Source organism: Euphorbia lathyris, chromosome 3, assembly GCF_963576675.1.
Source record: "Euphorbia lathyris chromosome 3, ddEupLath1.1, whole genome shotgun sequence".
Taxonomy (NCBI): Eukaryota; Viridiplantae; Streptophyta; class Magnoliopsida; order Malpighiales; family Euphorbiaceae; genus Euphorbia; species Euphorbia lathyris.
Window position 1 is genome coordinate 86,334,171 of NC_088912.1, and position 72,089 is coordinate 86,406,259.

At 39.4% G+C, this 72,089-nt stretch overlaps 1 protein-coding gene, 1 non-coding gene and 1 pseudogene across 2 annotated transcripts; 1 reads left to right on the top strand and 2 right to left on the bottom strand.

Moving 5' to 3' along the window:
• Positions 1–18,889: 18,889 nt before the first annotated feature.
• Positions 18,890–24,006, bottom strand: LOC136222752 (uncharacterized; annotated as a pseudogene).
• LOC136225252 (small nucleolar RNA R71) lies at positions 23,534–23,640 on the top strand. Its single transcript, XR_010686977.1, has one exon. It is a non-coding gene; the product is annotated as a small nucleolar RNA R71 (small nucleolar RNA).
• A 35,983-nt stretch (positions 24,007–59,989) lies between the features above and the next one.
• On the bottom strand, positions 59,990–66,881 carry LOC136221845 (subtilisin-like protease SBT1.4). Its single transcript, XM_066009298.1, has 2 exons — positions 65,580–66,881; positions 59,990–61,044 (listed from the first exon to the last, which is right to left on the bottom strand). The coding sequence occupies exons 1-2, from the start codon at positions 66,847–66,849 to the stop codon at positions 59,990–59,992; spliced, it is 2,325 nt and encodes a 774-aa protein (XP_065865370.1). The 5' UTR covers positions 66,850–66,881.
• Between the last annotated feature and the right edge of the window lie 5,208 nt (positions 66,882–72,089).

Genomic DNA, 72,089 nt, shown 5'->3' on the forward strand with positions numbered 1-72,089 from the left:
GTTTGACTTTAACTTGCATACTTATTAAACACTGTCTTCAGACCCATTGAACAAAAAGATTACTCAGCGCCCTCTGAATGATAATACCTTCCGCTTAATACTGAGTAAAGTAGAATATATTTCATGAAGCTGACCTATGTTTGAAAACTGACCTTAGACTCACTCAATTAAATCTAAGTCAGTAAGTCAACCTTTACGGGGGAGTTTGCTAAGTTATATCAGGTCAACTATCATGGGGGAGCTCAATACTGAGTTCTTCGCTGAATGGTTTTGCCAACATCAAAATGGAGGAGTTTGTTGAAACACCTTTCCACATGATTTTGATTTGACAAAATTGTTTAAGTAAAATTAAATATATTCTAAACACACTAAGTTTAAATGCTTTGATTTATTCTACTAATGTGTTTGTTCAATGTTGAGTTAAAATTGTTTATAAGACACAAAGATTAAAAGGCCCAAGGCCCAATACGGAAGTGAAAAGCCCAAGTCAAACAGTTCAAAGATCACTCGGCCCGCGTATGTCAAAACGCTGTCGTTATGTACAAAACGCAGCTCAACGGAAGAAGGATCTAGAAGACCTTCGTGGAACAACTTCGGGACGAAGCTGCTGAGTTGATTCGACAAACAGTACAAGACAGCACCTGAGCAAGAACAACTTCCAGACAAAGTGTTTCCACTTTGGGTTAAGTTCAGAAGACACAGAATGCTGTCTAGTTGACCTTACCATAAATGGAGAGACATTCTGCCGAGCTGACCAAAAGCTGATCAAGGACAGAAGATACTCAAATCTGATTGGCCGAGAGCTCTGAGCAAGACAGGATGACAACGACAGGAAGCCGTTTCCCTCCAACAGTTATTTTGAAATTCGAAATGACTGTTGCCTCAGATGTCTCTATAAATAGAGCCCTTCAGTCGCTTCACAAAGACAGAACTTGATCAAGCCATTACGCTGACCAAAATCCTATGCAAAGTTCTGCAAGAAAAAGCAAAGCAATCTTACACCAAATTTCACATCATTTGTGTAAAAGTCTAGAGTGATTATTCAATCATCTAAGGTGTCTTAGCAATTGTTGTTTAGGACAAACATTTATCATTTCTAGAGATTAGAAAGGAGAAGCTGAGTACTCGGTTATAGTACTCAGCGTGAGATTAGGATTGAGTAGAGGTATAGAGGAAGGTACTCTTGTCATACTCAGTTTCTAAGTTGTAAAAGGTTTGAGGCTCTACCTTTAAAGAGCTCAGTAGAGGATTCGAAAGCTCGGAACGTGTTCTGGGGACAAGACGTAGGCTTAGAGGCCGAACCTGGATAAATCTGCTGAGTAACATCTTTCTAACCTTAAACTCCTTAATATATAAATTGCTTGCTTAAAACAAAACTGATCTAGTAAAGAGGTCACGCTGAGTTGTGCATACTGAGTCTTTGAGTTCAGGAATAGACTCTAAGTGATATCTCCTGACTCAACGAAAGAAGCTGACTTAGTCACCAGTTGACTAAGCTAGTGTCTTAATTCACTCAGCGCGCTGTCCAAATCCTTTCATAGAAAAAGAAGTCAGACTTAACGATAAAAAGTTTAAATAGTTCCTAACCCCCCCCCCTTGGAACTATACTTGTAACGTTATAAGGGACCAACACTAATTAGCTTGAACTCATCCTATGTACTTGGCTTGGTTGTAATTCATATTTACATTCTCCATATTTATAATTTATGATTCATAATCTTCTTTTCTATATATGTGTTGATGTTTGTTACTTGTTTTGATATTTATAATTGATTATTGTGTAGGAGAACGCGATTTCCGACGCCATTCGGGCTATCTTTAGGGATTCATATAGGTGTTGCCTTACCAGAAGTGACAAACCGGAAACCGTAGGAATTGACAAGCCACGGAACTTACGGGCCCTAATTTCTGGTCCCAAGCATTAGACACGCCTTGACTAGGAACCACGTAGTCTAAGTACTTCACGGGTCGATTACATTACACATAGTCGTCTTTGCAAGAGCAACCCATCAACCGTATAAACATTAGAAGTCGTTATTTGTCATAGTTATAACTTATCGCATCCACATCACTTCGTAGAGTTTTGTTATATAAATTTGCCTCACCCGTAGTTAGGAGTAGTTTGTAGTTGGTCCCCATATCAACCTCAAAGTATTCACCACTTAAATAACGTATAAAACCGAGTCGTTTAATACTTGCAGTTATAAATCCCGTGGATTCGATACCCGATCTTAACCGGATTATTACTTGATACGATGGGGTACACTTGCCCCTAAGTAGTGACGTCTAGCAAAGATAGAGAATTTAGAAAGATCACATCCATAGTCATAACGCACTTAACATACATTTCATCGTAGAAAACACTACTCTAGACATCGCCCCATCAATGCTTTGACTTGTGGAAGATTACAGATTTTGCACCTAATACTGAGTTGAACCTGCATGCAATGATTTAAGATGATAAACGATGAATCAACCTCATTAGAACTAACCTTTTCTTTACCTTATTTTCTCTTTTTCATCTACTCTAGGAAGCCCCTTTGAGCCTGTATTTTGTAGCTTGTAGTTTTTCTTTCGTTCTAACCCAATTTTGGCAAACTATCACTTAGTTTGTTACCTAACCCGAGTTTTTGCAAAGCTCATATTGAGCATTGTTTTCTTCTAGCGCTTTTTCTTTGTTTATGACATTATAGTAGCAAGCCAAAAGGCTAAGAGGTGAATGAGCATCACTATTAAAAAAAAGAAATAGAAAAGAAAAGAAAAGAGACGAACAAAAAGAGGAGAACTTCATTCCCTAGTTCTTAAAATCATAATGTCTCAAGAAAAAAATAATGAATAAAAAGCTCAGTCACTTCATATTTGCTAAAGCCATTTTAACTTTGTTTTTCTAGCGTAGAACTCTTAACCCTTGTTGTACCTTTAACCATCTTCTAACCACATTACAACCCCAATTCGAGGCTGTTTTTTTTATATCATCAGAGTCATGTAGCATAGTAGAGGAACTCGGATGAACGTGCAAAGTCAACGTAATCCTATGCAAGAACATAAGCCGAGAATAAACACTTTAGCCACCAAAATTGTGTGAATTGAGTGAACTACCTATGGTGAGGTGTTTTACTTAGCTATCCCCTTAAGCTCATTTAATTAAACATGTATCATTTTCTTAAAAATATGACTTGTGATAATTGAAATGCGGCTTTTGGATATCGTATCTTTACTTTGTACTTCCGAATGCATGTAATTACAGATGCTCGAAATTGTGTCAGACACCTAGTAAAACCAGGAGGTTTTCTAGCTTTGCTTGTGATTGCGGGTTTAGTTTTTAGTTTACCTGGGGACAAATAAAGCTTTAAAGTGTGAGGAGGTTTGATAGGGGTCAAAAACCCCTATTTAGTACGGTTTTAGGGACTATTTTGTATCTTTTTTTTTATTTACTTTAATAGCAATTTATTATTGTATTGTCAATTTTAGATTTTTAAATTTCTTTTTAGCTTTTTATTAAATATTCCTAACTTTTGTCAAGTATTTTGTCACTTTTAATAAATTAATCTCTATATGTTATTTTGAGCTTTATCTGTACCCAAAATTAAGAAATTAACCTACCAAAAATAAATCAAATTTGACTTGGTAATTAAAAAAGGATTTTTGGTAGGATAATTAATTAATTTTGGGTGAATTATCTAAATAATATTTTATGAGATTATGTGCAAATTTTTAGAGATAAATGTGGAGATTTTTAAGGATCAGAATGAGGACCCACTCGGCACATCAAATTCAACTAAAAATCATGCAGAATATTTTGGCAGATTTTTAGGGATTATCTTTGGGCTTTTTATATTTAAATAATTAGATTTTTTCCCCAAAGATAAATTAGTTTTTATTAGATAATAATTGGAGAGTTATTACAAAAAAAAGTTAATAGTATATATCCGTCTAATAAAAATCAGGAAATTTTGCTTTGTTAGGGTTTATGGTGAGAGACAACCGGGTGAGGGAGAGATCGTCGGAAAGGGGGGCGACCGGTGAGGGAGGGGGTCGGTTTAGGGAGGATCGGGAGGTAGGGATGGGGGGAGAGGGATCGGATGAAGAAAAGGATGGGAGAGGAAGGGGATCGGAGGCGGGGAGGGGTTTTAGGGGCTCGTTCGTAGGGGGCGATGGTTCTTACCATCGCTCGGTTTTGCAGGGAGATGAGGGGCGAGCGCCTGGGGTTGGCGCTGGTTTGGAGGCGGTTGGTAGAGGAGCAGTGCCGGCAGATCTGGTGGGCACGGCTGGAGTAGAGGTAGGTGTGGGTGCCGATCTGTGCCAGGATGGGGGTGGAGAGCTATGTGGTGCTGGGGAGCGGAGGGGCGGGGCTAAGGCCGCAGGAAGCGCGGTCCAGGCAGGCGGCGGGGCTGCTGTGGGCGCTGGCCTGGCGTAAGCGGGCAGTGAGGTTTCGGGTAGGGTAGGAAATTCTACGGTTGGCCAGAAATTTGGGGGCGCGGCTACCTCCGTGTACCCTGCCATTGCAATTGTGTCTCCTAGGCCATTTGGAGATTTGGGAAATAAAAAAAAATCTGACCTTGGAATTAGGAGAGGTTCGTGGAAGGATACTGTTATGGGAGTGGTTGAAGAGGAGCCTTGTTTAGATGACGTTATTATGGAGGGAGATTCAGATGAAGTTTATTCTGAGTCTGATGAAGAGGATGTGGATCAGGATGATCCGTTATGTCCTGTAATCCGGCTCTCCTCAGCTGATAAGCGGGCACTTAGGGATAAGTGGAGGATTTCATTAATAGTAACGGTGCTTGGGAAAAGAATTAGTTTTAACTATTTCGCTCAGAGGATCCAAGCTTAGTGGGCAAAGAAAGGGAAAGTCAGTATTACTGATTTGGAAAATGACTACTATGTCATTAAATTTACTCGGGTTAAGGATTATAACGTTGTGATCAATGGGGTCCGTACATTATTTCTAATCATGTTCTGGCCTTAAGGCCATGGGTTCCTAATTTTAATCCTCATGATTGCTCGGTAAACAGGATTTTGACATGGGTTAGGTTCCCGGGCCTACCTATCGAATATTATAGTGAAAGTTTTCTTAATAAGATAGGCGGTTTTGTTGGGAAGGTCCACCATGTGGATAAAACTACCATTGGGGCTATTAGAGGTAAGTTTGCAAGAGTTTGTATTGATATTGATCTTGCCAAACCTCTATTGTCAAAATTCAGTGTCCATAATAAGGTTTACTTTATTGAGTATGAAGGTTTACATAATATTTGTTTTGAATGTGGTATGTATGGTTGTTAGATGAGGTGCCGCGGCCTAATCTTCCGAGCGGACCGGGGGGTGGACACCTCATGGCGACGTAAGCGGTGTTTGGCGCCGAAAGCAACCAATCGTGGAATCAAGCTGCTCGGCAGGACCGGAGCTCAGAGTATGGAAGAGTTGCCACCCACGAATGGGAAAATGAACACCGATCCCTTGCGGGAGACCGGTGAGGGTTCGGGAAACTTAGGTACGAGCCGAGAAGGCTAGCTCATTTCCGGAGAAAGGCTACTAGGCACCCCGACATCGCCCGGTTATGAACCACCGGCCTCCTACTCATCGTGTTAGGCGATAACGGACTAATCGCATATTTCTTTAAGTTTAAAAGTCATTTGAAACCTTTTCTTTCTCGTTTTGAAAACCGTTTTGAGCATATATTATTGAAAGCCATTTTGGTAAAGAATCACCCATTTACATCAATTCAAAATACATAGGAGAGAGAGGGGGGAGAAGAAAGAGTCGATTTTTACAGTGTGTCTTGTGTTTCGATTCATATGTTAACTCTACGCTAAACTCACTCCCCTAAAACGAGTTTATTTACATGGTTCGTATCTTAATCGCCGTTGGAATGATTTAGGTACGTTTCAAAACCCTATTGATTTACATGGCATCTACTCGAATCGCCGTTGGAACGACTCGAGCGTTTGAAAATGTTGAGATAAAAGCTTTAACGGGAAAACGTGATTAAGCATACAAGTCAATTTATTTTGTACAATACCCTTTTAACAAGGAAAACAATTCAAAAACTCTATTATTTACAATTAAAAGCAATTTTAATTACAAGGTTCGCTTAATCCGTCGTTGGAACGAATTAAGGTTTTAAAACGTGATGTTTTAAGAAATGGTTTAAAAAAATGTCAAGAAAGCATTATTTATACTTTAAGAACATCTAGAAAAGCTTTAATTTAAACAACCAAATTAAACTCTCTTTTTGTGATTTTACTTTCCCCTTTTCACTCAATTAAGCTTTAACATTATCATAATTACAACAATAAACCAACTAAACCAAAATTTACCCAACCAAATGCATTTGAAAGAATGTACATATAAGTAGGAAAATAGAGTGAATATATATAGATATACATGTGTACAAAAATAAGTAATAATACCCATTAAAATACAATAGAGAAAATAATATACATTAATAAGTAAAAATGATGATGAAAATACTAATAAGTATAATGAATTTTTATTCTAATCCAAAGCACAAAAAATGAATAAGATTTATGAATAAGAAATTAGTATTTAATCCCTCCCAAAATGATGTATGATAAGCATGTATAGAAAATAATCCCAAATACTCCCAAAATGCCCAAATATGTCTAGTTTAAATGAATAAAAAGGATATATATATATATATATATACATATACTTTTATTAAATCAAACTAATGAAAAATAATATATAAACCCATTAAATAACTATATGTACAAAGTATTTAAAAATAACTTGAAAGTATGTGTTACATGAATATACATATATATATAAAGGACCAAAGGTCTAAAAGTTGAGAAAGAGGGACCAAAACAGCATTTTTTACATTTCAGCAGCTTTACCGAGGGAAAATCCGTCGGTAAACAGCCTTTAGTGACAGAAAACGAAAAATTACAGAACTGCTCCAACTGTTTCCAGATTCATTCAAAAGCTTTAAATTAGATCTAATCTATCGTTTTGGAACTCCAAACTACCAAAAATGGATCATAGTCTATAACGGAGATTCCTAAAAACGACGTTTTTGTTTTAAAACGTTATTTGGAAATATTTTTAAAACTTATAATTACAACGTTTTTAATACCCGAACTACCTTTTAATCGGATCACGGTTCGTATTGGGATATCAAAACGAGGTTTTTATTTTAAAACAAAACCGAACGTTTATCTAATACGAAACAAAAATTAAATAAATACGGAAAATTAAATAAAACGTGATAAATAAATAAATAACTAAATGAATAAAATTATAACATAAAAATAAATAAATAAAAGAAATAAATTAAATAAAATAAAACGAGTCTAGTCCTCGGATAATACCTCAAGTTCGGTATTGACGGTTGAAGTCGATTGATTCCACAAATCGTGCTTTTCCGGTGTTTTTTGGTAAAATTTTAACTTTTAGGAAATTCGGAATTTTTAGGAAAAAAATGTTTTTTCCCAAAAAAAGTCACTTCTCTCTCTAAAAATGTTTAGAGTAAGAAGCTCCCTCCAAAAACATCCTCCCCCCTTTGCATTGGGATCCGTGCCTTAAATAGGCAACGGATCCCGGAGCTTTGGGCGACGCCCAAATAAAATTGGGCGTCGCCCAAAGCCGGTTGGGCGAACGCCCAACTTTCGTTGGGCGGACACCCAACATTAGTTGGGCGAACGCCCAACATGGTTGGGCGAACGCCCAACTATCGCGCGCGCGCCCAACTGACGTTGGGCGTTCGTCCGACGATCGTTGGGCGTCCGCCCAACGTCGCTGGGCGCTCGCCCAGCGGCTGCCGGGCGTGCTCGCCCAGCGGCCATCGGGCGTGCGCGCCCCACGGTCGTCGAGCGCGCACTCCGTGCTGCCGGGCATGCGCGCCCAACGGACGTCGAGCGTGCGCCCCGCGCTGCCGGGCGTGCGTCCAACTGCCGTCGGACACGCGTCGGCTGCCGCTAGGCGCTCGCACCACGTCGCTGAGCACCCGCAAGCCGTCCATTTGACGACCGCGACTCACATTAACTTTTCTTTTCTTATTATATATTTTTGTTTTAAAACTTCCGGAATCAACCGCTTCGACCGTCTTGTTTTACAGGTTTTCATCACAAGTCCTCCGACTCGGTGTCTACAATGGTCATACTCATAAGGGCTGCTCTAAGAGGGAGAAGGTGTTAAAGGAGGCAATTGAGGGTGTTAATGGAAGAGCTGAAGGGATCCAAGGAGATGGGGGGAATTTTGGCCCCTGGATGGTTGCTAAGAGGTCGGCTAGACGAAGGACACGTCGATCTGTTGCACAAAATCGTCCCCCTGATATTAATATCGAGTCTACTCTGACCCATCCTATTGCTAATCATGTGGTCAAGGAGAAGCCTAGCCCAAAAATTAGTGTGGATTCTGGGGTTACTTCGATCATCACTTCAGGGTCCAGATTTGGGATTCTGACTATTGAGGAGGTCCAGGAATCTGACCAAGCTGACGAACACATTGAGCAAAGCATGCCAGGCTTAGAATCTGCTGAACCATCAAATAATGTGCTTGAGACTGTTAATCCCCTTTTTGTTTCCAAAGGTGAAGCCCAGATTGGATCCCAAGCTCAGGCTTCTCAAGGGAAGGTGAAGTTAAATGAGGTTAGTATTCCTAATTACTGTGGTGAACCTAGTACTGGGAAGGCTATGGGTGTTAACAAAATTAGTATGAAAAAGCCTAAAGGTAAGCAGAAAATTGTCCATAGTTCTATGGTTTTGTCAGATAAGAGGGGGCCTGCTGGTACCTCGGTGAGGCTCTCAAGAGCCCCTAATAAATACCTGATTTAGGGTTGTAGGTGGGGTCAATTGTCCTCCTTTATATGGATTTGTTGGTTTGGAATGTTAGAGGAGCGGCTAGTAAGACTACCCGTATCCATGTTAAAGATTTAATTAAGCAGTTTAATCCTTCTTGTTTTGTTTTAATGGAAACTAAGATTAGTGGAGTTAAAGCAGATGAGGTGGTTAAAAAGTTTAGGAACTAGAATTGTGTTAGATCGGAGGCTACTGGCCGGGCTGGTGGGATTTGGCTTTTCTAGAAGCCAGATCGAGTTCATTTTGATATTGTTAGTATGGATAAACAGTTTATTCATAGTAAAGTTAGCTTTTCTGGTAATAAACCTTTCTTCATTACCTTGGTGTATGCTGATCCTGTCCTGGCTAATCGGAAACGGCTTTGGGAGGTTCTTTACTCTATGAGTGTCAGTATGACTGAATCTTGGTTTGTGGCTGGTGATTTTAATGATATTGCCCTTATGAGTGATAAGAGAGGGGGTGTGAATCACTATGTTAATCGTTGCCTCAATCATAAGCATAGTATGGATTTATGTGGGCTTTCTGATCTGGGTGCCGCTGGTCATAAGTTTACTTGGAAGTGTAACAGTACCTTTGTTCGTTTGGACAAAGTTTATGCTAATGTTTCAGCTCAAACTAGATTTCCTGAAGTGTCTGTGTTAAATCTTCCCTTCCGGCATTCGGATCACTGTCCTATCTTAGTCAGGCTGGTGAGAGGCAATCGGCTTAGGGGGGAGAGACCGTTTAGGTATCAGGTGGCTTGGGAATCTCATCTTGAGTCTAAAGACTTCGTTCAAGACAATTGGAAGCCTCACTCTAATGTCTTACAAGCTGCTGAGGGCTTCAGAAAGAATGTTCTGGGGTGGAATAAAAACATCTTTGATCATATTATTAAGAGAAAGAATAAATTATTGAGTAGAATTGAGGGCATTCATCGTAGGTTGGAGGTTAGTTTCGATCACAGTTTGGATGGTCTCCTCAGAACCCTTTAGAAGGAGTTGGAAGTTGTGCTTAGACAGGAAGAGTTACTTTGGTTTCAGAAATCTAGGAAAGCCTGGATCAAAGATGGGGATCGGAATACCAGGTATTTTCATCTCTCTACTGTTATTAGAAGACAGAGCAATAGGATTGATGCTATTAAAGACTCAAATGGAGATTGGGTTTATGAGGATGAAGATATTCGTCACTTGGCCCTTAACTTCTATAAAGACCTTTTTAAAGAGGACCTTGTTGATCTGGATAAGGCTCAGACTGTTGCTACCTTTCCCATGTTGGGAGAGGATAGAATTCTGGAAGCCTTCCACCCTATTTCCCTGAAAGAAATTGATCAAGCTATATTTAGTATTGGGGCTACTAAAGCTCCTGGGGTTGATGGTCTGCCTGCTGGTTTTTATCATAAACATTGGGAGGTTGTGAAGGAAGGCATTTATAGCTTTATTAAAGGTGCTTTTAATGGCTCTCAGGATATTGGGCTTGTGAACAGAACTCTTCTAGTTCTGATTCCTAAAGTTGAGAATGTTAGGGATTATTGCCAGTTAATCAACTGTAGCGCAGCAGAATTGCGGTTTAAAATTTATTTCTAATCCCTTATAGCTTGATCTTTGTCCGTTAACCATTGATTGAATAAATCCTTTTGATCCATTTAAGGATATAAACATACCCGGACTGTCTCTTTTAGAGACGGCTGAAGAATCCACAAGGTAGTAAGATCTCCGTAGTCAGGTGCACGAACAGCTATTGAGCTAGAACCGGTGCTAGCCGAAGAACGCAAGAACAATGGGAGAGATTGTGTAATTTTGGCCAAAAACTTCCTCCACTTTTCTAAGTGGTGGATGTGGAAATATTAATTGTTTGCCCAAGCAAACATAGGTGGCCGAATGTGATGTATATCAATTAGGGTTTTAGTGTTTTAATTTATATATATAGTGTATTCCTAAACCTAATTGGTTTAGGGTTAATTGGTTAATTACAAAACTAATCCAATCCTAATCTAATTACATAAATAAATACCAATAATATTTATTCTATGCAATTAATTATGATTAGATTAAATTTAATTACCCCAATTAAACAAACAACACTAATTAATAAATTAACGTATTAGTTTAATTGATTATTCACCGAATGCAATATTATTAATTTACAAATTAATTAATTACATTCCGCAAATTAATTAATCAATTAAATACTCAACTCCTAAAACCATTAATTAATTACATTAATACAAAGTATCAATTAATCAATTAATCAACCACTAATTAATTACCTTGACATTTTATTGTCAATCAATTAATAAATTCTATCTCTCCAATGTATCGTTCTATAAGTTCTAACTCAGATGTTCGATGTGCACGATCCTATGGGACTGTCTTTAGCTAGCAGTGGGCTTATGGCTCATAGACAGTGAGTGGGTTCTAGCAAACCATTACTGCCCCTAACTAAGACAGAGTTTCAGCAGTCTAAAGATGCAGAGACCCTGTAGTTATCTCTTAACTTCTTTTACCATTTGATATCGATATTATAAACTAGAGGCATGGCGGCTGTCATCCTCTCTGATGTTTATGATATTTCTTGATCTTAAGTAGATTAATCAATAAGATAAGAAAACTACTTATCAGGGTGTGGCCACACACTTATCAATCTCACTTATCAAGTGGCCTGTGATATCATCTCACTATTATATGAGCGGTAATTCCATCACTTCACTATCAATGCCAATGTGTTCACCTGTTCACCCAATCATACCCGTATTTGGCATCTTGTTACAGACCTGTTAGGCGTATGTCAAAGTGAACCGGATCCCACATTGATATTATAATGAAATCTGGTCTGAAGACAGTTAGAGACCTACTTAAGAAAACTAATGACACAACCACCATGTAGTTTTCTCGAGCGGATCGATCCAGTCACATGTATACAACATGTACCCATATTCACAATTGACTTATCAAGTGCTATGACTAGTATCAATTACTACCATATAGTCGTCGAATATACAAGTCTGTGGTCCTAATCATTCCCATGATAGAATAGACTTGGGATATGGTTTTACGATTATTGATCAATGGATTCTCTATTCATATTATAGCACAAGATATAAATGAACTAGATTAATGCCTTTATTAATGTGACAAAAATACATTTTATAAGAACCAATGCCTATGAACTAGGGCACACCAACAGAGAAGCCTTCTTCTTTCTTACAAATGAGGCCTATTAGTCTTTGTAATGTTCTCTATAAAGCTATTACTAAAATTGTAGCCAATAGACTCCGTTGTATCCTTCCTGATATCATTAGCCAGAATCAGGGAAGCTTTGTTCCTAGTAGACAAATGATGGATAATGTGGTCATTCCCCAAGAGATGGTCTACTCTATGAAAATCAAAAAGGGGAAGAAAGGTATTGTGGCTCTAAAGTTGGATCTAGAGAAAGCCTATGATCGCATAAACTGGAGTTTCCTTCTTGAGAGTCTGAAGAGGGCAAGTATCCCGGACAATTGGAGGAGTTTAATTAAGGTTTGTATCTCTTCGCCTGTTTTTCAAGTATTGATCAATGGGGATATGTCGGAGGGATTTTCTCCTTCCTGGGGTATCCGTCAAGGGGACCCAATGAGCCCTTTCTTATTTGTTATTACAATGGAAAGATTGACTTACCTAGTCCATGATGCTGTTGGTAATGGGAAATTCCACCCGGTGTCCATCAATAAATTCTATCCCCAAGTTACCCACTTATTCTTTGCAGATGATGTTTTGATCTTTGTGGAAGGTAATGAGGAGCAGTTAAGTGTGATTATGGATATTCTTGATTGTTTCTGCACTGCCTCTGGTCAGAAGCTTAATATCCAGAAGTCCAGGATGATGTGTTCTAAGAATATGAACCAGAGAGCCTGCAAAAGGTTGAGTGATTTGTCTGGAATTCCTCTGACTAATTCTCTGGGGAAGTATCTGGGAATTCCCCTCCATAGTGAAAGAGTTTCGAAAGCTTCTTTTAAGGATACTTTGGATAAAACCAATAAGAAGTGTGCCAGTTGGAAAGCTAAGACTCTCTCACTTGCGGGCCGCCTTACTTTGGTTCAGTCTGTCAATTGTGCGACTCCTAATCACATTATACAGGCTTGTTATCTTCCTGAGCCTGTTCTCAAAGATCTTGATAAGATTAATCATCGGTTCCTGTGGGGGGAAGCTGAAGAGGGGAGGAAGATTCACCTAGTTCCTTGGAATGAGGTTTGTCAACCTAAGGATATGTGTGGTCTGGGTATTAGAAAAGCCAGAGATAATAATAAAGTTTTATTAATGAAACTTCTGTGGCGAATGTGGCAACTTCCATCTGCTCTTTGGGTTTAATTATTATTCGGTAAATATAGAAAGGATAAGGTTTTTGGGGGTCCTAAGGATAGAGTGGTTAATTGTTCATTTCTTTGGAAAGGCCTTAGTGCTGTATTTGCTGACTTTTGCTCAGGGATTGGGTGGAATGTGGGTAATGGTAAATCTATTAGCTTCTGGAATGATATTTGGATTAGTAAAAAGCCTTTATTGGAGGTTTGTGAGTCTTTACCGCCTTTTGAAATTCAGAACTGGAGGATTGCAGATGTGGTGGATTATAAGGGTGATTGGATTTGGTCTAAGTTTGATTCTTACCTCAGTCTGGAATCCTGAGAATTAGAGGAGTTCAGATTAGTAGCAAGGAGGAAGACATGGATAGTTACTGTTGGTCTTTGACGAACAACGAGGCTTTTTCTTGTAAATCGGCTTTTCAGGCGTTCTATCATGAGTTGGATGCTTCGCACCCTGAGGTGTGGAAGACGATTTGGGCCTTAAAAGTGTCTTACCGTATTAGAAGCTTCCTATGGCTAGGGGTTAAAAATAGATTGCTTACTAATTCTGATAGGAAAAGGAGACATTTGGTGGAGTCTAGAGCTTGTGGCAGATGCAGAGGTCATGAAGAAACTTTGTGCCATGCTCTCAGAGATTGTGCGAAAAGTAAAGAGGTTTGGAGGAAAGTTCTCCTTATAAAGGAGTTGTCTACGTTTTTATCCCACTCTGAGCTTGATTGGTTTGTGGATGGGATTAATGGGAAACTTTTGGCTGATTTGAAGCATGGTGTTCTCTTATTTGTGGTGGTTTGCCATCAGATTTGGAAATCGAGAAATTAGGAGATTTTTGGAGGAGAAACGGTTGTTTTGCCTAATGTTTTTGATTTCTTTTCCAAAAAGATTTGCACCTTAGTTGATAGCTTCATTGAGGATTGGCGGGTTTGTCGAAGCCCGACAAAATAGATTTATAGTTTTGTTACTGATTTCTCTATTGGACTACAATTTGATTTGTAGTAATAGTAAGACCAGGTCGAATCCCAAGAGAACAATTAACCTCTTAATTCAAATGAGCAAATAAAATAAAAGGGGGTTTTGATTTTGATGGATGATTAAATCAAAGTAAACAAGTAAAGTAAATGGGAATTCAATAATGAGAAAGCCTGATTCAAGAGATTGGGTTCATTGGGTGTTTGTTGATCCTTGGTTTAAATGATAAACAAATTAAAATTCAAATCTTTGATTAAAGAGTATAAGGATTACCTAATTCACTCTTTCACTTTCTCTTAATTTATTAATTTAAATGAAGCATCTAAATCAACCTAGTTATTAAGAAAAGGGAGTGAAGCATATCCAATTTCTCAATAACCGCATTAGGATTAAGAAAATTTATCAAATCAATTCCTATTGAGAGGAACGTCGACAAACAATAGCAATTGGCTAAATTTTCTTCCCAATCAATCTCAAGCAAAAACTCAATTACTCAAGATCGATTTTTGCTACTTGTTGTAATTCATTCAAGACAATTACGGATCAAGAATAAATACTTAGCAATAGAAGATCGAATACGATTCAATAATCATACAAAGAATTGAAGAAGAAAATCAGAACTTGAATTAATACTTGAAGAAATTAATACATGAAACCTCACAACTTTCAACCAAATGAAATCCCTCTTGAATCAGAAGATGAAACTTAGCTACTCATAATGAAAATAATTCAACAATACAATTGAAAATCCGTAAAACCTAGATCTACTCTCTAAGGAATGTTAAGCCTCTATTTATAGGGGGAAAACCCTAAAAAGAAAGACTAAAATATCCTTAAGAGATATGGAAAGAAACTAACTCTAATTAATTAATGATTAAATAGAGATAATAGGAAATATTCAAATCCTAACTAAAATAAAATACAATTAAATAAGATAATATCCCAAAATCAAATCTGAAAATATCTTCTTATCTCTTCCAAATTCGTCCAGCCACGTGCCCACGCCTTAACTGAAGTTGGCTACTGTTTCTCAATTACAGCTGAGACAGGACGTGCCCACGCCTTAACTGAAATTGGCCACTGATTTGCAAATACTCCAAAATGCTCCTAAAGGCCACTAATTTCCAGATTTTTCACCAAACATCTAAACTTTCTCCCAAAACAAAATATGAAACAAAAACATCAATTAAACACCAAATGTTTCCAAATTACATAGAATAAGATAGAAAGCAACAAGACTAAAATGGTCTTGTCAAACTTCCCCACACTTAAACTATGCTTGTCCTCAAGCATATAGAACATCCAAAACTCAATTAAGAACTATCTACATGATCTCACTAGTGAGTATGCATCAAGAATTTCCATTAAGAAGAATGACTCATATGCAAGTAATCTAAGCATTTGGTTTTAATAGAGAAAACAAGCATTTAACTTCTTTCAACAATTTCCTTAGAATCAAAGCACACAATTTAACTCTCTCACAAGGGGAATTCACTCTATTCACTCAAAGTGTTTAGGGTAATCAATAAGCACTCGAATCAAAACATAAACATGTCATTACCATAAGTTTGCTCAAAGATCAAATCGCCACCACTTGGAATGAAAGTATGCAATCAATCAACGGGTCTTTGTTCAAGGTTGTAACGGGGCTTAGGTAAGGGTGTGAAGAGAAATGAAATTTTAGGCGAACATAAGAATAGTAAGCCAAAGTAAATAACGTGAGTCTGCAATTAACGAAAATGACAATTCAGTCCTTTTTTTTCTCTTTTTTTTAAGATAACAAGACGCAACCAAAATAAGGAGATAGCTTTAAGAAATAAGCTACTGATAACAAGTGTTCAAGCATAATGAGGATATTGGAATGACGTTTGAATGCTTGACACTTAATATAGGAAGAGTAAAATGAAACAAGTTCTTGTAAGATGAACTTTGTTTATTTATTTTTTTTTCTTTTTTTTTCTTTTTTTGACATAACATTAAAAAAAGGGGTGGTGAAAAGTTCACCCCACCTATGCTAATAGTTGACTGAAAATATTGATAATTGCAGAGAAATGATTCGACTTACTAATTCTTAAAAAAAATAGGGTAATTTAGAAGGATAAAAGTGAAAGGGAAAAGGATGAAATAAGGTGTGTTAATGAAAGAAAAATGCTAGAGGCTCAAAAGGGCTAACTAATGGACAAGAGTAGGGTAGGCTATTTAAGAATTCAAAATTGGCTATACCTAAATGCCCAAATCATTTTGAAAGCACACAATCATTTATGTGGTCTTGAAATGCATCAAAGAACAAATTCTAGAATGAACAAGTTATGTTTGATTAAACACACAACAAGAAATATGGAGCAATAAGTGGTGAATTGCTCAAAAGGCTCAAAAGCTCACATATGTTATAGAGTTAAATCTTGCACTTTTTCATCCAATTCCAATGTTAAAAATAGCAAAAATGCCCAACTTTTTAAAGAAAAACTACTTTGATACTTGCCTTCATCATTCATCAAAACTTAAATTTGAAGAATGCATATCACGTTAAAAATCAATGCAAAACAGTTGTATAAAAGAGAAATGGAGTTCCAAAACTTGTTTTGACTCTTTTTTTTTCTTTTTTTTTGGAAACATTTAGGCAATTGATGTAGACGTTGGTTACAATCACCGATTTCCCTCCCCACACTTAAAAGCTACATTGTCCCCAATGTATGCACAAGCAAACGGCTCAGAAAGATAAAGATAGAGATATAGAAAACGTCCCTTAACTGAGCCGATGCCGATAACAGATCAAAGAGTTGGTGGAGGAGGTGGAGCGAAACCCAAAAAACTACAAAGCCCTTCCACAATGTGAGTTAGTTTCCTGACTTCATCCTTCAGTTCTTGATTTTGAGTCAATAATTTCTGAATATCCGAACTCGAAGACGAAGAAGGCTCACCAACCTCAAAAACATTGTCACTTTCATCCATTCGCTTCCGCTTGGCGATTTTCTTCGGTTCCCCATAATCCCCAGATGGGAAGAAAGCAGAAGGTTCCTGCGCAGAAGAAACTAAACCCATCCTGTACAGACAATCAATATTAAGAGGTTCCATATCACAAGCTATATGCAAATCATTTTTCTCAAGACTGAACAACTTTAAATTGACGGCCAAGTGAGTGATAATTGAACCAAGGATTAAATTGCGAGAATTAGTTATAGCCGACTGAAATTGGTTAGCTAGCCAACATCCCAAATTAACCTTAGTACCTTTTACCATACACCAAATAAAATATAATTCAGTTTTAGAACATAAGCTTGAACTATCCTTACGACCTGAAAAATTAAACGCTTAACAAGCGATGAACATATCTCCACACAGGTTCAATAAAGTAAGAATCCTTGTTTGCACTTGCCCTATACAAACTCCTATCCGAAGACAATTCTTTCCAAGCATTAATAGGTTCGAAATTTCCAAAATCAACAACTGACTGCTTATAAATTTCAGTTTTAGCAAATGCTTTGTCAATGAAACCCAAGGCTAAATTGAATTCAGTAACTGAATATTTAAATTCACGTCCCAATAATCTAAATCGAATAACCCTAGGACTATCCAAATCAAAATTAGCAGGTTTGTCAAACTGAAATGTAGTGTAAAATTCTCTTATTAACTTGATATAAGCAGGACAATTAATTGACAAGTAAACTTTCCAACAACTATCAGCAACCAAATCTTCAAAAGACTCAACCAAGCTAAAATATTCAAGAGTAGCATAATCGACATACTTGCAAGGAAGTATAGTTTTAGATTGAATCAAAGCATATCGATTTCTCCTAGCCTGGGTTGAGAAAGAAAGGTTACCTTTAAGAGCTTTTTTCGAAGGGGGAAGAATAGCCTTACCTTTTTGCATTTTTGATTTGCTAGTAGGAGGAATTTTAGAACCTTTTCCTTTGGCTTTCTGCTTGTGACTGGAAGAAGGGACTGCTCCGATCACGTCCTCAGATGGGTCCTCCGGTGTTGCTGATTTTTGTGGCGAAGGGGCGAACGGAACATCGATTTTCATTGTTCTAGCGGCGCGCTTCCTTCCCATGACTGTAAGGAGGGTAGAGAGGGGAAGAGAGGAGAAAGAAAAACCGCTAAACCCTTATTATGGTGATCGGGGATGAAACGAGAACGGCGAAAGAAAAAAATCTCTGTTAGTCGCCGCTGCTGTTGATCGTGGCTGCTGCAGAAAGAAAAAAAAGTCGAAGGAAAAGAAAAAATAGGTAGGTTAGAATTTGGGTATGGCATATGACACTTATTTATTTGTTTTTTTATTATTAAATTACAAGTCCAAAAAAAAAACATGGTCTTTTATTATTTGAATAAAACAAGTTCAAAACATTAGTTTACGATTTTATTTTTATTTTATTTTTTATTTTTTTATATAAATTAATTAAAGAAAAATATTAATAATAATAAACAAAAACTAATAATAAAAAAATAAAAATAAAAAAAATAATGGTAGTGAAAGAAAACAAATTATAGTGAAAGAAAACAAAAAGGAACAGAGACCAATTTTGCTTAAGTCGTGGGCACGTCAATTGTCAACGCACTTATACACTAAGAGCTGTAACCAGTTTTTCATAAGCCGTGGGCACGGTTAAAATAAAATTGGTTTCTGCTTTTATTTGACCAAAAGGTTATAATTTGACACGTGGTCACGTCTTAAACGAAATTAGCCCCTGGAATTCAAACTAAAAATTAACAATACTAAAAAAAAGTTATTTAATGGGTTGCCTCCCAAGAGCGCAATTATTTAACGTCGCTATGCTCGACGAACTCCCTTTTTTTAATTTTTCTCATAATGTGGGATTCCCACACTCATCTCCGACTCTCGTTCCTCTTTGAAACCTTTATGGAACACCTTCAAGCGATGTCCATTTACCTTGAAAACTTTATTCGTCTCGAGACTCTTAATCTCAACTGTACCATAAGGAAAAATGTTAATCACAACAAAAGGACCAATCCAACGAGAACGTAACTTACCAGGCATGAGTTTTAATCGAGAACTATATAATAAAACTTTTTGTCCGATTTGAAATTGTTTTCTCAAGATCATACTATCATGAAACAACTTCGTCTTCTCCTTATAAATTCTCGAATTCTCATAAGCTTCCAAACGTAGCTCTTCAAGTTCTTGCATTTGCAATTTTCGATTTACACCGACTAACTCCATATCCAAGTTACATCTCTGTATTGCCCAGAATGCTTTGTGCTCAATTTCCACTGGTAAATGGCAAGGTTTCCCGAACACTAACCTGTAGGGAGACATCCCTATTGGTGCCTTATACGCAGTCCGGTAAGCCCAAAGTGCATCTTCGAGGCGCAAACTCCAATCTTTTCGTCCCGGATTGACCATTTTCTCTAAGATAGATTTGATCTCTCGATTTGATACTTCATCTTGCCCATTTGTTTGGGGATGATAGGCAGTGGATGTTCTGTGATTTACCCCATACTTTTTCAACAAGACCTCAACTGAGCGATTGCAAAAGTGACTCCCTTAATCGCTTATGATGGCTTTCGGAACTCCAAATGTACTGAAAATGTTAGATTTAATAAAACCTATAACAACTTTAGAATCGTCAGTTTTGGTGGCTTTAACTTCCACCCACTTTGATACATAATCGACAGCTAAAAGTATATAAACATACACACAAGACGACGAAAAAGGACCCATGAAATTGACGCCCCATATATTAAAAATATCACAAACAAGTATAGGTGTTTGAGGCATTTCATTACGATCAGAAATATTTCCGGTCATTTGGCATCATTCACAACTTTTGCAAAACATGTATGCATCTCTAAACAATGTTTCCCAATACAAACCACAATCCAAAACCTTCCTACATGTTCTTTTGGGTCCAAAATGACCACCACATGCAAGATAATGACAGAAATTTAAAATTGATGAATGTTCATTTTCAGGTACACAACGTCTAATTACTTGATCCGAACAAAATTTCCACAAATATGGTTCATCCCACACATAATATCTTGCCTCTCTTTTAATTTTTTCTTTCCTAGAACGACTCATATCAGTTGGAAACTGTCTAATAACCAAGTAATTAACTATATCAGCATACCATGGAAGCAAACCTTGCACTTTGAATAATTGTTCATCAGGAAAGTGCTCGGAGAGAGGGAGAGGTTCTTCTTCTCGGATAATTCTACTCAAATGATCAGCTACTGAATTTTTAGATCCCTTCCGATCTTTAATCTCCAAATCGAACTCTTGAAGTAGGAGAATCCATCTTATCAACCTTGGTTTAGACTCCTTCTTTGCTAAAAGATATTTCAATGCTGCATGATCAGAAAACACAATTACTTTAGAACCCAACACATATGATCTAAATTTATCTAAAGCAAAAACAATAGCCAAAAGCTCTTTTTCTGTTGTAGAGTAATTTCGTTGTGCATCGTTCAAAGTCCTTGAGGCATAATAGATGACATGGTTCTTCTTATCAATTCGTTGTCCCAAAACAGCTCCGACTGCATAGTTGCTTGCATCACACATGATTTCGAATGGTTCATCCCACTTTGGTGGTTGAATGATGGGAGCAGTTGTTAGCAATGACTTCAACTTATCAAAGGCTTCCTTGCACTCTTCTCCAAACTCAAACTTCATGTCTTGCTTCATCAAGTTAGACAAAGGTTGGGCTATCTTCGAAAATTCTTTTATAAACCTTCGATAAAAACCTGCATGTCCAAGGAAAGAACGTACTTCCCTAACATTTGTAGCGAAAGGTAAGCTAACAATTAAATCAATTTTAGCTTTGTCAACTTCAATTCCCTTAGACGAAATCACATGCCCCAAAACGATTCCTTGATTGACCATAAAATGACATTTCTCATAATTAAGCACTAAATTAGATTCAATGCATCATTTCAGTATTTTAGTCAAATGGTTTAAACAACTATCAAAAGAATCACCATAAATAGTAAAATCATCCATGAACACTTCGATGCATTTTTCAATATATTCAGAAAATATACTCATCATACAACGTTGAAATGTTCCCGGAGCATTGCAAAGTCCAAATGGCATCCTTCGATAGGCAAATGTTCCAAATGGGCATGTAAACGTCGTCTTCTCTTAGTCTTCTTTGGCAATAACGATTTGGTAATAACCTGAAAAACCATCAAGAAAACAAAAGAATAAGTTTCCAGCCAACCTTTCCAACATTTGATCAATAAAAGGAAGAGGAAAATGGTCCTTTCTAGTAGCCGCATTTAGCCTTCGAAAATCAATACACATTCTCCATCCGTTTTGCACTCTTGTAGGCACCAACTCATTATTTTGATTTCTTACCACTGTGATTCCCGTTTTCTTTGGCACAACATGAACGAGGCTCACCCATTTGCTATCTGAGATGGCATAGATTATCCCTTCATCCAAAAGCTTGATGACCTCTTTCAACACTACCTCTTTCAATACCGGATTGAGTTTTCTTTGTGGCTCCCTCACTGGTTTTGTATCTTCTTCTAAGAAAATTCGATGCATGCAAACAGATGGGCTAATGCCTTTAATGTCGGCTAAAGTCCACCCAATTGCCTTTTTATGCTCTTGAAGAACTTTGATCAAACTTTCTTCTTGCTCCGTGCTTAGACCTTTTGCAATTATCACCGGAAGTGTCTCCTCTTCTCCCAAATAGACATACTTCAAATGATCTGGTAAATCTTTCAATTCAAGCCTTGGAGCCTGCAAAATTGAATGTAGCATTTTCTTGTAAGCATTAGGTATTTCAATATCAGATTTTTCTATACCTTTTTGCACCTCCTTCAATGAATTATCACTTGTTTGTTCATCTTCTTCCAACTCACTTAGACTAATTTTTGCTTGAAAATTTTCCTGCACAAGTGAGTCAATTACATCAACATGATAAACAGTATCTGAATTTTCTGGGTACTTCATGGCATCAAAAATATTAAATTTAACAATCTCTTCGTCAAATTCTACGGAGAGAGTACCCTCATGAACATCAATCTTTGTTCTTGCTGTTTTCATAAATGGCCTTCCAAGTAACAAAGGTGCTGAATTTCCAGATGTATCATTCTCCATCTTCAAAATATAGAAATCCACCGGAAAAATCAATTCATTCACCTGCACCAAAACATCTTCCACAACTCCTTCTGGATAAGAGTTAGAACGATCAGCTAATTGAATCACTACCCTAGTTTCTTTCAAAGGTCCCAAATTAAGAGCATTATAAATAGAATAAGGCATTACATTTATTGATGCTCTTAAGTCTAGCATGGCATGTTCAATTCGTTTATTCCCAATAACACAAGGCATTGTAAACATGCCTGGGTCCTTACATTTAGTAGGTAGACTCTTTTTAATCACTTCTGAAACATTTTCCCCCACTCTTACTCTTTCATCAATTTTCAATTTTCTCTTATTTGTGCACAATTCCTTCAAAAATTTAGCATACTTTGGAATTTGCTTGATAGCATCAAGGAGTGGAATGTTTACCTCTACCTTTCGAAAGGTTTCCAATACCTCTCTCTCATATTCTTCTTTTTTTTTATTTCGGCAATCTTGAAGGAAAAGGGGCCAATTTAGATGGAATTAATGGAATAGGAGCAGATTTTACCTTATGATCTTCCTTGGGTACAATTGGTGGTTCCTCTTGTTTCTCTTCTCTTTTTGGAGGTGAAGTTGATTGAACTTCCTTCCCACTTCGCAATGTGATTACAGAAGCATTTTCCTTTGGGTTCTCCATAGTTTGGGAAGGCAATTTTCTAGAATTTTGTGCCTCTAATTTATGAACTGAGGTAGCTAATTGAGTCATTTGACTTCCCAAATTCTGAATTTTCCATTTTCTATTGAAATTTAAAAGTACTTTCAGCTAAGCTTTTAACAATGTCTTCTAAAGGCATACCTGAGTTAGAAGTTGAAGGTCTGGATGGTCTTTGCATTTGAGGTGGTCGATTATATGACTGGTTTTGCAACCTTGGCTGTCCTCCTTGATTTCCATAATTAAAATTTGGATGATCCCTCCATCCCGAATTGTAAGTGTTGGAATAAGGGTCATATTTGCGTTGTGGTTGTCTTGGAAATCCTCCAATATCATTTGCTTGTTGGAAATCTTCTTGTAATGATGGGCACTCATCAGTATGATGTCCCACATTTGAACATACTCCACATACCTTTTCGGGTTGCACTTTATCTGCAGCAATTTGACGAACCAAAGAAACTAATTCAGTAAACTTATTTTCAATGTTAGAATTACTTACCTCATTAACTTGTTGGGTCGTTTTGTTTGATCTTGTTCCGAATTGTTGGGAGTTTTCAGCCATAGTGGAGATTAATTGTCTTGCCTTATCGGGTGTCTTATTCACCAACGCTCCTCCACTAGCTGCATCAATCATGCTTCTATCAATTGGAGCCAATCCTTCATAAAAATATTGGATTAGGAGTTGTTCAGGTATTTGATGATGTTGGCAACTAGTGCAAAGTTTCTTGAACCTCTCCCAATATTCATATAAGGTCTCTCCAGAAGCTTGTCTAATTCCACATATCTCCTTTCTAATATTGGCCGCACGTGAAGATGGAAAGAATTTCTCAAGAAATAACCTTTGCATTTCTATCCATGTCGTGATAGATCCCGATGGAAGATAGTACAACCAATCCTTAGCCTTATCTTTTAAAGAAAAAGGAAATGCTGGTAGTTTAACTTGCTCTTCGATTACTCGTTCGGGTTTCAAACCGGAACAAACGACATGAAATTCCTTCAAATGTTTATGAGGATCTTCACCTGTAAGACCATGAAAAGAAGGGAGTAAGTGAGTTAATCCAGATTTAAGTTCAAAAGGTACCTCTGGATTTGGGAACTCAATGCAAAATGATTGGCGATTTAAATTGGGTGCTGCAAAATCCCTTAATGTTCTATTTCCAGCCATCGTCTCTTCCTCACTTTGAAAAACAAAATTTTCTCCGATTTCTTCAAAATTTTCTAAAGACGATGAACAAACACTCCTTTGTTTTGTTTCTTTTCTTAACCTCCGTATTTCTTTTTCTATTTCAGAAATAAATATTCGTTCACTTCCACGGGAGGTGCGGGTCATAAAAAGTATAAAAAACAAAGGAAAATGAATCAAGAAACTAAATTGCTCCCCGGCAACGGCGCCAAATTTTGGCGGGTTTGTCGAAGCCCGACAAAATAGATTTATAATTTTGTTACTGATTTCTCTATTGGACTACAATTTGATTTGTAGTAATAGTAAGACCAGGTCGAATCCCAAGAGAACAATTAACCTCTTAATTCAAATGAGCAAATAAAATAAAAAAGGGGTTTTGATTTTGATGGATGATTAAATCAAATTAAACAAGTAAAGTAAATGGGAATTCAATAATGGGAAAGCCTGATTCAAGAGATTGGGTTCATTGGGTGTTTGTTGATCCCTGGTTTAAATGATAAACAAATCAAAATTCAAATCTTTGATTAAAGAGTATAAGGATTACCTAATTCACTCTTTCACTTTCTCTTAATTTATTAATTTAAATGAAGCATCTAAATCAACCTAGTTATTAAGAAAAGGGAATGAAGCATATCCAATTTCTCAATAACCGCATTAGGATTAAGAAAATTTATCAAATCAATTCCTATTGAGAGGAACGTCGACAAACAATAGCAATTGGCTAAATTTTCTTCCCAATCAATCTCAAGCAAAAACTCAATTACTCAAGATCGATTTTTGCTACTTGTTGTAATTCATTCAAGACAATTACGGATCAAGAATAAATACTTAGCAATAGAAGATCGAATACGATTCAATAATCATAAAAAGAATTGAAGAAGAAAATCAGAACTTGAATTAATACTTGAAGAAATTAATACATGAAACCTCACAACTTTCAACCTAATGAAATCCCTCTTGAATCAGAAGATGAAACTTAGCTACTCATAATGAAAATAATTCAACAATACAATTGAAAATCCGTAAAACCTAGATCTACTCTCTAAGGAATGTTAAGCCTCTATTTATAGGGGGAAAACCCTAAGAAGAAAGACTAAAATATCCTTAAGAGATAAGGAAAGAAACTAACTCTAATTAATTAATGATTAAATAGAGATAATAGGAAATATTCAAATCCTAACTAAAATAAAATACAATTAAATAAGATAATATCCCAAAATCAAATCTGAAAATATCTTCTTATCTCTTCCAAATTCATCCAGCCACGTGCCCACGCCTTAACTGAAGTTGGCTACTGTTTCTCAATTACAGCTGAGACAAGACGTGCCCACGCCTTAATTGAAATTGGCCTTTGATTTGTAAATACTCCAAAATGCTCCAAAAAGCTACTAATTTTCAGATTTTTCACCAAATATCTAAACTTTCTCCCAAAACAAAATATGAAACAAAAACATCAATTAAACACCAAATGTTTCCAAATTACATAGAATAAGATAGAAAGCAACAAGACTAAAATGGTCTTGTCAAGGATCCCTTGGCTAGGGCTATTCAGAGGAAAGAGGTCCATCTCTTAGGCTGGTGTAGGCCTAGTGAAGGAGTGGTTAAGCTTAACACTAATGGCTCTTGTCTAAAGGACAGGAGAATTGCCGTGGGAGGGGTTCTGAGAGATGATGGTGGTGGTTGGGTTTCTGGTTTCTCTCAGAATTTGGGCATGGGTCGTCCTTTTCTACAGAGCTTTGGGGGATTTTTTTCTAGCCTTAGGCTAGCTAAAAATCTGGGGGTGAAGAAGCTTCTGGTGGAATCTGATAACCTTGAAGCGGTCAAAATGATCTCGGAGAATAATGCTATTTGCTTGAATAGCCAAAATTTAATCAAAGGTATTAGAAGGATTTGCTCTTCCTTTGATTTTCTTAGCTTCGGCCATATTTATAGGGAGCAAAATCGGATAGCGGACCGTCTCGCGGTTGAAGGTCATACAAGGATGTTGGGCCTCTCAACCTTTTTTCTCCGTTGTTCATTTCGTCCCTGATCTTGGATGATTTGGTGGGGGTCAGCTTTCCTAGGCTGATCCCGGGATAAGTGGCTTTGTTTGTTTTTTTCTTTCCTTTCCTACCAAAAAAAAAAAAATTGGAGATTTATTTTTCCATTAGAATAACTCTTTATTAATTAGTCTTTCGTTAGGAAAGCTTTTTATTAATTGGTCTTTTATTAGGAATAGGTTTTATTAATTAGTTTTTTTTAATTAGGAATATGTTTTAGTTTTTCATTATAAATAGTTCCATTTGTTAGGAATTATTTTTATCTTTCATTATTGTAATTTTCCTTAGCTTTCACCCTTGAAGAATCCTCTCCACCTCCTCCATCTCCTTCAACCTCCATTGAAGAACTTCCGAAGCTCCGTCCACCGAGGATTATTCAAGGTCCGTCCTTAAGTCCTAGAAAGCCGGCTGCAGGGTAGACAGGTTCCCTGAAAGGGATTTTCTCATCTCTTTCATATATTTTGTTTTTATCCCTTGATACAGTCAATGAATCCTAGGCTAATTGTATCCGCGTAACAACGTTCTTCTCCTTTAATAATATTTTAGCTCTTATTTTGTTCATGATTTATTTGTTTAATCTTTGTCTTACGCTTTATTCGATTGGTTTAACTCATTAAAAAGTCCAAAAATCTAGTTGGCACATATTGTGAGTTGAATCGGACCTAGTCAGAGCCTAGGAGATTGACGACCTCTTAGTTGATTAAGCACAAATTGCTGAGCCTTAGACCTAGTTTCGGCCTTACAAGGGAATCACGCGCTAGGGACTTCAGAAGGATAAGTGGGGTTAATCGCCTCGAATACAAGTGACTTAGATTAGGTTTTTAATCAATTGACCTAATAATCTATCTTCATTATTATCGTTTCACACCATGTTTCTTCAAGCAATTGCATTAGTGAAAGATCACCTAGGAGTAGTTTAACTTAATTAGGAGTAGTTTAACTTAATTAGGAGTAGAATAACGTAATTAGGAGTAGAATAACTTAATTAGAATTAGAATAACTTAGCTAGGAGTATCGTAATTCAACTAGGAGTAGATTAATCTAAACAAAACAAACTCAAAACCCCCCAAAGCCTAGGTAACATCACCCGACCGAGTAGATCGGTACTTGTAGCAGTAAATCCTGTAGATTCGATACCTGGACTTATCCAGATTATTACTTGATAACGACGGAGTACACTTATCCCTTAGTGAGCCTTCTATGGAGGCGCATCACATTGCTGAGGATTTTTTCTCTCGTTGGCTTGCTAAGATGGTGAGGGAGGGTACTTATTCTCCCATGTATTATTCTGGAGGAAATTCTTTTCCCTATTATCTTTTTTTTTGCTGATGACATGCTCATTTTTGGAGTGGCATCCTTGAGCAACTTGCATGAACTCAAGGATTTCTTCCTGCTCTATGGACAGATCTCCAGTCAGCAGGTTAGTTGGGACAAATCTGCTATCTTTTTTGGTTCTCAGGTGAGTCCTCCGAGGAGAGTTCGTCTTGCTCACTGTCTTGGCATCCGTTTGGAGTCTCTCCCTTTCAGTTACTTAGGAGTCCCTCTATTCAAAGGTGCTCCAAGGGCTAATCATCTCAACAGTCTTACTGACAAATTTCTCTCTCAATTTAGCAAGTGGAAAGGTAGCTCTCTCTCATTTGCAGGGCGTTTAATTCCAATTAAGTCTGCTATTACTGGTTCTCTGGTTCACTCATTCTTGATCTATAATTGGCCAGTGGAATTGTTGAATAAGCTCAATAGAAGTGTTAGGAATTTCCTTTGGACGAGTTGTATTGATTAGAGGAAGCTAATCACGGTTCCCTAGCAGACTTGTTGCAAAAGTTTGGAGGGTGGAGGTTTGGGCATTAAGGACTTTAGGATCTTTAACCAGGCTCTATTGGGTAAGATGTGTTGGGAATTAATTCAAGGCACCAGTCTAGCTATTTATCTGATGAAGTCTAGATTTCTGGCTATCTCTGGTTTGCCTAAAGCTACCATTGCTCCTTCCTCGATTTGGTCTTCTTGTAAGTTTGTTTATTCATCCATTTGGGACCAGACCTTTTGGTGGATTGGCAAGTCTTCAACGCTCAATTTCTGGACAGATAGGTTGATCATTCCATAGGTGGCGGACAGATTGGGTCTTGATCATCAGGATAAGCGTTCTCGCTATAATTCTGTTGATGATTTTTTGGTAAGTTCGGAGTGGCTTGACTTAGGTACTCTACCTTCGGTTGTTCAATACAGTATTCGATCTATTCACCGGGGTAGAGATGATATTGATTTCTGCGCTTGGCAGCCCTCTACGAAGGTTATTTTCACTGCCAAAGAATACTATTCGGTTATCAGTCCTAGTTTCGCCTCGGTGGACTGGTATAATTTTGTTTGGAATGCTCACACTCTCCCTTCTTGTTCCTTCACTTTCTGGAGAGTTTTGCATGGTCGGGTTCCGACTCACGACCTCCTACAGCGTCTAGGATTCTCCATTGCCTCTCGTTGTGTTCTCTGTGGTAGGGATGCTGAGTCCATTTACCACTTATTCATTAGCTTTTCTTTTTAGATTCTCTTTGGAGGGCCTTGAGATTTATTTTGACTGCTCTTTGCCTCGTCATTCCTAATTCATCCACTTCTTCAGCACTCTTCATAGCATTCTTTTTGGCTCACAGGTGTCGATGATCTGGCGTGTTGCCGCTGTCACTTGCATCTGGTTAATCTGGCATTGCAGGAATAAAGCAATCTTTAAGGAAGTTTCTCCTTCTATTCAGCACTCGAAGATCACCCTCTTTCGATTGATTCGAGAGTCCTTTGCCACTTCTAAAGGTTTTTGCTCTTCGCGGAGAGATGCTGTTATCTTATCCCGTCTTTTGGCTTCTCCTAGGCCGCCTCCTGCTCCCAACATTATTCCGGTCCATTGGCTTAAACCTCCTCCGGGCTGTGTTAAAGTCAATGTGGACGGCTCTGCTTTTGGCACACCTGGCGAGGCAGGGGCGGGAGGTATTTTTCGCAACTATCGAGGCTTTTCCCAAAGGTTGTTTTGCTTTTTCTACCCCTCCTTCTTTTGCTTATATATATGGCCGAATTGAGAGCCGCTATTTTCGCAATTGAACTTACTTGGGAGAAAAATTGGCATCAACTTTGGGTTGAATCAGACTCAATGTACGTAGTTAATCTGCTTAGACATCGTTCCATGGATGTTCTTTAGAGTATTCGACAAGAGTGGTTGCATTGTCTCAGCATTTGCTCTAGGATGAACATTCTCTTTTCACACATTTTTAGGGAAGGAAATAGAGTTGCAGATGCTTTGACAACGTTTGGAGTCTCTCAGTGATCAATTGGTGGCCTTCAGCTCCTACTTTTTGCCATAGGTTTATTAATGATGACATTTGTAGTATTTCACACTTGCGTTTTTCTTGACTTTTCCTATATTTTCTCCTCCCTCATTCTTTTTGTTTGTTCTCCTTCATTTTCTCTTGTTCAAACACTCACTCTTTTCTTTTATTAATATATTGCGGGTTTGACAATTCTTGGGTCATGGGTGCTCACCCCGCACAATTTCTATAAAAAAAAATGAGCATAAATTATTTGATTTTTTCCTTGTATTATTTTTCTGGATTCCTACTTTTTATTCAAATTATCATTTATATCATTCTATATATCAACTTATTGACATCTTTAAATAATACACATATATTGTTGAAAGAATATAAATAGTTTTATTTTTAAAATTGTAAAGGAAAGAAAAAATAACATAAAAATATTTAAAATCTAATTTACCACACTAAAAATTTATTTACCAACTACAGTAAATCATCTACTCACATAAATAAAAATAATGAAAATCTAAAATTTTATTTAATTGGAGTAAAAAAATCTAATTCAGGTAACAATAAATATTGATTAATCATACTTTTATTCTCAAAATGTAAATAGTAATGATTAATAAATGCAATTTATTGATTAAATAACAATAATTTGAAAAATGAAAAATTTGTTGTTATCTTATAGGGTAAATAATTTATTATTCCCCTAGTTTTTACCTAACACACTGTTTAGTCCCTATTTTGAAAAACACATTATAAGGTTCCTAACTTTTACCAATATTAACCCTTTGGTCCTTTTGTCTAGTTTTTTTAGACTTGTAACAGCTATACTTTAGCATAAATAGACATATATAAAATAACAGAGTAACATGGTCAACTTGTATTGTACTGTGGTTGTCTTAAAAGCTAAGATATGTTCGGTTAAAAATCTAAAAAAATAGATAAAATGACCACATAGTTAATATTGGTAAAAGATATGGACCTTAAAATGAGTTTTCCGAAATAATAGAACTAAACAGTGTGTTAGGTAAAAACTAGGGACTAATAAATTATTTACCCAAATAAAATCCCTAAACTCACTTTTGCGAACTATAATCCCTAAAAAGTTTACGGTTAGACAACTCACTTTGTTGCAGCGTTTCTTTCTCTTATCTCATTCTCTTCCCGCCTCTATCTCGTAAACTCGAAATCATGGTTCTCTTTTACACCCATCGTCTCCTCTCTCAAATCCACCATCTGATGGCTTCTCTAGTGCACCCACCGACTTCTGCAAGGATTAACAGAGAAGGAAAACAACTCTTGTTTCTAGATCAGATAAGGAAATCGCAACTCTTCTACTCTTGTAGCTCGACAGATTTTAACGAATTATAGTAGGTTGATTCAAATTTAAATGCTTCTCTTTTATATTAATTTTGAAAGACAACTGATCTTTTGGTCCTCTGTTATTTCTTTAGGTGTTCATGTTCTATTAGACAATGCAAAATGGGTGTATGCTGGAGGATTTTCAGAGGACAAGTAGGTGGATCCTTTTGGTTTATTTAGACTGTTATATGATGTTGTTCTACATGTTTATGGTATTTATGCCCTAATTGTATATAGTAGTTGGGCCCTAATTGTTTATGGTAGTTATGCCTTAATTGTATATGGTATTAAGTATGTTTATGTCATTGGTTTCTTACCATTTCAAAGTTTTTTTAATTAGAGTTTAAAGATTCATTTGTCCCTATATATATATATATATATATAAACCTAATAGGAGAGATAAGGCGGGGCGTGGTTTCCATTCTTCTAGTGGAATCAACTCAATACAAGAGGTAATCTGATATCCTGTCTTTATATTTGGATTTATTTTTGAACACATATTATTAACCGTCTTTATATTTGGATTTATTTGTGAACACATATTAAATGAATACTCGTAAAACTAACATGAATTGTAAATGCGACACTTTTTAAGCTACAAATCCAAGGTGTGCAATTTTGATAGGGGCTCAAGTTTAGACAGATCATAATGCAAAAACTTCCATACGGATAGTATATATGTTTTCTTTAATATATTTCTATTTGTTTGCTTAGCATGGCCGCAAATTGGAGTTGTTGATGTGCATAAATATGAAAGTGTGATGCTTGCTAATCTTATTTGGTTTTTTAAGGGTGTTGTTAAACCCAGCCTCAAATTCCCACCCCTAGCCCCGTGAAAGGACGAAAATACCTTTTCATGAGTTTTGGGGAGGAAAAAGCTATTTTTTTTGCTCTCCCGACACGTGGGCGTGTGCCTATCACGCCTCACCTTGTGGTCGGGCGTGATAGCCCCACGCCTCACCGTGTGGTCGAGCGTGATCGCTACACGCCCGACCACACGGTGAGACGTGGGGCTATCACGCCCGACCACAAGGTGAGGCGTGATAGGCACACGCCCGCGTGTCGGGAGAGCAAAAAAAATAGCTAGTCCGCTATTGAATTAAATCCGTAAATACCTGTTACGTAAAAAAAATTAGTCCGCTGTTGAATTAAACCCGTAAAAAAATTAGTCCGAAATTTAATTTAACCCGTAAATACCTGAATTAACAAAATAAAAATTTAACTAAAATTAACAAAATAAAGATTTAGTTAAACTAAATTAAACGAAATAAAATTTACAACAACTAAAATTTACAACATAAAAATTTAGTTAAACTAAATTAAACAAACTAAAAATTACAAAAAATTAATTAAATTAATTAAAACCCCTCGGGCGTATGAACATCACGCCCGAACCATAGGTCGGGCGTGATAGCTTCACGCCCGAACCACATGTCGGACGTGATATTCATACGCCGGAACCGTAGGTCGGGCGTGATGTTCATACGCCCGACTGCGATTCCGGCGTTTTTAAAAAATCACCCACAGATTCAATTTTTAAGCTTAAATCAAAAAACAAAAACGGTAAATCTTATTATTTTCACTTTCCCTTTACGGTTGTTGTTACACTCCATGTTTTGGTTCACAAATTAGTCCGGATTTGATCAAAGAGTGTGTAGGGTATTTGAGAGGTTTTGTGTTTTTTCAAATTTTGGGTAAAGGGTAGTTTGGTCTTTTCATGGGACTAGGGGTGGGAATTCATGGCTGGATTTAGTAATCCACTTTTTTAAAGGTATGGCAATTCTACTTTCAGGAATTAATGTCTTAGCCTTAATTGGAATGTTTCTTTAAGGTAAACGTAAATAAGAACAATTTGCTTATATTGTGTTTATCCTTTGGTTGTCCTTTTATAAATGTTTATTAGAGATGTTGTGTTTTGTTTGGTAGCTTTTTCTTTGGACCAAATTGCTGCCCTGACATGCTAGAACCCTTGATCATGTAGAATTAAAAACAGATGAAGTAAGAATTGCATGCATTTTGCAGATTTAGGACTCACTTTCTAGAGCTACGTTCTTCTTGCTCCTACTCAAGAGACTCAGAAATTGAAAACCCACCTAAGGTTATTTTTTACCATTATCTTTATGATAGATAGTTGTGTTAAGATCATTTCCTAAAGACACTTGCTTTGTTATTCTGCTGCATTTCTAATAAAGCTGAGAATGCCCCTGTTGAAGTGACAACATTTTGATTCAGTTCTTGTAATTTTGAATTATTCAAGTTAAGACGTTGTCCTTAATGAGATTTAGTGATGAACTGAAGGATTAAAACCTCAATTTGTTATGCATAGGGAGGTGCTTGGTTCAATGACATCCGGTTTACCAGAAAACTTCATTGCGTGGTTCATCGAAATTTATTGAAAAGCAAGTTTGATTCAGTGTGGAATTTCGAGCAATAAACCAGGAAAAAAATCCTTGGTTTCTCCTTTTGCTCTAATTGAAACTTCATTTACTCTTTAAGAAATTTTCATTACAATTTTCTGAGTTCATATTACCTATGCTTGTAGATTTCTTTAACTTGAATAGAGTCAAGTTAAGATACTGTGACTGCGCATCTTTTAATGGGGAAGGTTTTAATGAGGTTGGTAGGATTTATTCATAAAAATATCACCTCAAATTTTTTTTTCTAATCAGGGAGGAAACGGGCATGAAATTTATGAGTAGACTGCACTCTAGGTCACACAGGTTAGCTAAAGATTTCATCTTTCACTTATCTTTGGGCATATTGAAAGAAATATGGATCAATTAGCTCATTGTTTGCAATTTATTTTATTTATGTGTGTCCTGGCTGTTGAAACACCTTTCCACATAATTTTGATTTCACAAAATTGTTTAAGTGTAATTAAAATATATTCTAAACACACTAAGTTTAAATGCTTTGATTTATTCTACTAATGTGTTTGTTCAATGTTGAGTTAAATTGTTTATAAGACACAAGGATTAAAAGGCCCAAGCCCAATACGGAAGTCAAAGCCCAAGTCAAACAGTTTAAGGCAACTCGGCCCGCGTATGTCAAAACGCTGTCGTTATGAACAAAACTCAGCTCAGCGGAAGAAGGATCTAGAAGATCTTCTTGGAACAACTTCGGGACGAAGCTGCTGAGTTAATTCGACAAACAGTACAAGACAGCAGCTGAGCAAGAACAACTTCCAGACAAAGTGATTCCACTTTGGGTAAAGTTCAGAAGACACAGTATGCTGTCTAGTTGACATTACCATAAATGGAGAGACATTCTACCGAGCTGACCAAAAGCTGACCGAGGATAGAAGATACTCAAATCTGATTGGCCAAGAGCTCTGAGCAAGTCAGGATGACAACGACAGGAAGCCGTTTCCCTCCAACGATTATTTCGAAATTCGAAATGACCGATGTCTTCAGACGTCTCTATAAATAGGGCCATCCAGATACTTCAAAACACACAGAACTTGATCAAGCCATTACGCTGACCAAATCTCTACGCAAAGTTCTGCAAGAAAAAGCAAAGCAATCTTACACCAAATTTCATATCATTTGTGTAAAAGTCTAGAGTGATTATTCAATCATCTAAGGTGTCTTAGCAATCGTTGTTTAGGACAAACACTTATCATTTCTAGAGATTAGAAAGGAGAGGCTGAGTACTCGGTTATAGTACTCAGCAAGAGATTAGGATTGAGTAGAGGTATAGAGGAAGGTACTCTTGTTATACTCAGTTGCTAAGATTGTAAAAGGTTTGAGGCTCTACCTTTAAAGAGCTCAGTAGAGGATTCGAAATCTCGGAACGTGTTCCGGGGACAGGACGTAGGCTTGGAGGCCGAACCTGGATAAATCTGCTGAGTAACATATTTCTAACCTTTAACTCCTTCATATATTTATTGCTTGCTTAAACAAAAACTGACCAAGTAAAGAGGTCAAGCTGAGTTGTGCGCATTGAATATCTGAGCTCAGGAATAGACTCTAAGTGCTATCTCGTGACTCAAGTAAAGAAACTGACATAGTCACTAGTTGACTAAGCCAGTATCTTGCTATTCACTCAGCGCCGCTGTCCAAACCTTTTTCTCACGAAAAAGAAGTCTGCCCTAGCTTAAAATTTTTAAATAGTTCCTAACCCCCCCTTGGAACTATACTTATAACGTTATAAGGGACCAACAAGTGGTATCAGAGCTTAAAAGCTCACTGTAAAAGGTTTAACCACCTTGAGCTGATCCCCACTATGGGCGAAAACAGCACTCGGTTTCTCCTAGGAAACCAAACAACTCAGATCTTACCTGAGGGGCTGTCCATTACTCGGCCTCCCCTATTCTTCGGGTCTAACTACACCTTCTGGAAGAATAGGATGAAAAATTTCATTCAGGCTACAAATATGAGTGCCTGGCTATCCATAGTCCAAGGTCCATTTATACCTGTCGAAGTTGTGGCTGGCCAAACAGTTGTTAAAGCTGAGGCCAAATGGACAGAGGATGATCTCAAGAAGCTACAAAATCATGCTTCGGCTATAAACATGCTTCACTGTGCGCTCGATGCTGCAGAATATAATAAAATCTCAGGTTGTGAGTCGGCGCAAGAGATCTAGAAGAAGCTGGAGGTCACCTACGAAGGAACCAATAAAGTAAAGGAGTCCAAGGTGAACCAGCAGATGAGACTCTACGAGCTGTTCGAAATGAACAATGATGAGGGAATATCTGACATGAATGCAAGGTTTACCAACATCATCAATGAGCTCAAGAAACTTGGGAAGATCTTCACTGAGGAAGAACAAGTTAAGAAGATACTCAGGAGCCTTCCCAAAGACTGGCAAGCAAAGAAGACCGTTGTTGAGAAAGCTCAGGACTTAACCATCTACAAATATGATGAGCTCATCGGCTCGCTGCTAACCCATGAGATCTCAATGAAGAATTTTGAGGTGAAGGAAAAGTCTGAAGACAAGAAGCAAAAATCTCTTGTCATGAAAGCTGAATCCACTGATGGGAGCTCAACAGATGATGAGGAGATGGCTATGTTCACAAGGAAGATGAAAAGGCTGTTCAGAAAGAATGACAAATATTCTAAGAAGCCTTACAGAAAGTTTGATAAATATAAAGCTGAGCCCAGCGACAGCAAATACAAGAAGGACAACTCAAAGCCAATCACATGCTTTGAATGTCATCAAACTGGCCATATCAAGTCAAGCTGCCCTACGCTGAGGAAAGAAAAGAAGAACGAAAAAAAGGCAATGGTGGCAATGTGGATTTGAATGTCATCAAACTGGCCATATCAAGTCAAGCTGCCCTACGCTGAGGAAAGAAAAGAAGAACGACAAAAAGGCAATGGTGGCAATGTGGAGCGACAGTGATGAGTCTTCATCAACAGAAGCTGAGGCCACCGAGTCAGCGAAGATATGCTTCATGGCTGACGAACTTGTTGAGTCGTGCGTCTCTGAGCATGCTGACCCCTCCATTGCATCTGATGACGAGGAGCAATCAAATGAGGTAATATCATTTTCCCAGCTCAGAAACGAAATGGGTAATGCCCTGAGTGATCTATATACACTTGTCAAAAAGTGTAATAAGAAAATTAGAGCGCTCAGCAGGCGCTGTGACGAGGTTGAAGAGGTCAAGCTAAGTGACCTCAGATTCCTTCTTCAGGACAACTCAACTTTGCATGATAATATGGAGATCATACATAAGTCTGTCTCTGAAGTCCAATCAGATTCAAAGAAACTGAGAAAGGATGTCACAAATATCCAGAACCAACTAAAGGTTCAAAACAAAAGAAATATTCCTCTGAATGCTCAGTACCGCAGTACTGGTCAGCAGAGATGGAATCCCCAGCGAAATGTCCAGTGTGACTTCTGTGGGAAGAAAGGACACACCACAAAGGTGTGCTGGCACGCTCAGCACTTAAGTGCTGACCAGTCAGTGAGATATCCTAAACAGAAGGTCAGCTGTGACTTCTGTGGAAAGAGAGGACACACCACAAAGGTGTGCTGGCACGCTCAGCACTGGGGTGCTGACCAGTCAGTGAAAAATCCTAAACAGAAGGTCAGCTGTGACTTCTGTGGAAAGAATGGCCATACTGTCCATGTATGCCGCCATAAAATAAAATATGATGCTTTACCTGTTGAACCTAACAAGCAAGGACCCAAAAAGAATTGGGTACCTAAAAGTAACTAGTTACAATGCAGGTAAGCCTGAGGTGTGCTGAGAAGTCAAAGATATGGTATATTGACAGCGCATGCTCGAGGCATATGACTGGTGATGAAACTCAATTCATCATATTTGAGCGTAAACGAGGAGGAAGCGTAAGTTTTGGAGACAACAAAAAGGGTAAAATAGTAGGGCCAGGAACCATTGGAGGTAATCCTACTATTGAGTCTGTCTCCCTAGTCAGCGGACTCAAATATAACTTACTCAGCGTAGCTCAGCTATGTGACAATGAGAGAAAAGTTATATTTGATGCTACTTGATGTAAAATATACGAGGGTAAAACAAATGAGTTAATTTTAACTGCCCCTCGCATAGATAATGTCTTTATGCTAGACTTAGAGAAAAAGTTTTCAAAAACTGTATGCTTAATTTCAAAGGAAGAGAATTCCTGGCTATGGCACAGGAGACTTGGGCATGTCAGCATGGACCTCCTGGCCAAATTAGCAAGACAGCAATTGGTTGAGGGATTGCCAGAACTTAAATTTGAAAAAGATCAACTATGCCATGCTTGCCAAGCTGGAAAACAAACCAAACAATCTTTTCATAGTAAAAACATTGTCTCAACTAAGCGTCCATTAGAGTTACTACACTTGGATCTCTTCGGTCCAGTCCAGTCGCTGAGTCTGGGTGGAAGAAGATTTTCCTTGGTCATTGTAGATGACTTTTCTCGGTACACTTGGGTCATCTTGCTGAGTAGCAAGGATGAAACCTTTGAGACATTTTCAAAGTTGGTTAGAAAACTTGAAATTGATAAAGACCTAAAATTGGCTCACATCCGAAGTGATAATGGTGGAGAATTCAAAAACCAACAGTTTGTTGAATTCTGTGAAGCCAGCGGCATTGACCATAACTTTTCTGCTCCTAGAACACCTCAACAAAATGGGGTTGTTGAAAGGAAGAACAGAACCTTGGTTGAAATAGCCAGGACAATGCTGAGTGAGCATAAGCTTCCAAAGTATTTTTGGGGAGAGGCTGTTAACACAGCGTGCTATATTCTTAATAGGGCTCTTGTTAGACCCATATTAAAGAAAACCCCCTATGAACTTTGGAAAGGACGAAAGCCCAACATTGGATACTTTCGTGCCTTTGGTTGTAAATGTTTTATTTTGAATACCAAATATAGCTTAGCTAAGTTTGATTCCAAAGTTGATGAAGCTATCTTTTTAGGCTACTCAACAAACAGTAAACCATACAGAGTTTTCAATAAACGAACTCAAGTTTTAGAAGAATCAATACATGTAGAGTTCGATGAAACTAACCCTGCAGGTAGATACCAGCCGCTGACTGAGGATGATCCACACTCAGCTTCAGCTGATCAAGAAACAGCCGCTGAGTCATTCCCTCAAGGGCTGACCAAAGGTAAAAGTGAACCTCAAATTGTTTTCACTGACCAATCTACACCTGCAGAGATTGTTGAAACACAGACAGCACAAGACATAAATCTACCAAAGGAGATAAGAATTCCAAGAGGGCACTATCCTTGATGCCGCTGAGAATACCCTGATGACAAGGAATCAACTCAGGAGGTACCTCAGCAACGTAGTGTTCGTCTCAGTTTAGGAACCAAAGAATTTCGTTGAAGCTGAGCCAGATGAATTCTGGATGAGCGCAATGCAAGAGGAACTTGATCAGTTCCGGACAAATGATGTATGGGAGCTAGTGCCACATCCAAAGACTCAGAAGACCATTGGAACAAGATGGGTCTTCCGCAACAAGCTGGATGAACAAGGGAATGTAGTCAGGAACAAGGCAAGACTTGTAGCTCAGGGCTACAGTCAGCAAGAAGGTATTGACTACGGTGAGACCTTTGCCCCAGTGGCAAGGCTAGAAGCAATACGTATTTTATGTGCATATGCATCTTACATGAGCTTTAAATTATTCCAAATGGATGTTAAAAGTGCATTCCTTAATGGAGTTATAAACGAGGAAGTCTATGTTAATCAACCTCTAGGGTTTGAGGATCCTAAATTCCCAAACCACATTTATAAACTCAAAAAGGCTTTGTACGGCCTCAAGCAAGCACCACGTGCTTGGTATGAGAGGCTGACCAGTTTCCTGCTGACTAGAAACTATGTCAGGGGCAAAGCTGATACAACCTTATTCATTAAGAGAAAGGGTAAAGATACCATGCTGGCTCAAATCTATGTTGATGATATTATATTTGGTGCAACTAACGAATCAATGTGCAAGGAATTTAGCAAGCAAATGCAGACTGAGTTTGAAATGTCGATGATGGGAGAACTCAACTTTTTCCTTGGACTTTAAATCAAACAAGGAAAGAATGGCATCTTCATCAGTCAAGCTAAATATGCCAAGGAGATATTGAAGAAATATGATCTTGAAAATTGCAAGCCAATATCCACTCTTATGGGCACTGACACTGTACTCTGCGCTGACGAGAATGGTAAGTCGGTAGACAGCAAATTGTATCGAGGTATGATAGGCTCTCTACTTTACTTAACAGCAAGTAGACCGGACATTCAGTTCTCAGTATGCTACTGTGCTAGATATCAATCTAACCCTAAGGAATCTCATTACATTGCTGTAAAAAGAATCCTTAGATACTTGCAAAGCTCAGTGAACGCATGTTTATGGTATCCCAACACTCATGATTTCACACTCGTTGGATACACTGACGCTGACTATGGACGGGACAAACTTGAACGAAAAAGCACCTCTGGAGGATGTCACTTCTTTGGGAGCTGTCTTGTATCCTGGTTCAGCAAGAAGCAGGCGTCAGTAGCCTTGTCTACCACTGAAGCTGAGTACATTACTGCTGGTCACTGTGTTGCTCAAGTCCTATGGATTAAGCAACAGCTTGAAGACTATGGTGTTCAGACAAAGACAATTGAGGTCAAATGCGACAACAAGGGTGAGATAAAGCTGACCTATGTCCCAACGGATGAGCAGCTTGCGGATATCTTCACAAAGCCACTGGCTCGTGAACAGTTCATCACACTGAGAGAAGCCATTGGTATGTTTAGTCCTCTTCAGTAAATTCCTGTTCTAAATGTATATTTATGCTGAGTGAATTACTACGCTGAATGATCTATGCTAATGCATGCTGAATGATTATTATGCTGAGTACTTAACACCAAATAAATGAATATAAAATACTGAGTGAATGCGCACACCGAGTAATTATCTCAAAATGAGAAATCATCCGTTTATAAAGCTGACCACTCAGAATATGAAACGCTTAGTATTCTAAATGCTGAGTATTGAAGCCGTTGCACTTAATGCCCAAAAGCACGCGAATAGCCACCTAGGATGACGTCTGCGCCGAATGTGTCATAAATGTCAGGATCTTTGTCGGTTGACAATCCCAAGGCAAAACTGACACATGGATTCGATAAAATCCACACATCACCGCTATAAAAAATGGGTAAATCCCCATTGTTTATTTTTTTTACGTTTAACGAATTCTCTGGCTAAGAAACTCTCTCTCTAATACTCTCAAGATTTCCAGACCTTTTCTCTGAAACCATGACTAGAGTTTCCGTAAATATCTCCGGTGCCGGTCACCCTAAGACCAGCTCCGATGAACCCTCTAGGCAAACTACTGTGCCTGAAACCACCAAGGTCACTACGCCGAGCAAAGGCAAAGCTGGCCAAGCTACCTCAACTAAGGGTAAGCCGACCAAGGCCAGAACCTATACAAAGGTATTCGAAAACGTGAGGGAATGGAAAGTAGACCTCTCACGATGGGTTTCTGAGGCCTTCGTGACATCCGAGCAACCCTTCTACGAATGGATATCGCAAAATGGCTGGACCGAGCTGTTCTCCATTAGGGATCACACCTATCCTGACCTAGTAAGGGAGTTCTACCACAATCTCCGAGTCGCTGATGATAACCAGGATTATCTGGTAAATATGGTAAAAGAAAAGACCATTTTCATAAACCCTACTTATCTCGCTAACCTGCTGAAGTTAAAGAATGAGAGAACAAAGCTGAGGCGATCTGGAGATCATGAAGGTACTGGGTACGATACCACCTTCTGTAAGCCCGCTGGCCACTCAGGAGAAGTCTCAAGCACCTCAATGGGTCAGCACCAAAAGATGGCTCAATATCTACTGACCTTCTTCATTTATCCAAAGATCAACTGCACAACCTCAGCAACCAACTTTGAGCAATGCTTCATATGGCATATGCTGACATACAAGCCAATGAACATGCCAGTATTCTTGATTGCTGGCTTCCAAAGGAGTTTTGGAACTCTCAGGCTGGGATCGCTCATCACCAGGATCCTCGTTGATCATCAAATAGACCTAACTGATGAAGTTAAAGCTAGAGGATCAGAAATAACAGCTGCTTCGCTAAGGGATTTGAAGTTCAATCAGCCACTGAAGAAAAGCGGTTGGGACTCCTTCAAAGAAAGCCAAAGGACAAAGGCTCCAGCTGCCCGCAAGAGAAAAGCGGTTGGGACTCCTTCAAAGAAAGCTGAGTCTCAGGCCAAGAAGCCTAAGTCAGCTGCTGAACCTGGTTAGGAGAGACCTAAGTCAGCTGAGAAAAGGAGCAGGCAAGATGAGCCTGAAATTGAGGAAACAACAAATGCTGATGAGCAACCTCAAAAGAAGCAGAAGTCTTCCGCACCAACTCCTATTGATGCCATTCCTACAGACGTCGTTGTTCCTGGTGACTCTCACTATACACAGTGTCTAGGAACTATAGCTGAGCATCAAGAAGATGATGTGCATCTGGACGATCAGTTCATTGCACAAGTTGAGGAAGAGTTAGATGGCGACAGTGAAGAAGAACAAGAACAAGAAGAAGGCGGTCAGGATGACGCTGAGGACACCGAGGAGACAGCTAGCGACGTTGATGCTGAGCATGCCAACACTGAGTTAACTACTGGAGATGAACAAGAACAAGCTGACCAGCTTAATGTTGATCAAGAGGAAACTTCTCCCTCTCACTCAGGAGAATCTATACAAGCTGACACTCCTCCTCCAAGAAGAAGATTAATCAAGGCAAGTCAGAAGTCTTTCATTGACCCTCCTGTTCAGAAACCATCTGTCCCTGACTTTGTCATTCAGAAGCCGACCCAAGACCCTTCTAAACTCAAGCTGAAATTTTTTAGAAAACAACCATCTTCTACTCCATCGGCTTCACTTGAAAAGCAAGCCTCTGTTTCTTCACCAAAGGAACACGCCGACTTAAATGCTTCTGCAAACTCTACAACCCAAGTAGAACAAATACCCGTCAATGCTGTTACAATAAGTATTGTGCTGACTCAAAACATCCCTGCTTCAGTCAGCACAGACAGCATTCGGATTACTTCTTCTCCAATCAACACTTCTGCCGATCAATCAGCTTTGCCTGAGACTCAAGTGCAGATTGGAACCACACTCCCAGTCACTGACCATGTTATTCCACTGACTCCTCTTCCAACCGGTCAAATTGAGGAAACCAGGCAAGTTCATGAAGGCTCTCTCAGTTACTTGCATGCCACCGAGTCTGGTAAAAGAATCATCGACTCGGTGCAAACTTTAATCAAAGACCTTCATCAAACCACTCCACCTGCTGTTGGGTCTTCTACCGTTGATACAACTCAGCTCTCCCATGTAACTCAACTTCTCAACGAAGTTAAGGGAGTCAAGGACTTGCTGAGTATCATCGTTACCTTTCAAGCACAGCAAGCTAAGCAGGATTCCATCGCAAAGCTGGCTGAAAACCAGCTTGTTGGTCCCTTGTAAGGTTGCAAGTATAGTTCCAAGGGGGGGTTAGGAACTATTTAAACTTTTTCGCAATTAGGGCAGACTTCTTTTTCTAAAGAAAAAGGTTTTAACAGCGGCGCTGAGTAAACAGCAAGATACTGGCTTAGTCAACTGGTGACTAGGTCAGTTCTTAGCTTGAGTCAGGAGATAACACTTAGAGTCTATTTCTGAGCTCAGACGTTTAACGCGCACAACTCAACTTGACCTCTTTACTTGGTCAGTTTTTGGTTATTTTAAGCAAGCAATATATATAAGGATTTAAAGGTAAGAAATACTTCACTCAGCAGATTTATCCAGGTTCGGCTTCTTCTAAGCCTACGTCCTGTCCCCGGAACACGTTCCGAGATTTCGAATCCTCTACTGAGCTCTTTAAAGGTAGAGCCTCAAACCTTTTACAATCTTAGCAACTGAGTATGACAAGAGTACCTTCCTCTATACCTCTACTCAATCCTAATCTCACGCTGAGTACTAAAACCGAGTACTCAGCCTCTCCTTTCTATCTCTAGAAATGATAAGTGTTTTTGTCCTATACAAAGATTTGCTAAGACACTTTAGACGATTGAAACAATCACTCTAGACTTTTACACAGATATAAGAATTGTAGTGTAAGATTTGCTTTGCTTCTTTGCTTGCAGAACTTGTGTAGAAATTTGGTCAGCGTAATGGCTTGATTGAGTTCTGTTTGGAATGAAGCTTCTGATGGCACTATTTATAGAGACGTCTGGGCATCGGTCATTTCGAATTTCGAAATAACCGTTGGAGGGAAACGGCTACATGTCGTTGTCATCCTGACTTGCTCAGAGCTCTCGGCCAATCAGATTTGTGTATCTTCTGTCCTCGGTCAGCTCAGCAGACTGTCTCTCCTTTTATGGTAAAGTCAACTAGACAGCATACTGTGTCGTCTGAACTTTACCCAAAGTAGAAATACTTTGTCTGGAAGTTTTCATTTGCCAGCTGCTGTCTTGTACGCTTTGTTGAGACTACTCAGCAGCTTCATCTTGAAGTTGTTCCCGAAGGTCTTCTAGATCCTTCTTTTGCTGAGTTGCGTTTTGTTCAAAACGGCAACGTCTTGACACACGCGGGCCGAGTTGTACTGAGTTGTTTGACTTGGGCCTTGACTTTCGTATTGGGCTTGGGCCATTTAATTCTTGTGTCTTATAAACAATTTTAACTCAACATTGAACAAACACATTAGTAGAATAAATCAAAGCATTTAAACTTAGTGTGTTTAGAATATGTATTTCAATTATACTTAAACAATTTTGTCAAATCAAAATTATGTGGAAAGGTGTTTCAACAAACTCCCCCATTTTGATGTTGGCAAAACTATTCAGCGAGGAACTCAGTATGAGCTCCCCCATGATAGTTGACCTAGTATAATTTAGCAAACTCCCCGTAAGGGTTGAGCTACTGACTTAGTTTTACTCTTAAACATTTAAAAGATTAATTGAGTAAGTCTAAGGTCAGTTTTTAGATATAGGTCAGCTTTTTAAACATATTCTATTTACTCAGTGTAAAGCGGAAGGTTTAATCATATAGAGTGCGCTGAGTAATTTGTTGTTCAATGGATTCTTAACAAGCAATGTTTTATAAGCACATAGGACAATGTCAAACATGTCATCAGCATTTGATTCAGTCAATAAAATTTATAAGTATAAAAGCTGATTTAATTGAAGATACGTAATGACTCAGTACACAGTAACATGTATTAACATATATCATAACTCAGGAATAAGAATAAAAGATGCAGATATGATATATTGATAGAAGTCAGTGTTTATACAGCAAAACTTATAGATAAGGCATAAGGATTTCATCTAACTTAGTCTATACTGAGCTAGCCTATCTATTTCTTTTTCTTGTGTTGCGACTGACTTTGCTCATGCTGAGCTCTAGCTGCTTGTTCTTTCTCCCCCGTTTTGTCAGCATCAGGAGGAGGAAGTCTGAAGGCATCAGTTAAGGCAGCTCGAGTCAGTTCTTGGGACAGCTCCTTAAGTTTCTCAGCACTTTCATTCACGCCGTCAAAAATTGCAACTCCATCAGTTGATACCTCTGCGGGTATGTTGAGGTCAGCTGCACTGAGCATATTGACGCTAAATGCTTGAGCTTTGCCTTGCCAAATGAGAGCGTTGGTAAGACCAGCAAAGATTTGGTGAAAGGTCTTTAAGAGAGCTGTGTCGTAATACTGACGTTGAATGTTGTTATGACGAATGTGGTTGAAAGTTTGTTGGAAGATCGTCTGCATCTCATGCTGTTTCAGCGCGTCAGTATCCATCTCTTGCTTATTCAAATTAAGCAAGCGAATAGCCTCACCTATTTGCTCAATTGAGCACTGACTGTACGAAACCATTTGCTCGTTGGTCTTAAGTTGCTCAGTATGAAGCTGAGCAAAGAGCATCTTCACTTCAGATGAGGTGGCATAGTCGGTGTGCACAGCTGACAATTTCTGAACTTGTTCTTGTAAAGAGTTTAAGTGTTGCACGGTTGTTAGCTGAATCTCAGCCAGCTTGGCTATTGAGTCCTGCTTAGCTTGCTGTGCTTGAAAAGATATGATGACGTTCAGCAAGTCCTTGAGTCCCTTAACTTTGTTGAGAAGCTGAGTGACCTGGGAGAGCTGAGTAGTCTCAATAGATGAAGACCCAGCAGCAGGAGGAGTGGAATGTTGAAGGTCTCTGATCAGCGCTTGAACTGAGTCAATGAGCTTTTTGCCGGACTCAGTGGCATTCACATATCTTCGAGAGCCTTCAGGGACATCAGTATGACCAGAAGGAAGTGGAGTGAAAGGAGTAACCTGGTCAGTGACTGGAATGGTATTCTCAATCTGCACTTGAGTTGGAGGTAGAGTTGAACGATCGACAGAGAGTTGAGTTGGAGAAGTGGTAATGCGAATACTGTCTGTGCTGACGGCAGAGGTGTGTGGAGTCAGCACCATGCTTGAGGAAATAGCATGAACAGTAGACGGCTCAACCTGACTGGTTGATATTGCAGAAGCATTGGGGTCGGCATGTTCCTATTGAGAAGAAACAGAGGCTTGCTTTTCTAATGGCGCCGATGTAGTGGAAGTGGATTGGCGTTTGAAAAACTTGAGTTTGACAGTAGAAGGGTCCTTAGATGGCTTTGAGAGGACAAAGTCAGGAAGAGTTGGTGGTTGCACAGGAAGTTCACTGTCTAGCTTCTCACTGGCCTTCACCAACTTTCGCCTTCTACGAGGTGGAGTGACAGTATGATCAGGTTCTTCTGAGTGAGAAGGGGAAGATTCTTGTTGCTCAGTATGAGGCAGGTCAGCTTGCTCTTCAGCTGGATCAACAGTGTGTTGGTCGAGTACTTGCTCAACTCCAGCAGCCAACTCAGTATCGGCATGCTCAACCTCATTCTCACTGGCCGTTTCCTCAGAGTCCTCAGCGTCATCCTGACCACTGGCTTCTTCTTCTTCTTCTTCGGTATTGTCACCGTCAAGTTCTTCCTCAACTTGAGAGATGAAGTGATCATCTAGTTGTACCTCATGTTCATCATGCTCAACTTCTGTACCTTGACATTGGGTGAAGTGAGAGTCACCCGATACAACGAAGTCTATAGGTGTGGCATTCAGTGGAGTCAGTGTAGAAGGTTTCTGCTTCTTCTAATGTTGCTCAGCAGCTTCCTCAGTTCCAGGCACACCTTGCCTGCTTCGTTTCTCAGCTGACTTTCCAGCTGACTTCTGCCTTTTTGCTGGAGACTCAACATTTTTGGAAGGAGTCTCAGCAGTTTTCCTCTTGCGGGAAGCTGGGGCCTTAGTCCTTCGCCCTTTCTTTGGCTCAGCAGTTTTCTCAGCTTGGCCAGCAGCAGCAGCAGCAGCAGCAGCAGCAGCTTTACCTTTCTTCAAAGGCTGTCCAAACTTCAAAGCTCTCAGCGAGGAAGCTGTGATCTTAGTTCCTCGAGTCTTCTCTTCACCTTCGAGATCAACCTTATGATCAATGAGGATTCTGGTGATGAGTGATCCAAGCCGCATCGTGCCAGTGCTTCGAAGGAAACCAGCAACGAGAAAGACGGGCATGTTGATGGGAGTGTAAGTCAGCATATGCCATATAAAGCATTGCTCGAAATTTGTTGCTGATGTAGTGCAGTTGATCTTCGGGTAGATGAAGTAGGTCAGCAAGTAGTGAGCCATCTTCTGGTGCTGACCCATTGATGAAGCTGAGACTTCTCCTGAGTGACCGTCAGGTTTGCAGAAGTTGTGTGCATAGTCAGTTTTATCCTGATCTCCCGATCTTCTCAGCCTTGCTCCCTCAGTTTTTAGCTTGAGAAGATTTCCTATGTAGAGAGGGTTGATGAAGATGGTTTTGTTTTTCACCTCAGTGCACATGTAGTCAGTGTTGTCATTTGCAACTTTGAGGTTGTGGTAAAACTCCCTCACCAGGTCAGGATAGGTTTCATCCCTAACCGAAAACAGCCCAGTCCATCCATTCTATGAAATCCACTCGCAGAACGGTTGTTCATTTTGCACGAAGTTTTCAGAGACCCATCTTGAGGCCTCAACTTTCCATTCACGGACATTCTCAAAGACCTTGGAGTAGGTCCTGACCTTTACGGGGTTTCCTTGACCAGAAGTTTGGCTAGCTTATCCTTTGCTGGGTGTTGGAGGATTCCTTGTAGGTTCATCGGAGCTGGACTTTTGGTGGCCGGCACCGGAGGTATTGTAGGATACCTTAGTCATTTTTGAGGATGGGAAAGGTTTAGAAGGATTTTGAGAGAGAAAGAGTTTCTTTGCCTTAAAATTTGATTAAGCGTAAAGAATAAAAAATGGGGAATTACCCATTATTTATAGATGGAATGAGCGGTGTGGATTTAATTGAATCCATGTGTCAGTTTTGCCTTGGGATTGTGTACCGACAAAGATCCTGGCATTTATGACACATACGGCGAATACGTCATCCTAGGGCTATACGCGTGCTTTTGCATTTATTCTAACGGATATAACACTCACCGTTTAGAATACTAATCGTTTGATATTCTGAGTGGTCAATATTGTATAAAGGGATGATTTTTAAGTTTAAGTTTAAACTAACTTACTCAGTGTGCAAGTTTACTCAGTTTTTGATATTCAGTCAGTTTCGATGAGTTACTCAGCAAACAATCAATCATTCAGCATGGTAATTCAATCAGCATGCATATTCATTTAGCACAGGAATTTACTGAAGAGGATTAAACATACCAATTGCTTCTCTCAGTATGCTGAACTGCTCACGGGCCAGTGGCTTCGTGAAGATATCCGCAAGCTGTTCGTCCGTTGGGACAAAGGTCAGCTTGATCTCACCCTTGAGTACATGGTCTCTAATGAAGTGATGTCTGATGCTGACATGCTTCATTCTGCTGTGTTGAATTGGGTTCTTTGAAAGATCAATTGCACTTTTGTTGTCACATTTGACTTCAATTGTCTTCGTTTGAACACCATAGTCTTCAAGTTGTTGCTTAATCCATAGGACTTGAGCAACACAATGACCAGCATCAATGTACTCAGCTTCAGTGGTAGACAAGGCTACTGACGCCTGCTTTTTGCTGAACCAGGATACAAGACAGCTTCCTAAGAAGTGACATCCTCCAGAGGTGCTTTTACATTCCAGCTTATCCCGTCCATAGTCAGCGTCAGTGTATCCGATGAGTGTAAAATCATGAGTATTTGGATACCATAGACCTGCGTTCACTGAGCTTTGCAAATATCTAAGGATTCTTTTTACAGCAATGTAATGAGATTCCTTAGGGTTAGATTGATATCTAGCACAGTAGCATACTGAAAACTGAATGTCCGGTCTACTGGCTGTTAAGTAAAGTAGAGAGCCTACCATACCTCGATATAATTTGCTGTCTACTGACTTACCATTCTCGTCAGCGCAGAGGACAGTGTCAGTGCCTATAGGAGTGGATATTGGCTTGCAATTTTCCAAGTCATATTTCTTTAATATCTCCTTGGCATATTTGGCTTGACTGATGAAGATGCCATTCTTTCCTTGTTTAATTTGAAGACCGGGGAAGAAGTTGAGTTCTCCCATCACGGACATTTCAAACTCAGTCTGCATTTGTTGGCTAAACTCCTTGCACATTGATTCGTTAGTTGCACCAAATATTATATCATCAACATAAATTTGGGCCATCAGGGTATCTTTACCCTTTCTCTTAATGAATAAGGTTGTATCAGCTTTACCCCTGACGTAATTTCTAGTCAGCAGGAAACTGGTCAGCCTCTCATACCAAGCACGTGGTGCTTGCTTGAGGCCGTACAGAGCCTTTTTGAGTTTATAAATGTGGTTAGGGAATTTATGATCCTCAAAACCTGGAGGTTGATTAACATAAACCTCCTCGTTTATAACTCCATTAAAGAAATGCACTTTTGACATCCATTTGGAATAATTTAAAGTTCATGTAAGATGCATATGCACATAGAATTCTAATTGCCTCTAGCCTTGCCACTGGGGCAAAGGTCTCACCGTAGTCAATGCCTTCTTGCTGACTGTAGCCCTGAGCTACAAGCCTTGCTTTGTTCCTGACTACATTCCCTTGTTCATCCATCTTATTTCTGAAGACCCATCTTGTTCCAATGGTCTTTTGACTCTTTGGATGAGGCACTAGCTCCCATACATCGTTTCTTCTGAATTGATCAAGCTCCTCTTGCATTGCGTTCATCCAGAATTCATCGTACTCAGCTTCAGCGAAATTCTTCGGTTCTTGAACTGACACGAAGGCAACATTGCTGAGGTACTTCCTGAGTTGATTCCTCGTCATCAGGGTATTCCCAGCAGAATCAAGGATTGCACTTTCTGAGTGCCCTTTTGGGATCCTTATCTCTTTAGGTAGATTCATGTCTTGTGCTGTCTGTGTTTCAACAATCTCTGCAGAAGTAGATGGGTCAGTAAAAGTAATCTTAGGTTCACTCTTACTCTTGGTCAGCCTTTTCGTGAATGACTCAGTAGCTGGTTCTTGGTCAGCGGTGGTTACTGAGTGTGGATCATCTTCGGTCAGCGGCTGGTATCTACCTGCAGGGTCAGTTTCGTCGAACTCTACATGTACTGACTCTTCTAAGATTTGAGTTCGCTTATTAAAAACTTTGTATGCTTTGCTGTTTGTTGAGTAGCCCAAAAAGATAGCCTCAACAGCTTTTGAATCAAACTTTGCTAAGCTATCTTTGGTATTTAAAATAAAACATCTACAGCCAAAGGCACGAAAGTATCCAATATTGGGCTTTCGTCCTTTCCAAAGTTCATAGGGGTTTTTTTTAATATAGGTCTAACTAAAGCCCTATTAAGAATGTAGCATGCTGTGTTAACAGCCTCTCCCCAAAAGTACTTTGGAAGCCTATGCTCATCCAGCATTGTCCTGGCTATTTCAACCAGAGTTCTGTTCTTCCTTTCTACAACCCCATTTTGCTGAGGTGTTCTAGGAGCAGAAAAATTGTGGTCAATTCCGCTGGCTTCACAGAATTCAACAAACTTTTGGTTTTTGAATTCTCCACCATTATCACTACGGATGTGAGCTAATTTTAGGTCTTTTTCATTTTCAATTTTTCTAACCAAATTTGAAAATGTCTCAAAGGTTTCATCCTTGCTGGTCAGCAAGATGACCCACGTGTACCGAGAGAAGTCATCTACAATGACCAAGGAAAATCTTCTTCCACCCAGACTCAGCGGCTGGACTGGACCAAAGAGATCCAAGTGTAGTAACTCTAACGGACGTTTAGTTGAGACAATATTTTTGCTATGAAAAGATTGTTTGGTTTGTTTTCCAGCTTGGCAAGCGTGGCATAATTTATCTTTTTCAAATTTAAGTTCAGGCAGTCCCTCAACCAATTGCTTTCTTGCTAATTTGGCCAGGAGGTCCATGCTTACATGACCAAGTCTCCTGTGCCATAGCCAGGAATTCTCTTCCTTTGATACTAAGCACACAGTTTTTGAAAACTTTTTCTCTAAGTCTAGCATAAAGACATTATCTATCCGAGGGGCAGTTAAAATTAACTCATTTGTTTTACCCTCGTATATTTTACATCCAGTAGCATCAAATATAACTTTTCTCCCATTGTCACATAGCTGAGCTACACTGAGTAAGTTATATTTGAGTCCGCTGACTAGGGAGACAGATTCAATAGTAGGATTACCTCCAATGGTTCCTGACCCTACTATCTTACCCTTCTTGTTGTCTCCAAAACTTACGCCCCCTCATCGTTTATGCTCAAACGTGATGAACTGAGTTTCATCACCCGTCATATGCCTTAAGCATGCGCTGTCAATATACCACATCTTTGACTTCTCAGCACACCTCAGGCTTACCTGCATTGTAACTAGTTACTCTTAAGTACCCAATTCTTTTTGGGTCCTTGCCTGTTAGGTGCAACAGATAAAACATCATATTTTATTTTATGGCGACATACATGGACAGTATGGCCATTCTTTCCACAGAAGTCACAGCTGACCTTCTGTTTAGGATGTTTCACTGACTTGTCAGCACCCCAGTGCTGAGCGTGCCAGCACACCTTAGTGGTGTGTCCTAACTTCCCACAAAAGTCACACTGGACTTTTCGCTAGGGATTCCATCTCTGCTGAGTACCTTGGTACTGAGTTTTCAGAGGAATGTTTCTTTTAATGGGAACCTTTAATTAGTTCTGGATAGTTGTGACTTCCTTTCTCAGTTTCTTTGAAACTGATTGGACTTCAGAGACAGACTCATGTATGATTTTCATGTTATCATGCAACGTTGAGTTGTCCTGAAGAAGGTATCTGAGGTCACTCAGTTTGACCTCTTCAACCTCATCACAGCGCCTGCTGAGTGCTCTAATTTTCTTATTACACTTTTTGATAAGTGTATAGAGATCACTCAGGGCATTACCCATTTCGTTTCTGAGCAGAGAAAGTGATATTACCTCATTTGATTACTCCTCATCGTCAGTTTCAACGGAGGGGTCAGCATGATCAGAGACGCATGGCTCAGCAAGTTCGTCAGCCATGAAGCATATCTTCGCTGACTCGGTGGCCTCAGCTTCTGTTAATGAAGACTCATCACTGTCGCTCCAAGTAGCCACCATTGCCTTCTTGCCACTCTTCTTGTCTTTCCTCAGTGTGGGGCAGCTTGACTTAATATGGCCGGTTTGATGGCACTCAAAGCATGTAATGGGCTTTGAGCTGTCCTTTTTGTATTTGCTGTCGCTTGAGTCAGCTTTATACTTATCAAACTTTCTGTAAGGCTTCTTGGAGTATTTATCATTTTTCCTGAATAGCCTTTTCATCTTCCTTGTGAACATGGCCATCTCCTCATCATCAGTTGAGCTCCCATCACTGGAGTCAGCTTTCATGACAAGGGATTTCTGCTTCTTGTCTTCAGCTTTTTCCTTCACCTCAAAGTTTTTCATGGATATCTCATGGGTCAGCAACGAGCCGATGAGTTCGTCATATTTGTAGGTGGTTAAATCCTGAGCTTCCTCAACCGCTGTCTTCTTTGCTTGCCAGTCTTTAGGAAGACTCCTGAGTATCTTTTTGACTTGTTCTTCCTCAGTGAAGATTTTACCAAGTCTCTTAAGCTCATTAATGATGTTGGTAAACCTTGCATTCATGTCTGAAATGCCCTCATCATTGTTCATCTCGAACAGCTCGTACAATCTCATCTGCTGATTCACCTTGGACTCCTTTACTTTATTGGTTCCCTCGTAGGTGACTTCCAGCTTATTCCAGATCTCTTGCGCCGACTCACAACCTGAGATTTTATTATATTCTGCAGCATCGAGCGCACAGTGAAGCATATTGATATCCGAAGCGTGATTTTGAAGTTTCTTAAGATCATCCTCTGTCCATTTGGCCTCAGCTTTTACAACTGTTTGGCCCTCCACAACTTCGACAGGTACAAATGGGCCTTGGACTATAGATAGCCAGGCACTCATGTTTGTAGCCTGAATGAAATTTTTCATCCTATTCTTCCAGAAGGTATAGTTTGACCCGAAGAATAGGGGAGGTCTAGTAATGGACAGCCCCTCAGGCAGTATCTGAGTTGTTTGGTTTCCAGGGAGAAACCGAGTGCTGTTTTCGCCCATGGTAGGGATCAGCTCAAGGTTGTTAGACCTTTTACAGTGAGCTTTTAGAGCTCTGATACCACTTGTTGGTCCCTTGTAAGGTTGCAAGTATAGTTCCAATGGGGGGTTAGGAACTATTTAAACTTTTTCGCAATTAGGACAGACTTCTTTTTCTAAAGAAAAAGGTTTTAACAGCGGCGCTGAGTAAACATCAAGATACTGGCTTAGTCAACTGGTGACTAGGTCAGTTCTTAGCTTGAGTCAGGAGATAGCACTTAGAGTCTATTTCTGAGCTCAGACGTTTAACGCGCACAACTCAACTTGACCTCTTTACTTGGTCAGTTTTTGGTTATTTTAAGCAAGCAATATATATAAGGAGTTAAAGGTAAGAAATACTTCACTCGGCAGATTTATCCAGGTTCGGCTTCTTCTAAGCCTACGTCCTGTCCCCGGAACACGTTCCGAGATTTCGAATCCTCTACTGAGCTCTTTAAAGGTAGAGCCTCAAACCTTTTACAATCTTAGCAATTGAGTATGACAAGAGTACCTTCCTCTATACCTCTACTCAATCCTAATCTCACGCTGAGTACTAAAACCGAGTACTCAGCCTCTCCTTTCTATCTGTAGAAATGATAAGTGTTTTTGTCCTATACAAAGATTTGCTAAGACACTTTAGACGATTGAAACAATCACTCTAGACTTTTACACAGATATAAGAATTGTAGTATAAGATTTGCTTTGCTTCTTTGCTTGCAGAACTTGTGTAGAAATTTGGTCAGCGTAATGGCTTCATCGAGTTCTGTTTGGAATGAAGCTTCTGATGGCACTATTTATAGAGACGTCTGGGCATCGGTCATTTCGAATTTCGAAATAACCGTTGGAGGGAAACGGCTACATGTCGTTGTCATCCTGACTTGCTCAGAGCTCTCGGCCAATCAGATTTGTGTATCTTCTGTCCTCGGTCAGCTCAGCAGACTGTCTCTCCTTTTATGGTAAAGTCAACTGGACAGCATACTGTGTCGTCTGAACTTTACCCAAAGTAGAAATACTTTGTCTGGAAGTTTTCATTTGACAGCTGTTGTCTTGTACGCTTTGTCGAGACTACTCAGCAGCTTCATCTTGAAGTTGTTCCCGAAGGTCTTCTAGATCCTTCTTTTGCTGAGTTGCGTTCTGTTCAAAACGGCAACGTCTTGACACACGCGGGCCGAGTTGTACTGAGTTGTTTGACTTGGGCCTTGACTTCCGTATTGGGCTTGGGCCATTTAATTCTTGTGTCTTATAAACAATTTTAACTCAACATTGAACAAACACATTAGTAGAATAAATCAAAGCATTTAAACTTAGTGTGTTTAGAATATGTATTTCAATTATACTTAAACAATTTTGTCAAATCAAAATTATGTGGAAAGGTGTTTCAACACAGCTGACAATAGTTCAACATCTCAACGCTCTTCAAGAACAAGTTCAGACTTTGTCAGCTGCGAACACGCGATATGCCACTTCTGATGAAGTTAAAATGCTCTTTGCTCAGCTTCACACCGAGCAAATCAAAACCAACGAGCAAATGGTCTCCTATTCTCAATGCTCAGTGGAGCAAATTGGTGAGGCAGTTCGTCTGCTGAACTTAAACAAACAAAAGATGGACACCGACGCGATGAAACAAAATGAAATTCTGACCACTATGCAACGAACGTTTACTCATGTACATCACAACAACGTTCAGCGCCGATACTATGACACTGCCTTGCTAAAGACATTTCATCAAGTTGTTGCTGGTCTGTCTGAAGCACTTACCTGGATAGGTAAATCTCAAGCTTTCATAGTAAGCATGATCAGCGCTGCTGAACTCAATATACCCACCGAGGTATCAGATGATGGAATTGCTATTTTTGACGGAGTCAATGAAAGCGCTGATAGACTTAAGGCACTGTCCACAGAACTGACAAAAGCCGTCTTAACTGATTCCTTTAGGATTCCTCCTCCCGATGCTGACAAAACGGGGGAGAAAGCTAGAACACAGCTTGAGTGTAGTCAGCCACAGTCTAAGAAAAAGAAATAGAAATAGGCTAGATCAGTTTATGCTATGATTGTGTAATCCTGTTTCTTTTAGCCTATCTTCTCTTGTATACTGACTACTTATATTAATATCAATACTTGCCTCCTTTTATCCAATACATGAATTATGAGTTATTCAATATGATGTTGAGTATTAAGTCATTAAGTATCTTCGATCATATCCAATGCTGATAATATGTTTGACGTTGACTTGTATGTTTATAAAACATTGCCTTATAAAACTCATTGAACAACAAATTACTCAACGCCCTCTGAATGTTAAAATCTTCCGCTTAAACACTGAGTAAATAGAATATGTTTCATGAGCTGGCCTATATATGAAAACTGACTTACTCGATTAAACCTTTAAATGTTTAGAGTAAAACTAAGTCAGTAGCTCAACCCTTACGGGGGAGTTTGCTAAGCTATAATAGGTCAACTATCATGGGGTAGCTCAATACTGAGTTCTTCGCTGAATAGTTTTGCCAACATCAAAATGGGGGAGTTTGTTGAAACACCTTTCCACATAATTTTGATTTGACAAAATTGTTTAAGTGTAATTAAAATATATTCTAAACACACTAAGTTTAAATGCTTTGATTTATTCTACTAATGTGTTTGTTCAATGTTGAGTTAAATTATTTATAAGACACAAGGATTAAAAGGCCCAAGCCCAATACGGAAGTCAAAGCCCAAGTCAAACAGTTTAAGGCAACTCGGCCCGCGTATGTCAAAACGTTGTCGTTATGAACAAAACTCAGCTCAGCGGAAGAAGGATCTAGAAGATCTTCTTGGAACAACTTCGGGACGAAGCTGCTGAGTTGATTCGACAAACAGTACAAGACAGCAGCTGAGCAAGAACAACTTCCAGACAAAGTGATTCCACTTTGGGTAAAGTTCAGAAGACACAGTATGCTGTCTAGTTGACATTACCATAAATGGAGAGACATTCTGCCGAGCTGACCAAAAGCTGACCGAGGACAGAAGATACTCAAATCTGATTGGCCAAGAGCTCTGAGCAAGTCAGGATGACAACGACAGGAAGCCGTTTCCCTCCAACGGTTATTTCGAAATTCGAAATGACCGATGTCTTCAGACGTCTCTATAAATAGGGCCATCCAGATACTTCAAAACACACAGAACTTGATCAAGCTATTACGCTGACCAAATCTCTACGCAAAGTTCTGCAAGAAAAAGCAAAACAATCTTACACCAAATTTCATATCATTTGTGTAAAAGTCTAGAGTGATTATTCAATCATCTAAGGTGTCTTAGCAGTCGTTGTTTAGGACAAACACTTATCATTTCTAGAGATTAGAAAGGAGATGCTGAGTACTCGGTTATAGTACTCAGCAAGAGATTAGGATTGAGTAGAGGTATAGAGGAAGGTACTCTTGTTATACTCAGTTGCTAAGATTGTAAAAGGTTTGAGGCTCTACCTTTAAAGAGCTCAATAGAGGATTCGAAATCTCGGAACGTGTTCCGAGGATAGGACGTAGGCTTGGAGGCCGAACCTGGATAAATCTGCTGAGTAACATATTTCTAACCTTTAACTCCTTCATATATTTATTGCTTGCTTAAACAAAAACTGACAAAGTAAAGAGGTCAAGCTGAGTTGTGCGCATTGAATATCTGAGCTCAGGAATAGACTCTAAGTGCTATCTCCTGACTCAAGTAAAGAAACTGACCTAGTCACTAGTTGACTAAGCCAGTATCTTGCTAGTCACTCAGCGCCGCTGTCCAAACCTTTTTCTCACGAAAAAGAAGTCTGCCCTAGCTTAAAATTTTTAAATAGTTCCTAACCCCCCATTGGAACTATACTTGTAACGTTATAAGGGACCAACACTGGCATCCCTATTGATTATCGAATCTAGACTCACCAAATATGTAGCTAGTAAAGTAATTTTGAATTGTGTAATGGATTACTTATAATTTATTGATATGGTACCTCTTTCTCCTTAATATTTGAGTGAGAACCTTTCTATTCATTGGAACCTTAATCTTTCATGGAACTTTTAATTGTTGTTAGATTTTATATTTTGTCATTTGTTTTTAACAATTTTGAAGTTTGAACCGTTTCTATATTGAAATTTATTTGCATTTTTTTTGGAAATGATTTTGACATGATATATAGTGGTCAATAATGTCATAGTTCATTAGTTTTCAAGTTTTGAAAGCATGCTTTCTTATATGTAGAATGGAAAGAAGAAAAGGGTGGATATGAGTGAAAAATTGACCATTGAAAATATAAGAAGCTTCTTGATTCGGTGTGATTGCATATTTGGTGCCAATTATTATATAATTTTCTTGAGAAGAAACAAAAACTTATAAGTTTGTATGTATCTAGTATCTAGGCATGCATTTTTATGTATATGTACATGTATTAGTGTTTACATTATATACATTAGAGCTTGTGTCACAATTATAGATATGGATTATCTAGGTATTATTAGGTGGTTAATTGTTTTTACATTAAGTGGTATTTAGCCTTAATAGATGTTATTTAGGAATGTTTACAGCTGTGGCTGTTATTAGGCCTATTTAGAGTGAATTGCTATATTTCCTATTCTTATTTAAGATAGGTTATGTTTCCTATTATTATTTAAGGTAGGTTAGAATTAATATGGTGATTTAAGGTAAGTTAGAATAATTAGGGCCATGAATTTAGGAAGACTAGTATACTTTCCTTTTTCCATTTTTCCTATTTAAGAGAATTGTACTGTACCAATTCATTATTCAATTGATTAATGAAATCTTTATTTCTTTCTTCTAAATTCTCTCTCTATTCTCTCTTTTCTCTGTTTATCTTGATCTCTCTCTAACCTTCTCGCTTCTTTCTCCCTTCTTCTCTTATCCTAAAATCTTTTCTGCCCTAATCTTACTGTCAGAAATCCTAATCCTGACATTGGTATCAGAGATTTCCTTCCTCCGGCCATGGAAGAAATTGATCGATGATGGGAACAGATTTGCAAGGAGCAACATGACTCTGATCAGCGATGGGAACTTCTTCACAAGAAGCAACAAGACTCTCTTGAACAAATCTGTAAATCCCTCTCAAATTTGTCTCAATTGATTCTAGAAACTCACGGAGTTTCAAATCCCTCTTCTATTGCCTACCACTTGTTTGATGTAAGGCCTGAGAACAAAGAAGAGGAAACCTTGCAAAACACCCTCCAACTGTTTGATGAAATTCCGCAAAAGAAAATAGAATTTGAAGGTCTCTATTTGCAAGGAAAAGTTGAAAATGTGCTAGAGCAGCCTTCTCTAAGGAAGCAGGTCACTGTTGAAATTGTTAAGGAGGGTCTGTTTCGAAGGGTAAGCCCCTTCATTATTGAGCCTTACTCTCTACCATGTCCCATCATTCCTTTAAATATGGGGATTAAGAGATCCTATTACCCTAGAGCATTGCAAGCAGCCCTTAGGCAAGACAAAGATGATAGGGAAGAATTGCAACCTAAACCGCCATTCAAATCCCCGATAACCACCCTAAACACCCAAAACAATCTGAAACCTAACCCGACTTTCAGATCTCCAATCACCTCAAACACACAGAAAATCCTTCCTGAAACTAATATGCCTTCAGTGATCAAACAGAAAACTTCAGATGTCAGAACCCAAAACTTTCCTACTTCTATTGAGAAAACACATTGCTCATGCTGGAATTTTGAGCAGAGAAATTTTTCGGGTCATCTTCGTGTTCCGTTACAAATTCAATGGGCTGTTTCCGTCGCAAAGCCCTTTCAAGTTCACTGATCTCCATATTTCTACATTCTTGGGGACAAGAATGCTTCAAAGGGGGGAGTATTGTCACAATTATAGATAGGGATTATCTAGGTATTATTAGGTGGTTCATTGTTTTTACATTAAGTGGTATTTAGCCTTAATAGATGTTATTTAGGAATGTTTACAGCTGTGGCTGTTATTAGGCCTATTTAGAGTGAATTGCTATATTTCCTATTCTTATTTAAGATAGGTTATGTTTCCTATTATTATTTAAGGTAGGTTAGAATTAATATGGTGATTTAAGGTAGATTAGAATTAATATGGTGATTTAAGGTAAGTTAGAATAATTAGGGCCATGAATTTAGGAAGACTAGTATACTTTTCTTTTCCCATTTTTCCTATTTAAGAGAATTGTACTGTACCAATTCATTATTCAATTGATTAATGAAATCTTTATTTCTTTCTTCTAAATTCTCTCTCTATTCTCTCTTTTCTCTGTTTATCTCGATCTCTCTCTAACCTTCTCTTTTCTTTCTCTATTCTTCTTCTCCTAAGATCTTTTCTGCCCTAATCTTACTGTCAGAAATCCCTAATCCTGACAGCTTGTAAAATAGTTTATACCAGAGTTAAGATTCTAGCACAAAAATTGTTGTTTTTTATATATGGACCTTGAACCATTTTAACCAAAAGCTTGAGCCCCATAGGTTTTTATATTAATCTCTTGGCACCCATCACACATGAATGCCTACTAAGCTTGAAGCATGTATAACACAGGCCCATCGTACCATGTTTGGAAATTCTATCCCTACAGATAGTTTTCAGGTATTTTCATGTAGCTAATTTTCTTTCCTAATAAGTAACTGTGCATGAAGTAGGAGTATGCTTTTGACCTACTGCTCTTTTCTTTGTATGTTTGTTATTTGTTGCTTATCCAATTGTCGTAGCCTTCACTTTATATTAATAACTGCATCATTTGCAACTTCAACATGTTCATTTATTCCTTTTATAAAGAGTGAGAGAGTTCCCTTCAATCCAAAATTGCTTTTATCAATACATTTTATAGAAAGAGGGACAAAAATCTCCTTTAACATTAGTAGGTGATTCTTTAGGAGTACCTCACACGGCCATTTATTACCAAAACGTCTGTAGGAAATATCTCCTACAACAATGTGTAGGTGACTTTATGTAGGAGAGTTCTCTTACAAAACGTAAAATCTGTAGAGATTATCACCTACGATACGTTCTACTACAGATTTTAGTCTGTAGGAGATCCGTACTGACCGCCATCTCTACGGAATGTCATCATTCTGCTACGTAATTTTTCGTAGTAGATTAGTGTTTTTTTTTATAGTGAGTCTAGATGTTTCAGTGTTTAACAAACCTTACAACTAATAATTTTCAGCTAGAGTTAAAATTAAAGCAACCAAATTTAGTATCAAAATTAAAACCAAATTGACAAGTTATTTTGAGTACAAAGACAAATGTCTTACTTATTATTAATGATAATATAGATAGATTTACATGCAAACAAAGGTTTTATCAAGCAAAGGACTCATATGGAAGCCACAGACACTCCTTGTTTCCATGTAACAGCTATGGGACTCTTAACAGTATGAGTTCCATGACTCCACTCGATTGATCCGAAACTTTCTAGGCTATTACTCGATGAACCCGAGCTAAAAGTAGCACTTGAGAACATAATCGCGTATGATAAACTTTGATTCTCTTCACTGAATTCGAGAGTAGTTGGAAAGACTTTGACATATACATTTGCAGGAGCATTTATCTTCACATCATAAACTGCACCATTAGGACTTCCAACATTCTTCACAGTTCTCTGATATGCAACAGATGAAGTGTTAGCATCAAACACAACAGCAAATGATGGCAAGTTTAGATTCCCTGGGTTGCCCATGTTATTTTCACATATATCTTCAGGTGGCGTCTCAGAAATAAATAGACCAATTTGGTTCCTGGTGTAACCAATTGCACAAAGAAACGAGACGTAATCGTCAGTGTTGATGTCATAGACTAGTCCGGGGTCAAGAGCAGCATTAGGATCAACATGTTCAGCTCCACGAACAAAGGGGGTTGATTCTTTTCCGCTAGCCAAATCACCAATTGTTTGTCCGGAATTATCGAAATTGTAAGCAGTAGTCATTAGAGCAGATTTTATAGCTGCAGGTGACCAACTCGGATAAGCTTTCCGTAGCAAAGCTGCAATTCCACTCACATGAGGACAAGCCATTGATGTACCTGAAACTACCCAAAACTCAACTCTTCTATCATCATTGTCCAAATTTGTTGGAGCAGCAGCTCCAGTCCAGCCAGCGAGGATACTAACACCAGGGGCTATAACATCTGGCTTTAGGATTTCGGGTGTGATGTAGTTTGGACCGCGACTTGAAAAGGATGCAACTTTAGGAGATGGTGGTGAATCCCCAATTACTGTTCCGCGAAATACAATTTTTGCTGTAGGAGATTCGCTCCATTTGCTGTAGTATATAATATGATTTCCATCAGTTAATCCAACATTGGTAGCCGGTGTAAGATAACCATCAAGCCGAGGTTCATCTCTTGCCAAACGAATTATCATTCCAACCCCACCTATAAGAGAATGAGCAGAAGGTAATATTTCTCATTGAAGAAGACGTGTATATATACAGGACTACAAGCTGCTATTTGAATCTAGGTTACAGAAACAATTTGTTATAACAGAAGATAGGAAGCTATAAAATAGGGATTGAGTATATCTACAGCTAGTATATTGTTGTTGAGATAGCAAGACTTAGTCAATCCTTATCACGCCCCCTCAAAATGGTCGGCCGCGAGGAGAGACCGATTTTGCGAACTAAGGAGGTGAATGTAGCTCGGGGTAGAGGCTTTGTTAAGGCATCGGCGAGTTGATCATTTGTGGAAATGTAAGTTACTCGCAGCAGTCCCTGTTGAACATTTTCACGCACAAAATGATAGTCTAAACCCAGGTTTTTCATTTTGGAGTGAAAAACCGGGTTAGCACTGACATATGTTGCTCCGGCGTTATCACAGTAAATTACCGGAGCCATGGTGAGGTTACAGCCCAGTTCTTCAAAAACATTACGAACCCAGAGTAACTCAGCTGTTGTATTAGCTACAGCCCTATACTCAGCCTCAGTTGACGATCGAGCGTGAGTGCATTGTTTCTTGGATGTCCATGAAATGGGATTTCTGCCTAAGTATACAATGTAAGCAGTCGTAGAAATATAGTAGTCTTTATCTCTAGCCCAGTCTGAATCTGAATAAGCATGAAGTGTGAGTGGGGAATCTTTGTGAATAATAAATCCCATATGAGTTGTGCCACTGAGATAACGAAGTAAACGACGAAGAGCCTGCATATGTTCAACTGTAGGACGTTGCATATATTGAGCAAGTTTATTTACAGCAAAAGCAACATCCGGGCGAGTTAATCTCAAGTATTGTAGACTGCCGATGAGTTGCCGATAGGAAGTAGGATCAGAGAGCAACTTCCCATGAATTGTGAGAGGAGGGTCAACTGCGAGAGGTGTGGCAGTGGGTTTTGAGTCCTCCATATTAGCTTTGCACAGAATATCCTGTATATATTTCTTTTGACTTAAAAATAAGCCATTAGGATGTGGCAGTACCTCAACGCCCAAGAAGTAGGATAATTCACCTAAATCCTTGAGAGAAAAACGAGATGCTAATTTCGAAACAAAATCATCAAGAAGCTTCGGGACATTACTCGTAACAATAATATCATCTACATAAACTAAGAGATAAATTACTGCACCATTTTGAGAAGAAAAGGTAAAGAGAGACGAATCTGAAACTGCATTTTTGAATCCCAAACCAACCAAATATTGACACAGTTCATTGTACCAGGCTCTCAGAGCTTGTTTGAGCCCATACAAAGCTTTATTTAGCTTGCAAACATAATCTGGAAAGTTTGGATCGACATAGCCTGGTGGTTGAATCGTGTAAACCTCATCAGTAAGTGTCCCCTGCAAGAATGTGTTATTAATATCAAGTTGACGCAAGGACCAACTCTGACTAACTGCAAGTGATAACACAAGTCTGACTGTTGCCGGTTTGACCATCGGACTAAACGTCTCGTTATAATCAATTCCTGGCCTTTGATTAAAACCCCTGGCAACAAGACGGGCCTTATATTGGATTATGTTACCATCTTTATCTCTCTTGATTCGGAAAACCCACCTGCAATCAACAACATTTTGTAAATTTGATGATGGAACAAGATTCCATGTTTTGTTCCGAGTTAGAGCTGAGATTTCAACATCCATTGCCTTTCTCCAAACCGGACTTTTGAGTGCTTGTGTGATGGACTTAGGAATTGTTTCTTGCTGTCCGACTGAAGCACTTAAATTAAGTTTGTCAATTGGTTTTCGGATGCCACTTACAAGACGGGTGATATGGCGTGGTGGAGGTGGAGGGGGAGGTGGAGGGGGAGGGGAAGAGGAAGATGCAGTAATATGGTGAGAGGTGGAAGAAGGGGTTGGACTCGGAGTGGGTGATACAGGAGATGTAGGAGAAATATGAGAGGATGATGATGGAGGGTGTTGTGGCGGAAGATGTGGAGGGATAATATACAGAGATAAAGGACACCATTCCTCAATTAAATCAGAGGTAGAAACTGAGGCATTTGAAATGTCAGAGAAAGGAAATTGATGCTCAACAAAATGAACATGCCGAGAGCAAAATATTTTGTGAGTTTTTAAATCAAGACAGTAATACGCACTTTGGGTGGAAGAATAGCCTACGAAAACACATGGTTGAGATTTGGGGTCAAGTTTATGGGCTGTATAGGGCTTTAACCAGGGGTAGCATAAGCAACCGAAACTTCTTAGCTTGGTGTAGTTTGGTTCTTTCCCAAACAACTTGAGATATGGTGAAGCATTTTTCAGAGTTGGAGTAGGTAAACGATTAATAAGATAGGCTGCCGTAACACAAGCATTTGACCAGAAATCAAGAGGCATTTTGGCATGAGTGAGAAGGGATAATGCAGTTTCCACTATGTGTCTATGACGTCGTTCACTGAACCCATTATGGTGAGGAGTATGTGGAGGAGTAATTAGGCGAGAAATTCCATCAATGGAAAGATAATCTTTTAGAGCATCATATTCACCTCCATTATCAGAGTAAAGTGTAATTAACGGAAGTTGGAAATATTTTTCAACAAGTGCCTTAAATCGAATAAATACATTTTTGGTGTCGGACTTTAATTTGAGAGGATATAACCAAATGTATTTAGAATAATGATCAATAAAAATGACATAGTATTTAAAGCCATCATGAGAATATAAAGGAGCAGTCCATAAATCAGTATAGATGTACTGTAAAGGAGCAGTAGAAGAAATATAGGAGGTGGAAAAGGGAAGTCGGTGACTTTTATTGCAAGCACACGAATTACAATCTAAGGTGGAAATACTAGAAACATTAATATCAAGCTTTGAAACAAGATGCCTAAAAGATTTTTGAGAATGATGTCCGAATCGATGATGCCAATCGAGAGACTCTAGTTTTATGCTTGTGAAAACTTTTGGAGGGACGGATTGAATTTCGTATACTCCTGATTTAACCGGACCCCGAAAAAGAGAAGCCCCCGATTTGAGATCCTTCACAACAAAAGAAGAGGGTAAGAACTCTATGAATGCATTATTATCAAGACAGAGTTGGGAGATAGAGATGACATTACGGGACATAGAAGGTACATAAAGAACGTTGTTTAATTTAATGGTATAGGATAAATAAGAAATAGAAAGAGAACCAATATGAGAGATTTTAAGACCTGTACCATCACCAATGATTAGTTCTTCAGTACCATCATATGGAGTGTGCAGAGACAGGTTTTCGAGATCATTGGTTACGTGATGCGAAGCACCACTATCAAGTAGCCAGTTTGAAGAGGAAGCCGAAGCTATATTTGCCATGTGGGCCTGTGGTTTGTTGGGTCGAATGTGAGTAAGGGAGGATGGTGGTGGTGATGTTAAAGGAGGAGGAGAGGCATTTGGAAATTTTTTAGTGAATAATGGACATCGAGCTACAACATGTCCTCTTTCCCTGCACCATTGACATTTGCCAAGAAAAGGACGAAATTGTTGGGTATGGGTGGGAGGTGAAGGGAGGATACCTTGGTTGTTATTTTGAGGGAAGGTATTTGAGGGGCGTGGCTTGTTCCGGGTGTAGGCAGCAAAGGCAGTGACTGGAAGAGAAGTATCAACATGAGTTTGTTGAATTGAGAGTTCTTTATTGATTAACTTTTCATGAAGTTCCTCGAAGGAGATAGGGGTGTCTCTCCCATTCACAGATTCAATGACTGAATTATATGACTCATCAAGGCCGAGGAGGACTCGATGAATTAAGTCTTCATGCTCCACCGTTTTTCCTAGAGCAGCAAGATGATCGGCCAAGGCTTTGATGGTTTGCATGAATTCGGTAACACTGCGGTTACCTTTTGTGGTGCGAGCTAATTGATCCTTCAATTGCTTTATATGACCGCGACTAGGAAGAGCAAATGTGTTAGCGAGCAGATCCCATAGGGTCTTGGAGGTACGATCTTGAGAGACAAGAGGGACAAGATTAGGGGTGAGTGTACCAATGAGAGCACCAAATAGAAGACGATCCTGACAAATCCAATTCAAATTGGCAGGATTGGGGTTGGTAACTTGTGCAGTTGTGATAGTTGATGGAGGGAAGGGAAGAGATCCATCAACGTAGTGAAATAGGTCATGGCCGATAAGGATAGCCTCAATTTGTAGTTTCCAGGAAAGATAATTGGTGGGGGTGAGTTTAATTGTGTTTTGAACATTAAGAAAGATGAAGGGTTTTGAAGGATTATTGGCATTAGGGATTTGGGTGGAGTTTTCTCCGGCCATGGCAATAGACGAGAGGAAGGGGGGGTGTTTTAGGTTGAGGGGAGGATCAGAAATCTGATACCATATAAGAGAATGAGCAGAAGGTAATATTTCTCATTGAAGAAGACGTGTATATATACAGGACTACAAGCTGCTATTTGAATCTAGGTTACAGAAACAATTTGTTATAACAGAAGATAGGAAGCTATAAAATAGGGATTGAGTATATCTACAGCTAGTATATTGTTGTTGAGATAGCAAGACTTAGTCAACCTGCGCGTTTCACTTCATTACCTTTCTCTAATCTGCTAGTTCTTCCGTTGTCACAAATCACAATTTTCCCTTGAACTTTTGATGAATCCAAACTCCCATCAGAACAGAAGCGATCTCCAGCAACATCACCGTACACTAATGGAAACATTTCATCCGCTAAAGGCTCACCCGTGTAGAGTGAAAACCCGCTATAAGTTTTCCCATTGCCAAGCACAACATCAGCTCGAAACTCCCTGTCAACGGTGGAAGCACCAATGGTAAGAATCCAAGGGGCAACGTTAACAGCAGTATTTGGATTTGGACCTGTATTCCCAGCAGAGCAAGACACAACAACACCACGACTAGTGGCTGCAAAAGCTCCAACCGCTGTGGTATCTAAATAATATGGACTAGCTAATGATGAGGGACCAACAGATTTGGAGATCACATGGACACCATCTTCAATAGCTTGAGCAATGGCTGCAAGAATATCAGCACCGTAGCAACCAGTTTCAGGCCAACAAATCTTATAAGCAGCGATCCGTGCCTTTGGGGCCATACCAAGAGCTGTACCCCGAGCATATTGGTAAAAGCTCGCATATTTAACCAATGATCCACCAGCAGTAGTTGATGTATGCGTTCCATGCCCTTGTGTGTCTCTAGGAGAAGCTTTATTTGCTGATCCAAAAATGGCTTTCCCGCGATTCGCAAAAGCACTCTTATAGTACGCTCTAGCACCTATTAGTTTCTTGTTGCAAGAAGAAGCAGGAAAATCATCTGATGTTTCACATATACCTTTCCAATTTGTAGGTACATCGAACAGACCAGAGTCTGAATAACTCGGGTGTTCAGGCCATACTCCGGTGTCGAGGACACCAATGACCATGTCCTCACCAAAACTAGCTTTAGGCATAAGCCCAGAGCTAGGAGAAAACCCTAAAAAGTGAGGGGTGTGAGTGGTGTGGAGCTCATAAATCTGGTCTGGAAGGACGGAGATTATGCCCGAAACACGACTTAGTGCTGCAGCTTGATGGGAAGTAAGGTGAGCGGCGAAACCACTAATGGTTGGAGCATAAGTATAAAGGACCTTGGCTTGGTGATGAGAGGATGGAAGCGAATTAACGATTGACACGAACCAATCATGGTGTGAGGAGAATAGGGTAGGCTTATGTGACTTGGAAACGAAGACAACGAAGGTTTGAGGGTGGTGAGAAGATGCGGAAGAGAAGGATAAGGAGATTAAAGAAAGAAAAAAGAGAAGGATTGAGATAGAGAAAATGGAAGTAGCCATGTTTGTAATTGTAGTTCTTATAAGGCTTGGGATATCCCAAAGCATCAGGATTGAGTATTTATAAGTTGAAATAGAGTAAAAATGAATGAAAATTTTACAATACTTGTGGTCCACGTTATCGTCTAGTGTGGTTCCTAGTTAGTTACAAAAGACTCAATAATGAACTTTAATTTAAGAAAACTTATGATCCATCAATCATATGCTGTATAAAATATATCGGATTATATCATGGGTAATAAGTAATACCATGTTAATTACTTCCATTAGTAACAATAATTTATATATCACTATATTAGCTTGTGAAAAAACTAGTTGTGTTATGTCATATCATCAGTGACTATTATTGATAAAATAAAAAATATACATACTTTAATTATTAACTTTTCTAGGTGCAAACTTTCTAGTACAGGATGACAACAAATTTTTCATTTTTCAAATTATTGTTGTTTAATCAGTAAATTGCATTTCTTTAAAAAAAATCAATAAATTGCATTTATTAATTGTTTACTATTTATGATACGGATCGGTATCGAACGAGTTGATTTTAATCTTAAATCAATAAAGAGGGTTCTTCTCTATCTAAATTAGAATGCGTTAATTCCGGGTTTCACGGACTAAATCCGTAGGAAATGGAAATTCCCTATTGTTGAAGGTAAGAAAACCTTAACAAGCTTCAAACAAGAAGACTATATTTTTAATTCATTAAAGAAAGAGATGAATTTATAACATCTCAAAACCTAATTGACAAATTACATAAAAGAGTTGATGCGGACATCCTAACTGGGATCACTGATCATACGCGCTCTGGCGGATCCCCAGACATCAGACCCACGGAGGTTATACCTAGGAGGGCGGATACCCAAGACAAGCAAGCAGGGCGAATCTAGGAGTACGTAAGGAGGCGCATCAACATCTACCCTGGGCGGATCTCCATGCTCATTGGCGGATCTCTAGGTTTACTTCCTCCCGAAGTATTTCACCAACAACCCAGACAATCCGTACATGTACCAGTGTACTGATTGTCGGGGCGTATCACCTATTTTACCCTTTTATAGATAGCTTTATTGTAACCCTAGTAGGGGTAATCTTTGTCTTTTTGTCATTATTAAAGGGGAGTATTTAAACCCTCATTTTGTAAGAATGACGACAACTTTTATCAATCAAACATTATTCTCTTTGAGAACCTAAGGTTTTTACCTTGTTATTGGGATTCACTCCTTCTAGTTTAGCTAGAGAAGAACATCTTTGTTGGTTTACGATTAAAACCTTCACTTATCGCTTTCAATCTGTATCAGTTGGTATCAGAGCCAATCGTTTCCTGACTCGAAACTTCTTTTGGCAATGGTTCAACCCCGACAACCGCAAGATTCCATGGAAACCAGTGACCGGAGGTATGAGGAGCTGAGGGAGCACCTCGCGGAGCAGATCCAAGCCAGCCATGAGCGGCAGAGGCAAACCAACCAACGGTTCCTGGAGCTAACCACCTCCTTCGAAAACTTCAAGCTGGAGGTTCTGGCGATAATCCGACCAACCGCGAGATGATCGACCTAGAGGAATGAAGGAGTCCGTGAACAACCACTTCCACAAATGGGTCCTAGGGATCCTGAGGTAAGAAGACCCAACTTTGTCATTGTGCATAACGCTGATAGTGATAGTGATGACTTTGAGGGTATCGGGAATGATGACACTGTTAGAACTATGAGGGATGTTGGGTCTGTTGACAACCGACGTATGGAGGTTGCTAGGGGATACCCAGGTCTAGGGAACTTTGATAGAGATGATGCCTTTAAACTAAAAATAGACTTACCGTCTTTTGGAGGCGAACTGGATATAGAGGGGTTCTTAGACTGGTTATCGGAAGTTGAACGTCTCTTTGAGTATGCTGGGATTCCTGATGAGAGGAAAGTAAGGCTGGTGGCGTATCGTCTGAAGGGTGGCGCATCAGTTTGGTGGGATCAGATGAGGGAAGAAAGAAGAAGAGGGGGCAGAGATCCGATTCGATCTTGGCTACGGATGAAGGCGATGTTGAGGGAGCGGTTCTTACCGTCGGATTATGAGCAGTATATTTACAGCTCCTACAGGGGATGCTCTCAAGGGACCCGAAGTGTCCATGAGTATACTTCTGAGTTCTTAAGGCTTTCAGCGAGAGCCAACTTGTCTGAAACTGAAAGCCAAAAGACCTCTAGGTATCTAGAAGGGCTGAGATACAACATCCAGGATCGTATTGGCACACAGATGGTGGTTCGAGTACAAGATGCTAGGAATTTAGCCCTCAAGGCTGAATCCCAACTGACCGGGAGATCTAGGAGATCCGCCACTACTGAGTATACGCCTGGAGGAAGAGATAACGTGAAGTCTTATGACAAAGGCAAGCAGGTGGCGAATACCAGTGGGGCCAAGGTCAACAGTGTGGGAAGGGGATCTGTTGGAGATACTAGGCCATACAGGGAAGCACCTATACCACCTAAGAGCAACAATCCGTATGCGAGGCCAGCACCTTTCAAATGTTTTTGGTGCAATGAGCCAGGCCATAGATCCAACGAATGTCCTAGGAGGAAGAGTGCCAACATGGTGGAGAGGTATGAGGATGACTATGACGAAGGGGATGAAGTATTTTGCGAACCCTTAGGAGAAGATGATGATGAGGCGGATGAAGAGAGATACGCCATCCATGTGGTACGGCGTTTGTTAGTCTCCAGCCAGGTAGAGGGAGATCAGAGGCACCGACTATTCAGGACCCGTTGTCTTGTGAAAGGTGGGCGATGCAACGTGATAATAGATAGTGGGAGCCAAGAGAACATTGTGAGCAGCAGCGCCGTTCAGAAGTTCGGGTTGTTGGCGGAGGCGCATCCCAACCCCTATAGAGTGGGGTGGATCAAAAACGTGGGTGAGCTTAGGGTGACCCAGCGATGCAGGGTACCTATCGTGATTGGTGATTACAGTGATGAAGTCTGTTGTGATGTGGTCGATATGGATGCCTACCACCTATTGTTGGGCCGACCCTGGCAGTTTGATAACGATGCCACCCATGCAGGAAGAGAGAACACTTACAGATTTGTGAAGAATGGGGTAAAGTTCGTCCTTACGCCAATGATGAGAGAGCTAAAGGCCGATGAAAAATCTACTTTGGTAGTCTGTCCTACACACAAATCGTTTGTCAGCGAATGTGAAGAGAGCCAAATGGTATATGTGGTAATGGTTAAGGCGAATCACGAATCCGCCCAAAGGGACGAAAGGGAGATGCCGAATGAAGTGACCCGCCTACTTGGCGAATATCAGGATATGTTCCCTAACGAACTGCCAAGTGGGTTACCACCTTTGAGGGACATCCAACATCATATCGATCTTGTGCCTGGGGCTAGTTTGCCAAACCTTCCCCACTATCGAATGAGTCCAAAGGAAAATGACATCATGAGGCAGAAAGTGGAAGAGCTCATTGAGATGGGATACGTTAGAGAGAGTATGAGTCCTTGCGCCGTCCCAGCTTTACTTACACCGAAGAAGGATGGGTCTTGGCGGATGTGTGTTGACAGTAGGGCTATTAACAAGATCACCATCAAGTACAAGTTCCCGATTCCAAGGTTGGATGATATGCTGGACCAACTTGGCGGATCTCGAGTCTTCTCCAAGATTGATCTCAGGAGTGGTTATCATCAGATACGAATCCGATCTGGGGATGAGTGGAAGGCCGCTTTCAAGACGAGAGATGGATTGTATGAATGGTTAGTTATGCCCTTTGGGATGACCAACGCCCCCAGTACGTTTATGAGGCTAATGAATCAGGTGCTTCGCCCAGTGATTGGAAAATTTGTAGTTGTGTATTTTGTTGACATCCTGATTCATAGCGAGACCTTGATGGAGCATGTGGAGCACTTACGGATAGTGTTTGACCTATTAAGGAAACACCAGCTATACGCCAACACTAAGAAGTGTGATTTTGTCATGGAAAGTCTGGTTTTCCTCGGATTCGTGGTTAGTGGCGATGGGGTCCAAGTTTATGGAGAGAAGGTAAGAGCCATCCGAGAATGGCCCACTCTAAGGAACGTGGGGGATATCAGGAGTTTTCATGGGCTAGCAACGTTTTATCGCCGATTCATTAAGAACTTCAGTTCCATAGTGGCCCCGTTGACGGAATGTTTGAAGAAGGGAAGAGGGTTCGAGTGGGCGAACGCCCAAGAAGAGAGCTTCGCCTTGATCAAGGAAAAGCTGAGTACAGCGCCAGTGCTGGCGTATCCCGATTTTGATAAACTGTTTGAAGTTGAATGTGATGCTAGTGGAGTTGGGATTGGCGGTGTCTTGATGCAAGAAAGGAGGCCCATCGCATACTTCAGTGAGAAGCTCTGTGAGGCACGGCAAAAGTGGGCAACGTATGACCAAGAGTTTTATGCTGTAGTGAGAGCGTTGAAAGTATGGGAACATTACTTGGTGGGGAAAGAGTTCATCCTCTACACTGACCATCAAGCTCTCAAGTACCTGGGAAGTCAGAAGCAACTTCGAAGCTCCATGCATGCTCGATGGTCCGCCTTTATAGATAAGTTTCCCTATCAGCTTGTCCACAAGGCTGGAAAACAGAACAAGGTGGCGGACGCATTAAGTCGAAGGGTATCACTAATAAAGACAATTAACCTCGAGACCGATTGTTTTGAACACATCCGAGGAGAATACGTGGCGGATCCTGATTTTGGCAGTATCTGGGAAAAGTGTAAAAACCAGCATGGAGATGGGGCGTATCACCTGATGGATGAGTATCTCATGAGGGGCAACCAGCTTTGCTTACCTTGCACCTCCATTCGCGAGAAGGTTGTTCGGGATCTACATGGCGGATCCCTTGGAGGGCATTTTGGGCGAGACAAGACTTATGAAGCAGTGAGTTCCCGTTATTTCTGGCCTAAGATGAGGAGAGATGTTGCCTACTTAGTAGAACGATGCTATATCTGCCAGTCCGCCAAGGGACGCACTACAAATGCTGGCTTGCTGCTACCTTTGCCTGTGCCAGAAACCATCTGGGAGGATCTGTCCATGGACTTTGTCCTAGGGTTACCTAGAACTCAGAGGGGCATGGATTCCATCTTTGTCGTGGTTGATCGGTTTTCAAAGATGGCCCACTTCATACCATGTCGCAAGACTAATGATGCTTCGGCAACTGCGAAGTTATTCTTCAAAGAGGTTGTAAGGCTACATGGCGTACCTAAGAGCATTGTCTCGGATCGTGATACGAAGTTCCTCAGTCATTTCTGGCG

Coding starts and splice junctions, on each gene's coding strand:
- LOC136221845 (XM_066009298.1), bottom strand. CDS start 66,849: ATGGCTACTTCCATTTTCTCTATCTCAATCCTTCTCTTTTTTCTTTCT. Junction 61,045..65,579: donor TAATGAAGTGAAACGCGCAG/GTTGACTAAGTC, acceptor ATTCTCTTATAG/GTGGGGTTGGAATGATAATT.